Source organism: Erinaceus europaeus, chromosome 4, assembly GCF_950295315.1.
Source record: "Erinaceus europaeus chromosome 4, mEriEur2.1, whole genome shotgun sequence".
NCBI lineage: Eukaryota > Metazoa > Chordata > Mammalia > Eulipotyphla > Erinaceidae > Erinaceus > Erinaceus europaeus.
The window spans coordinates 74,186,110-74,258,198 of NC_080165.1; the positions used below are offsets into that span (position 1 = coordinate 74,186,110).

Sequence of the window (72,089 nt, forward strand, 5' to 3'; positions counted from 1 at the left end):
CATGGTATGAGAACCTGCCAACTAGTGTTTTATTCAAATACCCCAGGTGAAACAAAACATCATTGACTTGAGCCTGTAAGCCTCCAATTTTCAAAAGCTTTCAATGTCAATTACCTCCCACAATAAAGCCATCCACAAACCTCTTGATAATACTCAGAGTGTCATATCATCAATCTCAGGCCTGCTTATACTTCACCATAAAATCCAGTCTCTTGTAGTTATGCTGAGAGTGAGGCTGCTTCAATCAATCGAATTCCTAAAGAAAATGAAGATCTCAGAAGTAAATCTGAACTTATTAAAGCAAACTCCAATCAAAAGTTCCAGCCGCAACGGGGCTTCCTAATTCAGTTCATTCAGTGCGTGCTACTCAGCAGTTTTAAGGATATATTTTCTAGAATATAGTGAGATCTCTCCCCATTAACGGAAAAAATGAGTAGAGTGCAATTCATACAATATTAATAACGTGTTCTACTTTATGGCTTAGCAATAAAGTTATTTATGCTGCCACTGGCAATTCATGACATTAGCAGTAGACAGGCAAGGTAGGCCTGAGCCATTTACAAATGGCAGCACGGCAGCACCCACTGTATGGCCAAGAGGAATAACCCAGGTGTGAGATCTTTATATAATCCACAGAAGACTTGATAGAGATTCTAAATAAACCTATATCCTTTTGAAACAAATGAATAATAAGAATTGCAAGTGATGTTATCATAATTTAGACATAGATCAACTAGCTGTCACAACACAAACTTATGTCTTCCCCAAATAAAATATATTAAGCTTTTAGTTATAGAAGCTGCACAGTGGTGCACCTGGTTGAGCACATACATCACAGTGTACAAGGACCTGGGTTCAAGCTCCTGATCCCCACCTGCAAGGGGGAAGCTTCATGAGTGGTAAAGCAGTGCTATAGATGTGTATATCCTCCTCCCCCATCTGCCCCTTCCTTCTCAACCTCTCTCTTTTTTATATACAAAGAATAAGAAAACACATGAAAGAGAGGACTATGACCCAGTTGTTAAAAAAAAAAGATTTAAACTACCTACATCATATACATAGATTTATTTTCCATGCTAAGTAATTTTATATTATTCACTTTATATTGTTTCCTATAGTTCATTCTAAGCATCTAGAAAAGTAATAGTTACATTTTATCACTACCCTCTGACTCCCATAGCTGTGTCAGTAGCAAACAGAAGACATGCTGAAGAAGTATTTGTAAATACAAACACAGTGTCGAGATTTTGTCTAGTAAATGACTATAATATAGTGGTTTTCTTTTTCAAAAAATAGCATAAATAATTCAAAATATTTTAATTGTAATGCCATTCATATTTTACTCTGAAGTGCATTAAGACTAGCCACAACTTACCAAAAATAATAGCTCACTTATAGACTATTCAACAAATGACATATGATGGATTATGATAAAAGAAAAAAAAGAGAATTGGGCCCAGAATTTTTTTTTCATATTTTGTCCACCCAAAATTAATCCCCATTTCCTTCTAGCATCCTAATATCCTCCCTGGTCATTATCTCTTCCGTTATATACAACCCTGTTGGGAAAGTGAGTCTAAGTATCACTGGAAGCATCTTTGATTAATTTTCCTGTTATTGCCTGGAATATATATATATATATATATATATATATATATATATATATATATATATTCCTTCAGAGCCTGCTTCTATGATTTTTTTCAGCAGTGCCTAGATCCTATAAACTCCAAACAGGGTTGTTAATGATCTACCCAGAGTTTCCAGAGAATTTTCCTTTAATAGCACTGTGCACACTATTTTCTGTTGCTGGCATTCAAAACATAGTTGTGAGAGTTCACAACTATGTTAGGTCAGTGTTACTCTGAGAAATCTGATAGTGGTAAACCAGACACAGACATGTGTTAGTTTTCTGGGAAGCTATAAATCAAAAGAAACCTGGCTTATGAACAAATGATGCACTTGTCTGGAGGAAAATTAATCAGCCTCATACCAGGGCACAAAGCCTGATAAGAGGTTGTAAGTTGATTGTAAATCTGCTTACTTAGCCTTTATTTATTAATTAATTTGTATTTATTTATAAAAAAAGGAAACACTGAAAAAACCATAGGATAAGAGGGGTACAACTCCACACAATTCCCACCACCAGAACTCCATATCCTATCTCCTCCCTTAATAGCTTTCCTATTCTTTTTTTTTTTTACTTTTTTTGTATTTATTACCCCCCCTTTTTTGCCTTTGTTTTCTTTTTGTTGTTGTTGTAGTTATTATTGTTGTTATTGATGTCTTCATTGTTGGATAGGAAAGAGAGAAATGGAAAGAGGAGTGGAAGACAGAGAGGGAGAAAGAGACACCTGTAGACCTGCTTCACAGCTTGTGAAGTGACCCCCCCCCCTGCAGGTGGGGAGCCAGGGGCTAGAACCCTGATCCTTATGCTGGTCCTTGCGCTTTGCACCATGTACGCTTAACCCGTTGAGCTACTGCCCAACTCCCTGGCTTTTCTATTCTTAAACCCTCTAGGAGTATGGACCCAAGGTCACTGTGGACCCTAACCCTAGCCCTCCTTTCCCACCTTCTTCCCCCCTCTTCATTGTGGGATGCAGAATGTGGAAGGTCTGGCTTCTGTAATTGCTTCCCCGCTGAACATGGGCATTGACTGGTCAATCCATACTCCCAGCCTGCCTCTCTCTTTCCCTAGTAGGGTGGGGCTCTGGGGAAACTGAGCTCCAGGACACACTGGGTGGGGTTGTCTGTCCAGGGAAGCCTGGACATCATGAACCTGAAACCTGGTGGCTGAAAAGAGAGTTAATATATAAAGCCAAATATTCAAAAATACAGTAAAACTCTAGAAAGATGACTTGATGGTGTGAACCAGCAAAATAGAAATCCTCAATATTGGCAGCCCTAGTTGTAGCAAAAGCCCTGCTCTTAGAAAAGAGGAAATATTAAGGAAGCCTAGCAACAAGAAACTAATTTTTTTATTCCATACTATATGAGCACAAATGTTTATATGATTCAGACATAGTAAAGAAGGTAGTAATGACTGAGGTTGAGTTTCTTTCAGTCTGATAAATTGATGTCAGATTCTATTTATTTTGATTTAGAAACACTAAAAACTGGGCACTTGCATTGTTGAGCTTGTTTTCTACATCTGTCACAACTGAATGTCAGTTCCTTATAAAAAGTAATCATTGGGGAGTCTGGCGGTAGCAGCAGATTTAGCACACGTGGTGCAAAGCACAGAGACTGGCGTAAGGATCCCGGTTCCAGTCCCGACTCCCCTGCGGAGTCGCTTCACAGGCGGTGAAGCAGGTCTGCAGGTGGATATCTTTTTCTCCACCTCTCTGTCTTCCTCTCCTCTCTCCATTTCTCTGTCCCATCCAACAACAATGACATCAGTAATAACTACAACAATAAAAAACAACAAGGGCAACAAAAGGAAATAAATAAATAAATAAATAATCCTTGTGGTCTGGGAGGTGGCACAGTGGATAAAGTATTGGACTCTCATGCATGAGGTCCAGAGTTTGATCCCGGCAGCACATGTACCAGAGTAATATCTGGTTCTTTCTCTCTTCTCCTATCTTTCTCATTAATAAATAAATAAAATCTTTTTTAAAAAAGTAATCCTCTTTTAATTAATGATTACAAAATGAGAATGAAATTATTTCCATATAGGTCTAAGTAAATTAATTTTATTTAATCTATGTGAAAATTAATTAGTATATAATCTTAGCACTGAGTATGATCCAGTATAATTATAGATGACATAGTACCTAATAAGAAGCAATAAATCCAAGATTTTAATTAGTAAATAACTGACATTTCCAAATATTTGTCAACTTGATTATCCACATTACTTTTGTTCTATTGCTTTTTTTTTGCTTTTTAAGTTTGCCTTATTCTTACCTGAAAATCAGAATATCTAAAATGTGACTGCTGTCATATTAACTTATATTCTAAAATATTTATGTCTGTAGTTGAAATGTTTATATATTTGAGCATGCAGCAGAAATTACATTTTTATGGCACTTACGTGTGGTACTTCAATAATGTGTGGCACAATTTTGAAACAAAATAATAATTGAAATGGAGATTTCACTTTAAAGTTGTCAGGCATAATATCACAGTCAGAAACATACAAAAATATGAAAATATTTAGTTAATATAGTCTCTTTTTTTCCTCGTTTTAAAATAATTTTATTTGTTTTAATAGAGAAAAACAGACACAAAGAGACACCAGGGCACTGCAAATCCCTGGCTTTTGGTGGTGCAGAGCACTGAACCTGGGACTTAAGAGCTTCAGAGGGCATGAAAGTCTATTTGTATAACCATTATGCTATCTTCCCTAGCCTCTAACTAATTTTATTTATTTACTTATTTATTTAATTTTCTAGTAGTGATTTCATAATGATTAATAAGATTTTAGGGTGTCAGGGGTACAATTGCATACAATTCCCACCACTTGAGTTCCCTTTTCCTCCATTGGAAGCTTCCCTATTCTTTATTCCTCTGAGAGTATGAACCAAAATTCTTTGTGGGGTACAGAAGATGGAAGGTCTGGCTTCTGTAATTGCTTCTCCACTGAACATGAATGTTGGCAGGTCAATCCATACTACCAGGCTGTTTCTATCTTTCTCTAGTGGGGTAGGGCTCTGGAGAGGTGAGGTTCTAGGATGGGTTGGTGAGGTCCTCTGCCCAAGGAAGTCTGAATAGTGTCATGGTAGCATCTGCAACTGGGTGGCTGAAAGGTGGTAAGATATATAGCAAGAAAAATAGTTTAATAAACAGAAACCCAAAGGTAGGCATAGAGCAGATGAAACTAAGGGTATTCATATGGGAAGAAGCTATGACGTTTATTTTAGGTATGTTCCAAGGGGTCCATGACTTTAATAATTTTTGCCTGAGCCTGACAGGTTGACATGCAGGTTGACAAAAAAAAATATATTGTCTGAGAAGATGGTGTCAAAGTTGAGAATAGGACTAGAAATCTGGATTAGAGCAGAGAGTAATTCTAAATAGGAGGAAGGTATATAAATACCATTAACTGGAAACCCTATTGATCTGACCTAGGTTCCATAAATATTCATACTTAGCACAGGAGCCTGTGTATCCTCTGAGTTCCTGTCAGTCTGAGCTCACAGTCCATGGAAAGAGGTAGGAACATTCTAGGCTGCACTCATTTTCAGGACCAGTCTTCCTCGAGTGGTATAGTAGGGTGACCAGTTAATATCTTCTTATTTAACCTATGACTAGTGTGATTTCCTAATATATTTTCCTTTTGGATAGTCTATGGAATTAAGTAAATATTTATCAAAAGTCTATAATACATTTTTCTTATAATTTTTTCATTAAATCGCTGGGGGAAATTTATTTTATCTTATGTAGTGAATAAAATCATAATAGAGTGATAAGAATGTTACATCACAATTATACTGTATAATTTTAAGTGTGTGTCCTTTGAAGAGTTTGAAATACATCAAAATGGGCTATATTGTTATCATATTATTTTTTAGAATGATTAAAAGTTAAATCTGACAATTCACAATATATAACCAAAGAAACCTAAGCACAGAAATTTAATAGATTCCTCAAAACTATGGTCAAGCATTAAGTTATTCATATACATATATGCTTTTATGCCTCCATATTTTCCTTTTATTTTAGATCTTTGCTATATTCTCCAAAAGGCTATTTATTGAGGGGAGGAGAGCGGAGGGAAGAGGAATGGAGGGGAGAGGAGAGGAGAGGAGAGGAGAGGAGAGGAGAGGAGAGGAGAGGAGAGGAGAGGAGAGGAGAGGAGAGGAGAAGAGAGGAGAGGAGAGGAGAGGAGAGGAGAGGAGAAGAGAGAGGAGGCAGCTTAATGTTCATGCAAAAACTCAAGCCTGAGGCTCCAAATCCCATCACCATAAACTAGAGCTGAATAGTGCTTTGCTTTCTCTTTCTCTCTGTATCTTTCCCTTGTATTTATGTCATAAAAATAAAACAAATAAAATATATTGTATAATAGCATAAGAGATGCTCAGCAAACTTAGCACCAAAAAAGCAAAAATGGGCAGAGGATGTGAACAGAACATTCACTCCAGAGGAGATCCAAAAGGCTAACAAACATATGAAATGCTGCTCTAGGTTGCTGATTGTCAGAGAAATGCAAATAAAGACAACACTGAGATACCACCTCACTCCTGTGAGAATGGCATACATCAAAAAGGACAGCAGCAACAAACGCTGGAGAGGCTGTGGGGACAGAGGAACCCTTCTGAACTGCTAGTGGGAATGTAAGTTGGTCCAGCCTCTGTGGAGAGCAGTCTGGAGAACTCTCAGAAGGCTAGACATGGACCTTCCATATGACCCAGTAATTCCTCTCCTGGGGATATACCCCAAGGACTCCATAACACCCAACCAAAAAGATGTGTGTACTATGTTCATAGCAACACAATTCATAATAGCTAAAACCTGGAAGCAACCCAGGTGTCCAACAACAGATGAGTGGCTGAGAAAGCTGTGGTATATATACACAATGGAATACTCTGCAGCTACTAAGAACAATGAACTCAACTTCTCTGACCCATCTTGGTCAGAGCTAGAAGGAATTATGTTAAGTGAGCTAAGTCAGAAAGATAAAGATGAGTATGGGATGATCCCACTCATCAACAGAAGTTGAGAAAGAAGATCTGAAAGGGAAACTAAAAGCAGGATCTGACTAAATTGAAAGTAGGGCACCAAAGTAAAAACCCTGTCGTGAGGGGGAGGGTGGACAATGTGGCTTCCTGGGCCAGCGGGGGTGGGGGGGTGGAGGTGGGGGTGGGGGGATGGGACAACACCATCATATTTAAGGTTCATTACTCACCAAAATGAAATGTCCTATGCATGCAGCACGTAACTGTATTTAGTAAGCAAAGTAACTGAAAGGTTCTGAAAAAAAGGCTGGTAAATTGATCAAGGATATCCACTACAAAAATTTATTCACATGATGATTTGGGTTGAATATAAGGAAACTACTTAGAACATAGTTAGAAAACTAGGGAAACAAGAGAGATGTGGAAGAGATTACAAGTAAGAAATTCAAGGAATTATTTTCTCTGTGTTAGGCATGTTCCACTTGCTTATCTTAAAGATGTCACCATCAAGACAAAACAATAAGAAAGAAATATAAAATGACAGATGGAAAAAAGAACACTTGAAGTTGATATAACAAAAACTATTGAGAAGTGAATTTCAATTTTAAATGCTTAACTGAATGTTTATGAGGATTTTAAATAATTTTGTAAGCTCAGAGAGCAATACAACTCAAACTTTGTGAAAGGTAAAGGAGCTGGTTCTTTTTATGAAGAGGACAGAGTCCTAGAGAAGGAATTGCTATTCTAGTTTATTCATACTTATTCCAAATTAGATAGATCTACACTACTTACTTTTCTGATTTTGACCAGAGAATCTGTTTTACTTCTTTCATTTAATTTATTCTTATTAAACTAACTTTGGTAGTGGAAATTGTACCCCAGTTATCCTACACTCTTGTTAATCATTATTAAAGCACTAATATAAAATTATATTCATTTTAAGTGTGCCTATTGGTGATTTTTGACAAAGTCTATATCTATTTAATCTTCCTCATACTTAGGTTGTTGAATACTTTGTCAAGCCACTTTTGGACAAATCCCCTTAAAACCCTGCTATAGTTTCTCAATCTTTTCCCTTGTAACTATCAACTCTGACTTCTGTCACTGTGGATTTGTTCTGCCTACTCAGAGAATTCTTTGCATTATTTAAATATTATATATATATATATATATATATATATATATATATGTGTGTGTGTGTGTGTGTTTTTCATATAGTTTTTTATTTTAGCCAAGTCAAAATTATCAGTTTGTTACCAAGACATTTATGCTCTGCCTAATTTTTTTTTTTTTTGCTTATCCTCAAATCTTGAAAATCTGTTTGTTTTCTTCTAGAAATATTATGTTTAGATTTTATTGTACGCCTTTGATGTCCTTTGATGTCCTTATGCTATACTGTGTGTATAGCATAAGAAAGTATCAAGGTTGGAGGCTGGGCAGTAGCATACCAGGTTAAGTGCACATAGTGCTAAGCACAAGGACCCACCTAAGGATCCCGGTTTGAGTCCCCAACTCCCTACCTGCAGGGGGTCACCTCACAAGCAGTGAAGTAGATCTGTAGGTGTCTTGTAGTGCAGGCACTGAACTTCAATGATAACCTTAGAGGAAAAAAAAAGTATAAAGGTTCATGTGCTTATTCATTTGTTCAATTTATTTTTTATTAACTTATTTTGACACAAGGGTTGTCACTGGGGATTGGTGCTGCCATGATTCCAACTGCTCTTGGTAGTCTTTTTTTTTTTTTTTTCATTTTTCTTTCTTCTAGAGACAGAGAGAATGGGGGACGGGGAGAGAGAACGGGAGACACTTGTAACAATGCTCCACTTCTTATGAAGCTCCCCACCGAAGGTGGGACTGGAGGCTTGAACATGAGTTCTTGAGCATGGTAAGGTGTGTGCTCAGTTTACCACTGCTTGGTCCCTAGTTTTATTTATTAATTTCTTTAACATTAGATCATCCAAGTGTCTCATCAATGTTTATAATAATACTAACCTCTTATCAAATGATCTTGCCACTTTTATCAAAAATCAGTTAACTCTAATAGTGTTAGCTAATTTTTGAATTTTTCATTTAGTGGACAATGGGGAGAAAGAGGAATTATTTTCATATCAACCCTCCTCCCAAAAGATGGAAGCTAACAGAGTTTATTCAAATTATTTCTAAAATCAATCATTTTTTCTTGTTCTCCCCAACTATGCAGTTTTTGTTTTTCCTGTGTCCAGGTTCTCAGCAGTTATATATAAAAAGTGAAGCCAAGTGTTTTGATGATTAACTATTTTTGCCTTCTGGGTGTCAACAGATACTTAAACTAGATTTCTTTTCTCTACATTAAGCAAGAATTCCTTTGTCTTCTCAGCTCTAAAAAATATTCAAACTATAATTCCATTCTTACCAGTAATACTATTGAAACTAGAGTTTATCCCTCTCCTCAGCTAGTAGGTCTAAATTGAAATCTCTTTTTTTAAGACCGGAGTTTCCTTCTTAGAAATATGGATGTTAATTACGATTTTCAACAATAATTTTCCATCCCTCTGTTCTAATCTTAGCAATGAGTTTTTTGAGTCCAAGAAAATTATAACTTTTCCTCTTATCAAATTATTAATTTCTTTTTAAAATCTCTGAGCTTACCAAGTACATACTTTGCACATATATTATTAAATCTATCCTTATGTATTTCAGGCAAGCTTTTTTAGAAATTGTCACAAAAATCAATTACACCCCTTAATTGTTTTATTAATTTAATTCCAAAAATGATTTTTTTACAAACTGGTGGTAGTGTAGAAAGGGTAGTAATAAAAGTCATGATTCTCAATGCAATGATTTTCTGTAATAAGAAAATCCTAGCCATATTAGACAAAAAAATAAATAAAATAAATAAATCCCCCAATGAAAGCTCACTTAACTTTAAAGAATATATATATATGCTAAGGATTCTACAGATGTAGACAGGTCTCTCTGATATCGATAATGGAGCTACCTACATACAAAAAAAACATGGTCTTTAAGTTGAACACAACTCTTTTTTTTTTTTTTCCTCCAGGGTTATTGCTGGCCTCAGCGCCTGCATCATGAATCCATCGCTCCTGGAGGCCATTTTTCCCCTTTTGTTGCCCTTGTTGTTGTAGCCTCGTTGTGACTATTATTATTGCCATTGTTGATGTTGTTCGTTGTTGGATAGGACAGAGAGAAATGGAGAGAGGAGGGGAAGACAGAGAGGGGGAGAGAAAGATAGACACCTGCAGACCTGCTTCACCGCCTGTGAAGCGACTCCCCTGCAGATGGGGAGCTTGGGGCTCAAACCTGATGCTGGTCCTTGCGCTTTGCACCACATGAGCTTAATCCACTGCGCCACCGCCTGACTCCCCACAACTCTTTATAGATTATGCCATCCAAAGATCTTAATAATTACCAAAAAAATTATCTGAAGAGGGCTGGGTGATGGCAAACCTAGTAGAGTGCACATGTTATGATATGCTAAGATATGATTGCAAGCCCATGGTCCCCACCAGCAGGGAGTGAAGCTTCACAAGCAATGGAGCAGTGTTGCAGATGTCTCTCATCTTTTCTCTCTCTCTCTTTCCTCCAGGGTATCACTGGGGCTCGGTGCCTACACTATAAATTCACTGTTCCTGGTGGCCATTTTTTTCCATCTTTGTTGTTAGATAGGACAGAGAGAAATTGAAAGAGGAGAGGAAGGTAGAGAGGGGGAGAAAAAGACACCTGCAGACCTGCTCCACTACTTGTGAAGTGATCCCCCCTGCAGTGTCAGAGGGGAGCCTGGGGCTTGAACCGGGATCTTTGCTCTGGCCCCTGTGCTTCGTATTATGTGCACTTATCCTGGTGAGATACTGGAAAATAAAAAGATAATAATGGAGATGATAATGGCTGCCTGGAGCAGTGGAGTCTTCAGGTAGGTATTGAGTTCTACCAATAATCCTGGAGGCGAAAAAAAAAGCATCTAGACTATAATACAATAGAAACTTTGATTTTTTTTTTATAGGGTTGGATATTCTTTTAGTAAATTCCCATAGGTCAGCTTGAACCAGATATAGCATTTGTAGAATTGTAAAAGGCCTAGAGATTAACAACAAGGAGAAATGTTTATTAGCAGAGTTTAACCTACATGGACAAGATTCTCTGGAATACACTTTTGAGAGATCTAACTACTATTCAGATATTTTTTGCTTTCCACACAAAAATACTGATAACAAAGAAGCTAGCTTTCTGAATCATTAGTTATTATATTATTTCTCTCACCAAGTTTCCTGATGGGTGTTTTATAGATTTTTCCTTAACTTCAAAATTAGATTTTTCAAGAATCTTGAAATAATTATAAAATAACAACACAGAAGCTTATATTGTGTTTCTTCTATTTGTGATATAATTTTTTTCCATAACCATAGAACCATATAAAGTAGATTCTGTGCTATAGTCTAATCAGTAAACAAAATGTTAGAATAAAATCCTTTCAAAATACTAAACAGATTGGACTTCTATTTCTTTTCTTTCTTCCCTTTCAACTTCTCTCTCTCTTAAATTTTGGGCTTTGGAGTGCTAAACTGATAGATAAAAAGATACCTAAAATGCTTCATTGCTCATGAAGTGTCCTCCCTGAAGGTGGGGACTTAGGCCTTGAACACAGGTCCTTAGGTACTATAATGTGTGTGTCCAACCAACCATGCTATTTCCTGGGACTCACTTCATTTTTCTGTTACAAATTTGAGTTTCGTGTGAGTGACTTTATGTCCTAACTGCACATTTATAATTTAAAGTTAATAGGTGGTAAACAAAATGATAAAAATACCCTTTTCACAAAATCAAGTTTAGTTTGTGTTTCTCTAAGTATGTGAGACACTTGAGCTTTTTCTTGGAAGCTATAATGAGTTTGACAGCATTGGGGTGGCCATTTATTTTCATTCATGAAAACTTTAATAAGGTGTCCATCTCATGAAAGCTCAAGAAAAGTGAGATTACACCAGAGGAAGTCAGGCACTATTTTTATTATTTGAGAGAAGAGGGAAGAAAAAGGAAGGACATTTGGAAGTAGTAATGGGTGTAGGTATGCCTTAGAAAGGATGTAAAGGTAGAAACATAGAAAATGTGGGTGATATATATATATATATATATATATATATATATAGAGAGAGAGAGAGAGAGAGAGAGATGGAGAGAGAGACAGAGAGAGAGAGAGATAGCTATAGATATAAAGTCAACCCATATCTGTGACCATGAGAGAACTACTTCAGTTTCCAATGGAGGACACAGGACTCTGGTGGTGGGAACAATATGGATTTGTGCCCCTACTATCTTATAATTTTGTAAATTAACATTAAATCACTAATAAAAAAAGTGAAAATTTAGTTTCAAAGTTACTTGTTAACATAGAAGCAAAAGGAAGCTCACACCAAAAGAAATAATACAATATTACATTTAAACAGTAAGGGAGAGATTCACTAAAAGATTGTGGTCTTTATTGCCAATCAGAATTTCTACATAAAGTATAAAGCCAGCGGGGGGAAATATATGAACTGCCAAGGAAATTGCCTTTATTCTGCCAAATGTTCCAGATGATCCTCCTTAAAAGATATTTTTGTCTTATGTTCCCATTTCTTTATTTCCATGCCTATAAGCCAGGCACAGAGAAAGTTCTTGATTGGTACACTGAATATGACTTGAAAGTTTTATCATCTTATTTATCATCTCAATTCCAAACCAATCAGGAGAAATAGGATCATATACTTCCCTTCTCTTTTTTTTAAATCTTAGATTTGAAAGTTAAATAAAAAATTTAATTTCTGTTAAATCATTTAAACCCAGTTAGTAACACTATTTACTAGGTGATTAAGAAATCAAGAAGAAATGTGATTTAACTTTGTCAAAGCATTAAATTCTTATGAAATACTTCAACATAAATCTTGGTACTGTCTCATAAATAATTCATTTTGAAGACAATTTGTTTTAAAGAAGACATCTTATTTCAAAAATAAATCAGAAATATTTATATCCTTATATATTTTATTTCAAAATATTGTTGCTAGTGCATACTTGAATTCAGTGAGTGTTTAGTAAATGTTTATTATGTGTCAGACCCTGTTAGGCATCAAGATATACTGTGGCATCTTTGGAAGGATATATTCTCTCTCAGAACAGAGGGATGGATTAGGAGTCTTTTGCAATAGATATATGGGCATGCAAATGTGGAAAAGGGTCAGAGACAACTTTTAGAAGTACAATGAACAGAACATGTTATCAAATTAGATGTGATGATGACTGAAGATTTAGAGATAGCTCCCTAGTTTCTAGTTTGGAGACTAAGTGGTGTTATTCAATGAGATAAACAAATATGCATTAGAGTAGTAACAGGCTCCAGCTTACCTCCAAAAATGAAATCTAAAGGAACTACTATTTAGCAAAATGTCCACAGTTAGAGATGACCTTATTCAACATCAGTAAGTATTTTTCCTGAACAGAAATGTTTCAAAACTTTGTAACATGTTAACCAATAAAGACTGTCCAGTGGAAAGTGCAGTAGGTATTAAGGAAGTCTCTTCCAAAGAGAGAGCTTAATCTTGGAATAATATTGCATCATAGATCAAACCACCTCTCTGAGCTGATGTTTTGAATCTATTCTAAGTATTAAACTGTGCTCACTGACTTGACTTGGGGCCATATATAACAAATACACTGATGGGGGTGTCACTTGATGAGGATTTCATCCCAAGCTTGTGTATCTGCAGCATCTGAGGGAGAAAGTCATATGACTTCCCCATGCCTCATCTTCATTATCTATGAAATGAAGACTCATATTTTCTTTACCAACTGTAAAAATCCACAATTTTTCTGGCCTTTTCTGGATGTTGAAATGAATAAAAGGAAGAGGAAATAGTTGAAATGAATGCTAGAGAAAATAAAAATATGCAGCTTTGGGTTTAAGTTAAAGAGATTTATTCCCTATTATTTATAGAATGTATGTGACATTTTGAAAGGAAAAATGGTTGAATAAGAACATGACTCAGATTTTTGGTGACCCCATTTTAATTTCAGTTTAAGGATTCCTAAAATTTAAAATTTTGGAAGGTGAATATTTATTTAGCACAGCATTATTCACCCTCCTATCCTGGATGTTAACAAATATGGTAACTGACAAGCAGGTTACCATATTCATGGACTTAATTGTATGCACATTTTAAAAACACTATTATCAACTTGGACTGGAGTTGGTGTATTGCACCAAATTAAAAGACTCTGGGATGGGAGGAAGGGTTCACGTCCTGAACATGATGGCAGAGAAGGACCTAGTGGGGGTTGTATTGTTATCTGCAAATGTTATACATATATAAACTATTGTATTTCACTGTCAAATGTAAACCATTAATCGTCCAGTAAAGAATTAAAATATATGTGTAAAATAAAAATTACTATTTTCTATTAAGTAGTTTTCTACTAAGATCAGTAAATTTCATTATGAATTGTTTGAAATGAAAATGCCCACTTTCAGTAAGAATCAAAACTGATAGTACCCAAAGTTAATCTAAGATCGTCTACTGATGCTGATCAAAGAACTTAATTCAACCTCACAGTCCAGTTCTTGCTGGCCAAAAAGAAAAAAAAAATATTAAGGAAGTAATAAAGGGCTATTCTGCATATCTATCATATTTACAGTTAGGGAAATGTTCTGTTTTATAGTATTAGTGTATATGTTATATATAATCAATTTTCCACATCTGGTAGCTTTTTTTTTCTTTTTTAATAAAAAAGGTTCTAAGAGGGTTGGTGGTGGCACCCAGCAGAGCACATACCTGTTCCCCACTTGAGCGGAAGTTTCATGAGTGGTGAAGCAATGCTATAGTTCTTTCTCTCTCTCCCTATTTCCCCCTTCCCTCTCAATTTCTGTCTCTATCAACTAAAGAAAGAAAAAATAAAAGGGAAAAAATGGCCACCAGGAGTGGTAGCTTAGTTTTGCAGGCACCAATCTCTAGCGTTAACTTTCACTGTAATAAATGAAATAAATGGAAGATTTCCAGCCATCCCTGGAACATCATCTGGTCTACCTTACATTCACTTGATTCTAAAACTAATGTCATAAATACTTTCTCCAAATTCTCTCCCCTAGTAAATTTTTGCTGCATTGTGGGACCTCACACATGCACACTTCCATTACTCTTGGGCAGACTTTTTTTGTTGTTTTTAAAACTGATGAGAGGGATAGAGACAGAGAGAGAAAGAGAGAGATTACCACAATAACATATCACCCTCTATGGAGCTTCCCAGAAGTACTTAGTGGTGCTCTTATTTAGTACCAGGTCTTAAACCTAGGGCTTTGTGCAAAATAAAATGTTTGCTCAAATAAGTGAGCTATATCCTAGCTCTAAATTTCATGTTCTTTAAGACATTCATACTCAGTTCTGCGTTTTACAGTGTTTTAAGATTCACCATTTGTTTAAGATTTTACATTGCCTTCCAACATTCAACCTGTGGGAAAAAGAAAAACTCTTTTCTATTACCAGAATATAACCTCTCTTCCCTTGTGCCAGTTATGCCTGTATGCATCCCTCTATCTACTAAACAATTCATCCAAAAAGTTGTAGCTAAAAATCATGATCACAGGGCTGGGTGGTGGTGCTCCTGGTTGAGTGTACATGTGACAATGTGCAAGGACCCAGGTTGGAGTCCCCAGTACCCACCTGTAGGGGGAAAGCTTTGCAAGTGTTGAAACAGGGCTGCAGGTGTCTTTCTCCCTTTCTATCCCCTCTACCTTCATGATTTCTGGCTATCTCTATCCACTAAATAAAGATACAGAAATGAAATACATTTAAATAAAAATGATGCTCACTGGGGGTGGGGAAAAAGAATAAAGACTATGCAAAAGAGTTTCATGTTTGAGGCTCCAAGGTTCCAGGTTCAATCCCGAGTACCACCATAAACCAGAGCTGATCAGTGCTCTGGTTAAAACAAACAAAATCATGTTCATTCACCATTATGACTATGCCCCCCTTCTATGTTAATTTCTCAGTTATGCAGTGTTATTTCATTCTCTTATTGTAATTTATTCTTAGTTCTTTCATCTTTCTTTTGTGTCTATATAAATCAAGACAGTCAAGAGCAAATGTTACATTTTCCTCATCTTTATTTATACAGTCCTATATCTAGAACAACCTGTTCACTTTCACCTCACAACTGCATTTTTTTAGTCCAAAAACTGATTTTTCAAAAGGACTAGCCATATTAAATGAAAACATCTCATCTCCATTAGTTATTTTCATTTATCTGTATTAAATATGCCTTTAAATACCAACAGCAGAGAAAAGGGGAAACAATAAATACCCAAATATTTATGGCTTATTTACATGTCCATCTTCAAAAATCTCTCAACAAAAACAGGTCTATGTGTAAATAAAATGTCATCCTTCAAAATAAAATATTTAGAGGACAAAAACCAAAATAAAACACTGATCTTATTAGATAATCATACAAATATATGTCTGAAAATAGTAAAACAGAAAGTCATTTGTTCCAGCTCTTTAAGAGTATTTTAATCATGCAAAAACAACACAATATACTCTAACACAATGGGGAAATGTTAACTACACTGAAGTGGCTTTTATTCATTGTACAGGATGTATAGTTGGCAATTGTTAATAAAAATATTTACTCTAAAGGAACTCTAAATATATTCATTTAGAAACAATATTTTGAAATACAGCAGTAAGCAACAGAAACTATTGCTCTTTATACATTTTTGGCATAACACTGCCATACAGTTACAGAATTATAAAATATGTGTTTCATAGTACCATACAGATCCAGAAACTGGTTACAACTCCTACCACATACACATGGTATTGGTACTAACAGACATGCACAGCATTCTGTAATTCACACTGCAGTAGAATACAGAGGACAGCAGCTGCTGGAGAATCAGTGCTTAAGTAAGTCATACATTTCCCTCAAATACTTAAAATACAAGGACACAATAGTTTCCAGATTGAATTAATGACTAGATGAAGCTTGCTGCCTAATTTCTTAGATAAGACTAAAGAGCTGATGTTTTACTGATGAGCAAATACAAGCCCCTTTGTATGTGTTTGGTGGGGGAGGGGGATACTTGTCAAAGAATTTAGCACTTTGCTCTTGTTTGTTTCTCTTAATTGTAGTGCCCAACCTCTTGATAGTGTAAGAAACAACTGCTTCTTTTATAAGGGACCTATCTTGAGTTTCACTGTAGCAAGTTCCTCAATTTAACTTGTTAGTTAACGGTTGATACATAGCATAGGAATTAAACTTGGTATCTGACCATTTGACTACTATTGACAGTGTACTGAAAAGTTGCATTGTGGAGTAAGTAGGATCAGTTCAAATGAGAGTTTTAATGAGACTGTCTATACCAATGCAAATTCCTCAGTACAAGTAATAGTGAGCTGATTCTTTTTTTAAGATCTTTTTTTGGGGGGTGGGGGAGAAGTGGTTTACAGTGCAATTGGTTGGAGAGGCCTAAGTATGATTTTTCATCTCTCCATCATAGATATTTGTAAAACACTCTCACCCCCAATTTAAGTCCTTTCCCACCATCACACACTAGGACTCCAAAACTCATGATTCTCAAAACATATCCCTACAAAGAAGTTTTTATAGGTCATTCCTCATCTGCTTCTAATAATTATGGCAGTTGCACCTTTTTATTTCTGTAGTGAATTTGGTACTGTTTCCTCATCTTTTGCTTTATGTTTCCTTCACAAAAATTAAACTCATCAGCACTGGAAAACAATTGTTCTTTGATCAGAGTATAGAATTTAAAACATTAATTTTTTTATATTTATTTATTTATTCCCTTTTGTTGCCCTCGTTTTATTGTTGTAGTTGTTGTCATTGATATCGTCACTATCGGATAGGACATAGAGAAATGGAGAGGAAGGGAAGACAGAGAGGGGGTGAGAAAGACGACACCTGCAGACCTGCTTCACCGCCTGTGAAGTGACTCCCCTGCAGGTGGAGAACCAGGGGCTCAATGGGGATCCTTATGCTGGTCCTTGAGCTTTGCGCCACGTGTGCTTAACCCGCTGTTACTGCCTGACTCCCTAAAACATTTCTTAAAGCCCAAAACTAATTAATGTAAAACTGTTCCACAAACTCGACTACAAAAAAAAAAGTACTGGAGAGAGAGTTTATTGGGTAAGCTGTGTGCCTTGCCATGTTCAGATTTGAATCCCAATGCTTTCAGGGAGATGTCATGGCATTGGGGCTTCCCTGGTGCTGTTTTTTTTCTGCTTCTCTCTCACTATCTTAGTACAAAAGCATCCTAGAAACAGCAATTTACATGCATTTATACATTGCATTGTACATGCATGAGTCACTGTTCACCAACAACTAAATCAAAATGAAAATATGAGAAACATCATTTCTTAAAAACATCTTCATAGGGTTTGGTATTTTAGAAAAGGTCTTTTAGCCTAATAAGCATTGATGCCTTTCCTTTCATGTCATTTAAAAATACACTTTATCATTTTATGACTTTTTAATATAGTTATGAAAGAGCCCAAAGAAATTATTGACTAAAGAACCTGGAACAAACAGAAATGGAACTGGTATTTCCTGAAACGGGTTTAAAGATTCATGCATTTGGAGAAATGAAAGGTTGTGCCTTTGTGTCAACAACTGTTCTGAAAACCATGATTTCCTCCAATAAAATTATATGAAAAATAAATATTCAGTTACAATGTGTATAACAGAGCAGATATCCAATTGCTCAGTTTTCTAAACAACTTCAAAATGATGGAAAGTAAGATGTATAGTTATTTATGAAAATGTACGCTTATTAAAATTGTGTAGAGTACAAGGTGACCCGCTTGCTCTAGAAGTCAGAGTTAATGGACTCCAGCACTCTCATTATTTAAAGGTGTCTCTAAGGAACCAGTGTTGGTACTTCTTTAACAAGATGCCTTCCTGAGTCAGACAATTTCTCTCTCTCTCTCTCTCTACTCCTCCTTCTTTCTTTCTCTTTCTCCCTCCCCTACCCCACTTCTAGACATAAATGAAATTATATAAAAAAGCAACAATTGTATCCCCTACCTGAAAATTTTTATTCAATAAAACAAGCATATTAATTTACAAATCACTAAAACAGTAAGTTCAAAAAAAGACAAGAAACAGTAAGCAATAGGGGAGAGGAACAATGCTTTTTAACTGTTTTTAATAAACTTCTGAAATAAAAGTTTTTCAAGTCAATCTCTTATTTCTCCAACTATATACAATTGAACTTCTGAATAAATTTCCTAATGGAATTTCATTTCTGCGTCCATCTGTATTTAAAAATAAGAAATAAAACACATGTAAAGTTTACTTGCAACTAAAATATTTAAGATGAAAATTATAGCTTGTAGGACTATCAAGAAAGATCATAATTATAACAATAAGCATAGTTAATCCTTTAAATAGTATTTGTCAAATACAGCACATTGCTGAATATGTGGCTAGAACACTTTCTTATGAACTGATGTTACTGACACAAATGGAAATGTCTCCAAAATGAAAAAGCACCAAAGTAAATTTTATTGAAATAACTAATACTCATGGTTTGGAATGCTCATGACAAGATCTTATGAGGGATTCTAAACTTAAAATTAGTAAAATTCTAAACTTCAGAGTGAAAACCATTTACATTAATTAAGGCATATCTGGGTATGTCCAGGCATTCATATTTATATTATTATTAATTTCATTAATAAAGAAATTCTAAAAATACAGTTAGTCCTCAATCACAATCTGCTAGGTGGGCTGGAAAACTAGAACAGGGAAGGAAGAACGACAGAACTCCCTGTCCCCCATGAGAAAACCCACACAAATCTGTTAGTGTAATAAACAGTACAGAATCCAAAGTTGAAACAAGTCAGAATGTGTACACATTCAATTTATCCTACATTCACCCAGGCCATTTTACTCTACAACTGCATCTAGGTATCAAATATTTTGAACTCTAGACAAAATGATATTAACACATATGCCCCAAAAGAAAAAGGAAGAGATTTCCTAAGCAGAAATAAAACAGAAACCTTCAAAATTATTCCCATAAGAAAGGACTGCCATTTATGGCAAATAAAACACAAAAATTCTACAGATGAAACTAAGACCAAGCATCATCATGCATTTCCTGCAACTTTCAAGCTAGAATACAAAGCTTTTAAAAGAGACTCAGTTTTCAGAAGACCTTAACCAAGAAGTTTGATCTAGCTAGCTGACTATCAACTCTCCCAGATCTCTACTATAAACTTGGGAAATTTAACATTAAACAATGAACCAAATGGTCTCTACCCATCAGGTTCAGCCGATTTTGACCACTCAGTGAAATTTACTTACTAAAAATATTTTTTTAAGTAACTCTGATATAATAATATTATTTGTTTTTCCGAACAGGTCATACTTTTGCTCAGATTAATGTGTGGAGAGAAGCAAAGTAGAGAATTTAACATGATTAAATATGAAAATAATAATTATCATTAATTATGGTTATATTAATAATTAGTAATTATCTTAGAATTTCTGTAGTAGTGCCTGAGTTGTGAATTTTATTTTAGCTTTGAAACTGAAAAAAAATTAGTTTCAAAACCTAAATTCAACATGAGATACTACAAAATGACTTCTGAACTGAGAACTAAACCTGATTTAAAGACAGGTATTTTTACTTCTATCAAGATTTGTTTGCATTTCTTATGAGATTGAGCGTGAATATGTATAATGGTGAATATTCTTAATGTTATAAATTTTTCCTCTACTGTACAGAAATATATCTTCTAATTATATATATCACTTTGCAGTATTTCAAAATATTTCATATTATCTCTTCAGAGATATGAAAGCACAAAAATTAGAAATGTACTAGACTAACCAAGCAATATAACATCTATTTTCTGTGAAATACAAGTTAGTGTTTATCAACAGCCAACATTTAGTATACTTGCAGTCTGTTGTACAATAAATACTATACATTTGCAAAGATTCAATACTTTTAGCTATTTAGCCATGCTTCACATTTTTATAAGAGCTTCTCAATAAGTTTCTGCAAGCATATAGTAGTCTTAAAAATACAAAATATCAGAATCAAATCCAGAGGGATATTTCCTATCTTTGACATTTGAAACACCTATCTATAGATCTTATGCTAAAAACAATTAGACATACAAAGTATTTTCTATAGAAAAATTCTAGACACATCTTTAACCTGGAAAGAGAATGACATCCTCTCACTTGTTTTTCACAGAATAATGCTTTCATAAGTTATTTACAGATTAAATGCAGGAAACATATTACATGTGAACATGTATTTTAAAAAACAACAGGGTGGGAAAAGGCCACATTTTTGGTGGGAGTCAAGGAATTTTCCTCTTAATACTAAATATTCTTAAATAAACTGTATCATCAAGTCAAACCCCTAAATCAAAATGATATTCTGCATGTTAGATTAGTTGAATGAACTGCTTTTACTTCTCCTTTAGCCATATTTTTAAAATATTTTATTTATTGGGTAGAGAGAGAAATTTAGATGGAAGGGGGATAGAAAGAAACAGAGACACTTGTTGCACAGCTCTACTGCTCCCAAAGCTTCTCCCCTGTGAATAGGGGACAGGGCTTGGACCATGGTCCTTGAGCATAAGACTGTGTAAGCTCTACCAGGTGTGCCACCACTCAGTACCTCAGTTTTTACTTTTAAGGTCCTTAATGCAATTTCGAACTAATTCAGGTTATATTCATTTATTATCTGATCACTTCATTAATATTTTAATGACTGTTCACATTTTAATATGCAATTTAAAGCAGTCTGAAATTACCATATCTGCAAAAATGTAAAAAATTTTGAAATTAATCATGTTCCTAAAATTTAACCTTATGCAAAATCCTACTCACATCTCCTAACTCTAGAGCAAATGAGTTCAATGGGAACATTGCTACCATAAGCACCACATTAAAGGGTGCATGTATTTCTTGCATGTGAAAAATTAAAAGTGAAACATGAACAAAGAATTATTTTTACGCTGGTCCGTGTGCTTTGCACCATGTGCGCTTAACCAACTGTGCTACTGCCTGGCTCCCTCAAGAATTGTTCCTAATGCTTAACTTCACAAAATAGTAGAAAGCAAATAACTGGCATATTACAGGAACTAAAAAATGAGAAAATATTCTAAATCTATTGGAATATGATGTGCAAACATTCCTAGCACTCATATAAATAATTCAGGGTTAAGCAATTGTGATGTTTCATGTGAACTTTAATGCAATAAAATCCTGTTTTCCAAAGACTTACTATCATATTTATATTTTAAAAACTGCTGAAAATGTGACTCAATAGAGCTAACATAAGGGTACTGATATGGTATGATTAAGAATAGGACATAGAAGGGCAACAAAAGGGAATAAATAAATAAATATTTTTAAAAAAAGAATAGGACATAGTAAATTCTTGTGGGTTAAAGTGAGCAGACTTTCCCAAAAGGCTAAGCAAATTCATTTCTAAATGAAATGAACTGAAAAGGATCTATCCATTATTTTAAACTATATTTGTGTGTAGATTTGAACATTTTTACCAGTGTTTCAGATTATTTTCTGGATTGAAATAATCAGTTATTATTATACAAAATAATATTACCTGCTCTCAACCAATATTAACGTATACGGTGATTACTAAAACTACATATATGGAATTTTCCATGTCCTCAATTTCAAGGTCTGACAATTTAGAAACACATGAAATTGCAACTATATTAATTTCATAAAACACAAACATACACATGGTTCTAGGGATCACTGTATTGTCCCTAATACAAGAGGAGTGACTTTTTAAAATAATTTACTCGCTTGCTTTTTAGTTGTACAAGTCATCTTCATTCAGAAAGAAGCACCAAATTTATATGAAACAACCATAAAAAGCAAAATTATTTTCTTGAACTTTTGCATCAAAAATTGGTAAAGCACTGAATTGGAAAAAAAAAAAACATTTTAAACAAAGTAAATTCTTGAAACCAAACCATTGAAAGTTTTCTTCTAGTGAAAAAAAAATCAATATAGGTGCGTATTTGAACGCACACTAGGAAGACAGCATGTTATTTAATAATGACAGCAGCGGACTGAGCGCTGGTGTAGAATGAGGAAAAAAAGTAAAAGACAGCAGTCCCAACAAATTGTATGGGTAGGTCATACATAGCTCATCAAAAATATTCCATTTCATTTGTCAACATTTTTAAAAGTAAACATGCTGAGGTATTGTAATAAAAACATAATCTCAGTTCATTTGAGAATATAAAATTTGTTCTTCCAACCTAAAAAATATCTGATGCATAAATCAGTCAAAAGTGAGGCAATACTGTAAAGTCATCCTCTTGATTTTCTTCATGTAGACTATTCTTTCAAAAGAATTTACTTGATCTATCAAATGTTACATGATTATTTCTAGGCAGATTCAACATAGTGTTGAAGTAATATTGTGGACAGAATTTGAAAACTCACATCCTGAAATTGTTAAAGAATATATTCATTTATTGGGTCTTACCTTAAAATTTCCTAGTAAATTCATTGTAATAAAAAACAAACAAATAGCAAATGCTTACAATGTAAATTGGAAATAGATGACCAAAATTTGAAATGTAACTTAGGATAAATTATACAGTACAAATTTTTCCTCCTTAACCTAAGCTGGTTTGTAGGCTTTCTGATAATTCCCTATAATTTTTATAATCCATCATGGGAACGTGGATTTTCAGGATTTTCATAGTCTTTGTCATGATTTTCACTTTCTTCATCTTTTTCAGAAGGAGATGAACTCTCCTTTTTCTCTATTGGCTTATTCACTGTATTTTCTGGCTGAGAATTTGAATTTTCAACATCACAGTCCTCTGCATTTCTTGGCCTGGCAGCTTCACTGCTGGGCTCTGTGCTGAGCTTGTCTGTTTCTTCTCCAGACTCTTGAGGTGTCACATTCTTCTCTTCAGCTGTTTTGTTATTTACATGAACAGCTGAGGAGGAATTTTTGGAGTCCTTGGATTTTTTGTGCATAGAAGTCTGACTGTGAACAGAGGAGAGAGGGGCAGGCATTTTCTGGGCTTTATTTCCCTCTGACTGTTCTTTCTTTGGCGGTCCCCAGATAAAATTCTCTGAAGGTGTGTAATGTTTCTGGGCAAAACGAAGGAGTTTTCTTCTTTCTCTTCTGTCTCTAATTGTATAAACAAAATACTCCAGGGCGCTCTGTTTAATGTTGGGAATAGTATTTTCCACAAGAGCTTCATGAAGAATGAATTTTACAAGAGGAGACTTAAAACTTTCATATCCAAGCTCACCAAGGCTTTTAAGAATACGAGTGATTCTTAAGTAATTATGCTGAGACCTGGAAAAAAGTGAGTAAAATGAGATGGAAAGATTCAGGTAGAGGAAGCCAGGGAAAACATTTTTATGGGACTGAAAATCATGTAAATGTGCGTTGTAATGACTTTTTAAAAATCATATTAGACATCATTATTAATACAATATAAACCTATATGAAATGCAATGTTTACTATAAATTTTTTTAGTTCTTCAAATTTGAACTAATTTAAGTTTAAAATTCACTGCACTACTACAAAATTGCTGTATATTAGTTAAATACACTGAGAATGAGTGATCTAATAAGTCAGCAACAGCAAAGCACTGTACCCACCACAGACAGCCAATGCAAACCATAAAAAATTACATAAAATCTCAGTTGAAAGACACGATTTGCAATGTGAAAAACAAAAGCCTCCATATAAGCCAATTCATAAGACACAAAAACCATGTTATGTTAAAACAATTCAGACAAGTGATGTAAAATGGACTTATTTAGCAAAGTATAGTCTAAAAGAGCATAACCTTCAATGTTCACAACCCAGTCTTGCTACTTAGAACTGTGGACTTTTTAATGTTTTATTTTAATGAAATGAAAAGAGAGTGAGAGACACTGAACAGAGGACTCTGGCTTATGATGGTACAGGGGATTGAACCTGGGACTTCAGAGACTCAGGCATGAAAAGTCTTTTGTATAACTACTATGGTATCCTCTCCACCCCAAGCTATGTGGAATTATCATGTCTTTCTAAGTCTCAATATTCTCATCTCCACAATGGGAAAAATGACCCATGTCATTCTTAACTGCTGTTAAGAATCAAATAAGCTAATACATGTGCAAGGCAAACAGAACCCAATAAATTATTAGATACTATTTAACACAAACATCACCATTGCCTTTTTTTTGCCTCCAGGGTTATTGCTGGAGCTCAGTGCAAACCATTGCTCCTGGAGGCTATTTTTTTTTTCCTTTTGTTGCTCTTGTTTAAGGTTGTTGTGTTTATTATTATTGTTGTTGTTATTGATGCCTTGTTGTTGTATAGGACAGAAAAATGGAGAAAGGACAGGAAGACATAAAGGAGGAAAGACAGATACCTGCAGACCTGCTTCACTGATTGTGAAGTGACCCCCCCCCCTGCAGGTGGGGAGCCGGGGACTGGAACCAGGATCCTTACACTGGTCCTTGTGCTTCTCGTCAAGTGCACTTAACCTCAACTATTCTTATTATTTAAAAGATTTGGTGTATGCACCATCATGTTTGTATGTATTTCAATATAATTACCTGGATTCTTCTTCTTTTTATTTTTTCACCTCTCCCATTTCTGTTCTCTTTATCACCTATTTCCCTATCAAAGGCTTTCTAAATTTGCTTTTCAAGCAAGCTATTTCTAAGCCTCCTCTTGTAAGGACTATGGTGGTTATCTCTGAGAGGTGAGAAGGCGAGGACACAAAACTTTGGTGATAGGTGTGATGTGGAACTACACATTGTAATCTTAATTCTTGCAATTCACTATTAATTACAAATAAAAATGACTAATGAATAAATTAGTAAAAAAATCTTTTTTTTTTTGGCTTCTAATAGCAACAACTCCAAAGATGATTTTTGCTCACAGATTATACTAGCATTTTTCTTCCCTGACCTAAAACTAAGGTCATCATTAGATAAATGCTTTCCAAAGCTATTACATCACAATTCAAAATCTACCTTCCTTACCTCACTTACTTTAATAAACATGCCTGGTTGCATATTAAAAATTTTTAGGATATATATAGCTATCAATAACCCAGATATCTATTTACCCTGTACTGCTACATTTATTTTTAATTTTCATAACCGTCACTTCATTCTAACATTCTAAAATCTATTTATTACTTTAGTACACTGAGTGTTATACTTGCCTTGAGCCTTACATTGTACCTACCTTCCTTAGTTTCCATAAGTACTTGGAGTATTTTGCTTAGGAAGAACTAGCAAATTATTTGGGAGGAAAGGAGTTATTTGAGGATTGAAATGAGGTGCTTCCATGATCTACTACTGTAATAAGATACTGTTTGATCAAAATATTATTAAAGACAATATGAGAATGTAATGATTGAAGATAATCAGGAAGATTGGCATATGCAATGTCAGAGGCCACATGTATACAAATCCCCTACTCTGGTGGCTGAGCCTCCTTCCTAATTGCTATGTTCTATTTTAATATTAAAATTTTGAAGTTCAAAGGGTAAAACATAGGTTTCAGTTTTATGAATGTGTATGGTGTATTTTCTTTTTCTTCTTTTTTTTCTTCATTAACATTTCTACTCAATGTTCAGCTTTGGTTTATGGTGATACTGGGAGTTAAATCTGGGACTGTGGAGCCTGAGATATGATCATCTTTTTTGCTTATTATGCTGTCTCCCCTGCCCTATGTTCCCTGCTTTTAATTGTTAGGAAGAGTCTTTTGAGATGATACTAATTGGGAAAAGTTAAGAGAGTATGACATAAACTGCTGAATTAACTTAATTCTTAGTATAGAGTTTGCACACTCTAAAATGACAAAAACCGTATGTAATATCTGCTTCACAAGACTATAAGAAAAAGATGTGTAGAAAAGTAAGAGTGTTTTTCTTTCTTTTTTTTTTTCCTAAGTCCAAAGAGGACTTATACAACAAAATAAAATTTACTATATTTGCAACCACTTCAGTTTCACACACATACATAGCAAGATAAATGAGCAGAAACAGAGAAAGGGTTCACTGGTGAAGGAGCATTTCCATAAGTGGCAGCCCAGGTTCAAGCCCAGGTAACACATGAGAGTATCAATGCACCAGGGAAAATTCTAATGTTGTGGTATCTTCCCTTCCCTCTATTTCCTCTCACAACCTAAATGAAAAAGCAGCCTAAGAATAGCGAAACTGAGTTTACACAAGTAGCTGCAAAAAGAAACACACTGATTTTAAATAATGATAAAAATTATTTATAAATTTCTATAATTTAGCCACAAGTCTTCTAACAAAATATTTACAAAACAGTAGAAAAAGATAAAAATTTGAGTTAAAGCAAATGAAGGTGAGTCAGGATTTGAGAACAAAATTAAAGAAAAAGGAATTGGACATTTCAGCACGTTTTGAAGTAAATGTCCCTAGTGAGATATAATGTGACTTAGTCTTTGGGGTTGATCAGTCAATCAAAAAAGAAAAGTTAGACTTCCAGGTAGAGGTAAAGACAATAAACAAGGCTGAAACTGTCAAAGAGTAGGCTCGTTAGAAGGACCAGGAAACAGAAATAAAGTTACAGAGGAAAACCAGGACCTAAAATTTGACTCAGACATTCAAAGTAATTACAAATAAAATTGCATATATCTTCGATACTGGTCTATGTATCTGCATTTTAATATCTAAAAATATTCGATCTCTTTTAATCATAATCATTTATAACTTGTTCCATGCATTTTATCTCATGATTTTTTTTTTGTTGAGTTACTGTAAATTTGTCAAATTCCTTATCTAGTCTAAGAAAAAAAAAAACCTTTGAGGTGTAATACAGATTAAAACACAAATAACGTAAATGTTAAGGCTAAACCATAAAAGCACTCAAGTAAAGAAAGCAAATGAAATATATCTATATATTTTTGGTAGATAAGAGGTGAAAAGCAGAGAGAGAGAGAGAAAGAGAGAAAGAAAGAGATCACAGAATAAAAGCTTCCTTCAATGCAGTAGAGGCCAGGGTCAAACTTGGGTTGAACAACACAGGGTAAAGCAACATACTGTCCAAGTGAGCTATTTTGTCAAATCCAGAACTTTTTATACAACTTTCTATGTATGCTCAAATCAAGTTAACCTGATTTTTGATAAATGAAACCAAAAAAAGGTAATTTTTCTTCTGGAAGATTCTAGTGCAGTTAAATAATACTTAGAAAAGATTTCTGTGGAGCCCTGGGGAAGGAAAATGAGATACTGAGTGGAGGAAAGGAAGGGAATTCAACAGGGCAGACGTGCAAGGAGGACTTAAGCTAATAAACATTTATTCATCAACAAACATTTACTAAACAGAATTATTCTAACCAAGAAAAAGGACAAAGCTTCTCTAATATGATAATAATAATAATAATAAAACAAAAGACTATGGGGAGTCGGGCTGTAGCACAGCGGGTTAAGCGCAGGTGGCGCAAGGCTCAAGGACCGGTGGAAGGATCCCAGTTCGAGCCCCTGGCTCCCCACCTGCAGGGGAATCGCTTCACAGGAGGTGAAGCAAGTCTGCAGGTGTCTATCTTTCTCTCCCCGTCTTCCCCTGCTCTCTCTATTTCTCTCTGTCCTATCCAACAACGACAACAATAATGATAACTACAACAATAAAACAACAAGGGCAACAAAAGGGAATAAATAAATAAAATAAATACATATAAAAAAAGACTGTGGAATATAAAGTATTCCTTGTGAAATATAAGACACTCTCTGAAGATTTAGTTTCATGTTAGTAGGTAACCTGAATATACCTTTTCTTTGACAGTATGACTTAAATGCTTTGAAGCTTTGTTCTGGTAAAGACACTTGCACTGATTGGTCTGAGGTATCTATAGTTCTGCTATAAGCACCCTGTATAAATCAAACTTAACTTGAGTTATGAATTAATGGGTTTTGTAATCAGGATCATAAAGCTTTATGTCTGTGTCTTTAGTGTTTTAGTACAAGCTACCATTTTAATAGTGTTGATCATAGCTTTAGTGAAAGAAAGGTGCTAACATTAAAACTTTCACTTGTTTTACCAAAACAAGATGAAAGACACAAATTAGTTATCTAATGCACAAAGTTCTTAGTTGATTGGGGAAAGGAAAATTCCTGAAGTCGATCTTTTTTTTTTTTTATCCTTTCTCATTGTCCCTTGAGCTAATTATAATGTGCTAAAAATGCTTCAAAGCTCTTGGTTTTTAGAGTCCAGCTTTCATAAAGTTAACCTATAATTTAAAAAAGGACAAAAGAGCCAGTTTTCATGTAAAAGAAATAATAATAAAACTAAACTGTGGTTACAAATATTGATAAAAGTTATAAATATCCCTACAAATGAATACAGAAAATTGATTCCAAATAAACTGTTAAAATCTTTTTCACAGATTTTTGGAAATTAAGAAAAATCAGCCTTTTGTCATTGACCCAAAAAGAAAATATTCTAATTTTTCCTAAAATGTATGGACACATCTCAGTCTTCTAATGGGATTTTTATATGTCAGAGGCTGGATTTATAGATATAATCTAAGGAAGTATCATACTTGAGGAAGTAAGAAACAGACTGAAGCACAAGAAACTTACAACCTAGTAGAAGGAATTTGAAAAACCATATTTAGGTAATGAAAATAAAAGAGAAGAAATATGGCATAAAAATGGAAACAGACTACACTTGGCTGGGATAGAGAGAAGAGGTAGTTCAGGAAGAAACAGTTCTAAAACTGAACAATCATATTTCCACTTGGGAATTTTGATCTTTTTTTGTGGTGACATTCTTCTGTTTTGAATAAAGAAGAAAAGTATTTTAGACTAGTTTTTGAATTTCAATTCCTGAGTCCATCTGCTAGTTGTTTCTATGCCCCATAGACAACTCCAGGCATGGGAAAATAACATGCTGGTCCCTAAAGTAATTTAGAAATTTTGCTTACTCATTCAGATGTTGAAACCTTTCCTGCCAGTTAATAGCTCGAACAACATTTCCAGTTTTATCAATCAGTTTTATTCCAAAAAATTCTAACATCATTTTGTAAGCCAGGAGGAATCTTCTAATTGCTTCCTTTGTTTTCTTGAATTCCTAGGAAAAAAATATTTTTTCAGTCAGATGAAATGATTCAGTTGCTACCAGGACAATAAAACAGCAATATTATTTGACCACCTCATATATAATAGAATAAGCTTTAGCATTACCTCAATCTCATATGTAGTTAACTCTTTAGCATAAAAGTTCAAGCCTTGTTCTCTCAGGGGGAAAAGCCTGTTTTTTAGAAAAAAAATTTTTTTTTTTATTTTAACGCTGCCTGAAAAGCACATGTGGTGAAGCAGGACTTAATGCAAAGTAGATTAATGTTACTAACCACTGAATGTAAGTGTGATTGTGCTCCAGCTTTTCATAATCTCCTTTCCATTTGTTTAAAACTTCTTCAATGTAAACACCTAAAGAATGTTTACAAAATGAAACAGACATTTAAGACATAGTTGAAGGAATTTTACAATTCACTTACTGAGCTTTACGTTAAAACTTTAAAAAAGACTAATAACAGAAAACAAGTATAATGCTATTGTTAATGTAGCATCAGGGCCCTGCACATGCATAAGGGATGTGTGGCCTAACCTGGGTCAGTTTTTTCATTATTTATTTCAGATAGTGAGGAAGAGGAGATAAGAGAAAGGAATAGTTTCTCTCTCTCTCTCTCTCTCTCTCTCTCTCCCCCCCCCCACCTCTATCAACCATGGAGCATCTTTCTCTGTGATATATATATATATATATAGTGCAGGAACTCAACTCCCAGGACTGATGCATAGTAACAGTCATGCTCTTAACAGGTATGTTATCTCCTAGGCACTCATTCTTCTTCTTTTTTTTTATTTACTTAATGTATGTATGAGAGAGATAGACAAACAGGAGAGAAATGCAGGTCACAGTACTGCTCTTGCATATGTGAAGCCAGGATCCTAATGCCTCACACATGCAAACCCTGCATTCCACCTACCAAGCTACTTCCCCAACCACAAAAAATAATACTTTTATAAGATGAATAATCAATAAAATTAAATTAAATGACATATGAATAGCCTATGCCACAGAGTCAGCTACATAATAAACTTAATAAAAAAAATCAATGACACTGGGGGCCAGGCAGTGGGACACCCCCATTAAATGCACACATTACTATGTGCAAGGACCTGGGTTCAAGCTCCTGCTATCTGCTCTCTGCATGCAGTGGGGACACTTGAGAGTGGTAAAGAAGGACTGATGGTATCCATCTTTCTCTCTATCTCTTTACCTCCCCTTCCCTTCTTAATTTCTTTCTGTCCTATCTAATAGAAAGAAAAATGGCCTCTGGGAGTGCTTAACTCATAGTACCAGCACTGTGCCCCAGTGATAAAAAATTAAATAAAAAAATAATAATTAAAGACATCTCAATAAAATAATTAGTGGCATCTCAAGTAAAGGAAAAGTTTGTAGTAGAGGGGTCTAGTAGGTCAGAAGTAAGTAAACTATAGCCTGGCATCTGTTTTATATATAAAGCTATCCTGAAACACACATGCACATTCATTTAATATTTTACATTACAACATCAGAGCTGAGTGGGTCCCAACAAAATATTTACTATTTGGCCACATACCAAGAAAGTTTACCGAACCCTGCCCTATAGGTTCATATAGTCCTTTGAATAGTGGTTGGGTTAAATCACAATAAATCCCAAAGGGAAAAGAAAGGAGGTTAAACGGAAAAAGAAATAGGAAAGGAGCAGGGAAAGGTGGAGAAAATAATGAAAGAAAAATGTTGAGTCTTTAGATTGTATTAAACATAGTGTACATTATGTGGCATAATTACCATACAACTCTCCCAAACCAAAATTAATTGTCCACATTTTACTAGTGATAAGATCATGTGACTTATTTGTAATCACACACTAGTAAAAAAAAAAAAGGAGGAGGAGGAGGAGTAAAGAAAGTATGGTAGTAGAATGCAGTTCTTACTGGTCCAAAGAAGTATATTCTTTTTACCACATCATATTGTCATCGTACCCCCACCCCAATTACTCTTTTATAACAAAACCCTCCATTCTCTAATCTGTATACATCCTCAAAATTAACAACAGTCATTTAGTCAGTTCAACAGAATAAAGCACAACACAGCAATTGTCTAAATATAACTCATTTCATTTTTGTTTCCTGTGATTACCTGTTTGTGGTAGAGGTCCAGTCTTAGAAGATTTGAAAAAAAAAAAAAAACCCTTTTTTTTTAAATCATACTGTTGGCTTTACCAGTAATGTTGAAGGCCTTTGTTTCCACAATTTCCTATTTGTTTTCCCTTCTAACCAGTCCTCCTCCTACTAAATAAATAAAATACAGAAATTGCAGATATGCATACTGTCAAGTGTGGGGTAGAGGTGTGCGTATGCACGCAAACATATTTGGTGAGGCAAATGTGTACATGGACATACTAAGCAAAAACAACATTTTGAGGGCAGGGTTAGACAGCACAATGGTTATGCAAAGAGGCTCTCATGCCTGAGGCTCCAAAGTCCCGGGTTCTATCCTCCGTACCACCATAAACCAGAGCTAAGCAGTGCTCTGGCAAAAACAACAGCAACAACAACAAAAACATTTTGTGACTTAAGCTAAAACTCCTGGCCCTCACCAATCTTAGAAGTCTTCAAAAATAAGTTTCATGATAAAGATTGCCCCATGAATTCATTATTTGAAGCCTCTGCTCTAAATTACTACTTCTAAAATAAACTATTAAGTATATGAAAATATTTTGGTTAAATACATCATATATCTGTGTTCAATGCTTTCAGTATTTGAAGGCATTCTGCTGGGTGAATTTTATTAAATTTAGATTCAAATTAGTAATAAACTGATTACTACATTTCTTCAAAAACTTTTCTTACTCCACACCCTAAAAAAAAAACAAAAAACTGGGGGTTGGGAGGTAGTACAGAGGGTTAAGCTCACATGGCACAAAGCACAAGGACGAGCTCAAAAATCCTGGTTCACCACCTGCAGGAGAGGGTTGCTTCACAAGCGATGAAGCAGGTCTGCAGGTGTGTCTGTCTATCTTTCTCCCCCACTCTCTGTCTTCCCTTCCTCTCTCCATTTCTCTCTGTCCTATCCAACAACAATGACATCAAAACAACATTAATAATAATAACAACAACAATAAAACCACCAGGACAACAAAAGGGAAAAAAAATGGCTGCCAGAAGCAGTGGATTCATAGTGCAGGCACCAAGCCCCAGCAATAACTCCTGAGGCAAAAAAAAAAGAAACCAAAAACAACTAACAATCTAACTTTAAACTAAGTAATAATTTTTTAAAAGAATTTATTTATTTATTTATTCATGAGAAAGATAGGAGAAAAAGAACCAGACATCACTCCGGTACATGTGCTGCCAGGGATCAAACTCAGGACCTCATCGTTGAGAATCCAATGCTTTATCCACTGTGTCACCTCCTGGACCACACTAAATATTTCCATTAATAAACAAATCACCCCAGACAATAACTTGGATCCACCTGCATATCATATTTCAGGCTCAGGGAAAAAAAAAAAACTAGTATAGCCATAGGCCCTTTGGAATATAACTAAAATATGCCTACTAGCTATCTACAAAATGGAGGACCCCCCCAACTCTTCATCTGATCTATTCCAGCCTTTAGGTTTATGATTGTTCAAGAATTTGTTTAGCTTTGTATATTAACTCTCTTTCTAGCCACCAGGCTCCAGATGCATGATGCTGACCAGACTTCCCTGAATAAACAACCCCACTAATGTGTCCTAGAGCACAGCTTCCCCAGAGCCCTTCCCCACTAGGGAAAGAGAGAGACAGGCTGGGAGTAAGGATCGGCCTGTCAACGCCCATGTTCAGTGGGGAAGCAATTACAGAAGCCAGACCTTCAACCTTCTGCATCCCATAATGACCCTGGGTCCATACTCCCAGAGTGATTAAAGACTAGGAAAGCTATCAGGGGAGGGAATGGGATACAGAGATTTGGTGGTGGGAATTGTGTAGAGTTGTACCCCTCTTATCCTATGGTTTTGTCAATGTTTCCTTTTTATAACTAAAAAATAATAAATAAAAAATTTAAAAAAATAAAGCAGCATCTTTCTCCCATTAATAAATACAACAGAGAGTTTTATTCCAGAAAGCTCCTTCTAAATAAGAACAAATTTGGCAGATGTACATCAATTAATTAAACACACGTAGATCTGACCATTTCTGCACTGTTCCCTACTCCCAACTGGTGCATCTTTCAGTGCACAGTATATGTACTCCTCTGCAACATTCCACCTAGGCCTTGGATCTGCTTCCTCCAGCTAGCTGAGCAAAGAGTACTTGATACTTGGAAGGATTTATAACTCCTGGTCATCACTTCCTGACTTACTGCTGTGGATTTGGCTCAATTTCCAGTGTGAGCATAAAACAGGAGCTGGATCCATCTGGTTACCTCACAGCAATAACGACTCTTAAGAATAGAAGCCAGCTTTGATGATATGATCTAGATACAATTACGATGCCCACTACAGTGTGGTGCCTTAATGAAACATACATATTACTATAATGGTGACATTCTCTCACCATGGCTTTAGAAAAGATCTTATGAAGGCAAATGTAAAGTTATAAAAGAGCATCAAAGATTATGTGGCAAAGTTCTAGAAACAGACAGTATCTATAGTAGACTTCCTTCCCTCAATATTAGAACGCTGAATGGTGACTATTTAAGTCCCTGGCCCCTGAATCTGAACATTAACTGAACAGAGAGCTATCATATAAATGTCAGTTTTAGATTATGTTCTAAATAGTTTTCAGATATGGCATGGTGAATGTACACTATGCTTTAAAAGCAAGACCTAACTAAAATCTGTAAACTCATCTTTAAAGTTGAAAAATGAGAATCTAGACTTTTCTCATGTTGCTTAGCATTTTAATATTCTATGTTTCTATCAATCTCTTTTCTGCCGCGCAGTGGGTTAAGCGCATGTGCTGCAAAGTGCAAGGACCGGCTTAAGGATCCTGGTTCCAGCCCCCGCTCCCCACCTGCATGGAAGTCGCTTCACAGGGGGTGAAGTAGGTCTGCAGGTGTCTATCTCTCCCCTTCTCTGTCTTCCCCTCCTCTCTCCATTTCTCTCTGTCCTGTCCAACAATGACGACATAAATAACAACAACAATGAAAAACAACAGACAATGAAAGGGAAAATGAGTAAATAAATATAAAAAAATTACAAAAAAAATGACATAATACCTTTCAAATAGGAATCACATTAAACAGGTGATAGAAAAGCACTGTTAATCCAGTTTTACCACCAGAATTTGCCAAAGTGGATGCTTACAACTATAGAATCTACAACTTTGAGGGTGTGTTAGACTGCTAATCAATAATAAATACATTAGAATGACCTTTCCAAGATAGCAGATTACTCACCATCTGGCTTAAATGGAATTTTATTCTTATAAAAACGAAGATTGCTCAAGTCATTTTGATATCGGATATCTTTGAAGTTCTGCTAAAGGAAAAAATAAATCAATCTCCATCACACGGACAGATAAGAAAAGGCACAAGGACCCTTTTTGCATGTTTGCTCAACAGCATCACACAAAAAGAGAAAAACAAGGAACTTCATATTTTAGGGAAAAAGAAAAAAAAAAGCATTCTATACTCTTACTGGGTACTGGTGTCGATATTTGTACAAATCCCTGGCAGCATAAAAACTTCTCTTTGGTTTAGCAGTTGCTTCAGTGGAATCACCACCCTAAAATACAGAGTGAAAGTCCATTTATATATTGGAAGATGATAATTTCACTCAGAAATTTCCAAAGCTTAAAGTAATGCTCATCCTGTTATACTAAGGCCAAGAACATGGAGGAAATGATGGGGAGGAGAGAGGAAGGTGTACAGAGGGAAGGGACTAAAAGGTATTGGGGACCATATGCACAAAGCAGAAGAGGACTTAAATTGAAAGCATGAGAAATTGTACCCATGTGGCAACTATCTTGTAAGCCATTATTTCCCTAATAAATAAACTTAAAAATAATGACCATCCATAGAGACTAAAATGTGTCAAGCTGTTCAGATTAATAATACATTGTAAAGATTCTCTTAATATTGCTTTCTGTCAACATTTTCCTGATTTAAAGTGAATTTAATATTTGTCCTAAGGTATTTTACTAAATAAGAGCTTACTTACCAAAAATCTAGAGAAGCGAAATATTATAGATGCATAGTATCATAAACACAATACAAGATTTATTTTAGACATATGCTTTACAAAAACATGGTACCAGTGATTCTACTATACATTTCTTAGGAAACTTCACATTTACATAATGCTGAAATAGTGTTGAGTTAATAGATTAATCCTACAAAGTAAAATGTTACTAATTTTGCATTCTTAGCTATACTTGAAAGTCAAGTAATATCTACAAATGGAAAAAGAGTTGTCAAAACAAACTAATTCACTTTTTAAACTATCCTATGTAGTACTCAAAATCAGAAATAACCTTTTGCTAAGTCAGTATTACAGAAAGATAAATTCAAAATAATACACATAAAAAAGCAATACAAGCACTCAGATTTTAGTAGCAGATGTGTAGTAATTTACTCATGCTATTTATATTTTATGTAAAATTTCACCACCAAGAAGTAATTTAAAGTGTAAGATGCAGGCCAATTTACTTACATCCTGCACATGAACTATGGTGTTATAATTTTTAAGAAAGTAATTTGAAACCATGCAGAAAGTCAATGATGTTGATGATGAAGAAGCAAAAATGACAAAATGTAAAGCTGAATACTCACTAGGAATTTCACCCCCAATCTGTTTATCATTCCCCATACCCATCTATGATGACAGGCTGGCATCCTGTAAGTAATTTTCGCACATTTTTGAAGTGGTGTGATTCTCACTATTACTACAAGTACAGAGATACATAGTTTAACACCAAATTCTCTGATGTTTAACATTAGCTACTCTGTCATGTTACATAAGCAAGGAAAAGCTTAAATTCTGCTCCTTGCCAAACATTTCAAAATAGCTCTGCCTAGCAAGAATCTATTTAGCTGGAGCTACAACCACATGAATCATCATCCTACATTTGTATAGAAAGCACTTTTCCATTTACAAAGCACTTACTTGGAAATTCTTTGATTTTTATAACACACCTGCTAATAGTTATTAACATTTCCACTTTAAAAACAAAGTAACCCAGACTTAAGAGAAATTGAGTAAGACTCAGGTCTCAGTGATGGTGCAGAAACTATAACCCCAGGTCTTATGCTCCAAGTTCATCAGATATGAATCAATTCTAGATCCACCAAAAGTGAAGCTTCATTGCAGACACCTCAGTACAATGTCAACAGTTCAAGATCTGGAGTCAGGTGACTTGGATAGTCTCAACTTTTCTACTTATCTGTGAAGTCCTGAGCAAACTCACTTAAGTGAATGTTAGTTTTATCATCTGTAAAATTAAAATAATGACTCATGGCCTACCTATTTCCCAGGATTATCATGACTGCATTCTTCAACTTCCAAATGTACCACTCTTTGAGCATCCATTCCTGCTTCCCAACTTTTTCTTTGAACCCTAATTCCCAATGCCTTTCACCTGCTCAAGCAAGGAATTTCCCTTCCTTCTCCCCTTCATTTTTCTTCCTTCTTCCTTTTTGCCACCAGGGTTACGGCTGGGGCTTAGTGCCTGCACAATTAATCCACCACTGCTGGAAGGTTTTTTTTTTTATTATTTTAATTAGAAACAGAAATTGAGAGGAAAGGGGGAATAGAGAGGAAGATAAAAGACACCTGCAGAACTGCTTGTCATTTATAAAGCTCCCCGCCCCATAGGTGGATACCAGGGCCTTAAACCCAAGGCCTTGCACAGAGTAGTTTGTGTGCCTTGTCACAAGTGTGCCTTGTCCCAAATAACTGTCTCTTAACATCTTGTCCCTACTTCCTGCATTATCAAAATTCTGTCTCTTCTAGACCATTCTTGTCAGCAAACAAACACGCCACATTTCTAACCCCAAACAAGCACACAACTTTCCTCAACCTAAACTCCCATTACCAGCAGATTCATAGTTTTGTTCCTTATAATAAAGTGTCTCTCCAAAAGTTGCTCAAACCTGGTCTTCTCTCATTTTCCCTCAATCAGAATCTGCAGCAGTCCATCAAAAGGGCTTTTTTTTTTGACACCTGCAGACCTGCTTCACCACCTGTGAAGTGACTCCCCTGAAGGTGGGAGCCATCTGGGTGCGCTAACCAGCATCCTAACTCAGGTCCTGTGCTTTGTGCCAAGTGCTACCGCCCAACTCCCTCAAAAGGGCTTTTGTGAATGTCACTGATCTCCATCTGGCCAAATCATTCCTCAGTGATCAACTCAAGTAACCTCCCAGCACCACTAGGCCAGAGTTGTTTCTTTACTTCCTGAAATGCTCAGATAATGAGAATATTCTTTATCAATGGAATCTGAGAATATACCTGGTATTCATCTTATCTCAGTCCCTGATCAGCAAGCCACCTTTCTGTCTCCTTTGCCTCTTCAGGCACACACTAAGTGAGGGTAGAAACAGAGGCTTAGTCCTTAGCTCACATTCACTCCTGATAACCAACAGTTTTTCCCCTAATGTCATATACTACCAATCTTATATGCTGCCTCCAGTCTTCGACTAAGCCTTCATTCATAGATACTGTAACATACCTGACAACTGAACTTGATATCTACTAGGGTATCAAGTTCAAAGGAATTCTTGACTTAACCCCTTAAACTTTCCGATTTTACTGACACCATTATTTGGCAAATATTCAGGTGGACTAGTATGAAGTAGAAGTGGCAAGAAGTAATTAGTCTGAGATATATTTTACAGGTAGTTCCAATAGTGTGTGCAAGTAAACTGACTGTGGGGTACAGGAGCAAATGGGGTTGATAATCAAAATTAAAAGGCAGACACTTTTTTAGAAGTTGTATGGTAACATGAAAAATCAAGGAAAAGGAGGAGGGAAGGTTGGTATGGACTACCATTTACTGGGACTGCAATTCACTGACTGAAACGTTAATTATCAAATTATTTTTATATACAATTGAATGTCAGCTGGTCCTTCCTTCTCTCTTTCATATCACAAACGTCCTTACATTACTTAACTAGGAGAGAGTGGAACGGGAAAATGCTGGAATATTGTATCTAATATTTTTCTATGGTTAAATTAGCAACTCAAAGTGGATAATTACAGCAAACTAGTAAATAAGAAGTATATTCACATCCAACAGGTTAAAGGCTCTGACATTATTGGCATAATTTTTACATTTTCATTTTTCTCTGCGTGGCTGATCTTGAGCAAACTTTCTTTCTATACCTCAGTTTTCTCTAAAATGGGGATTAAAAGCAGCAAGTCCCAACCAGCCCCCAAAATTGCAGTTGATTTAAATACCATGTTTGGCATAGAATATGTACTCAGACTTGATGTTTTCCCCGAACTAAACAGGGATGTCTATTATATCAAGGTGTAAGAGGTGGCTTAACTAATATTTGGGTGGCGACTCCTCTACAGTAGCAAAGAACCCTAAGGTCACAATTCGCTTTGAGATCCATCGTTTTCATTTTCATAGTTATTTCTCCAGAGCTGATAAAGAGGGCCTAACGCAGAATCACAAACCTTAAAGACCTCCATGATGCACACTTCTTTAGAGGGTTGCCTTCTTTTTAAAGTTTTCTGAATTATTTGCACTCCACCAATGGCTACAAATCCTCTTTATCCCTTTACTAACCTCTCCAAATTGCAACGATAAATTATCTAAGCAACTGGATCAACAAGTCTTCTGGATGAAATCTGATTTTTGAAGAGTGGCCTGAACTCAGGTTGAAAGGGAAAGGCCTTACTCAAGAGGTAAGAACTGTAGCGTTTTAACTTCCGATGCAGACCTTCTATTATACAATACTTTGAACGGCTGTAGACCCCAGAGGGGGCTAAGAGAGCTCCCTGATCTTCCATTGTAGTCTCACCTCATTCTAGATCATCCTTACTAACCACATGCAGTAGAACCCGTCCAGTTCGCTCAAGCCTCTATTTTTAGACAGGTTCCTCCCAGCCCACCTTCACATCACCCCAGCTGCGCTGCAGAGAAACAAAAACACACATTCAAGTTGGGTTCTGCCTTAAGGGACTTCCTTTTTGCGCCCAGGGTCAGGCCCCAGGCGGTCAGAGGCGGGTCCTGGCCACCCGGGGAGTCACCGCAGTCCCCCCAGTCGGCTGGGCGCGGAAGGCTCTGGCCTCAGAGGGTGGGCAATCGCTCTGCCCCCCTCTGCGCGCCCCTTCCCTCAGCGCCGTGGGGAGCCGCTCGGCTACGCCGACTCCTCTCCGAGGCGGCATCCTTCCTCCCCGCGGCCGGCCCGAGGCTACAGCAGGGCCGCGTACCTGCTCGGCGCCCGCCGCCTCGGCGTCCTCGTCCGGCGCGGGGCAGGCGCGGGGCCGCCCGCAGGCGCGTTCCGGGGACCGCACGGGTTGCTCGGGCTGCTGCTCCGGGCCCTCGCCGCTGCTGCCCGGCCGCGGCTCCTCGGGCTCGGGCTCCGAGTCCGTCTGCCAGGTGGAGTCGCAGTCCTCCACCGTGGCGGGCTCCCGGAAACTGACGCCGCCGAGCAGGTTGCCCATTGAAGTGGCAGCGACTGGCGCGGGGCTGCGGGGCTGCGGGGCTGCGGGGCTGCGGGGCTGCGGGGCTGCGGCAGGAGCACTAGGACCCGGGCATGGCCGCAGCCGGAGCGCTGGGCGGCAGCCTCGGCGCGCCCGCCGCCGCACTGCCTCAGCGCGGGGAGCGGCAGCCCGGCTCACTCGCGGGGAGGAGCCGGCGGCCCGGGGACCGCCGCCGCCGCCGCTTGAACCCGCCCATCTGGATCGATCGAATCGACTGCTGGATCGCCTTAGTCCAGACCTGGGACTTGTTTGGGGCTCCTCCCAGCTGAGCGGGAAAAGTGATCCCGCCCTGCTCTGAGAAAGGCGGGTTGGGGGTAGTAGACAGGAGGTCATAGGAGCTATCACTGTCTGCTGGAGAGACTGCACTCATCATGCCTTCCCTCTCACCAGGCTGGTCCAGAAAGATTAAACAGACAAAAGTTAATGATGATCAACCACCATATAAACAGAAAAACCAAGCTATCATGACTGTATTTACAGTGACAACTGGAGTCTCCCCGCTGTCTAGATGAAGTCAAAGCAATCTATTACCTCATCTAATGAGCAAATGTCTCTTGAAACAAAAGGAGAAATAACTAGATTTTCACATTGATCTGTGGATAGTATTACCAACACCCAGTCTATCTGGAGATCTGAGTAGAATAAAAGCCCCTTGGCTCCTTAGCCTGTTTAAAGGAGGAAAGGGAAAGCGTGTTACAGAAGTGCTTAGACATTAAGCACTGCAATGTAATATGACCCAGAGAAAAGCGACTATTGTAAAGCTTGTATATATTATAACCTAACTAGAAAGGAAGGCTCTTGAAAGCAATCATGTCTGTGCTGAAACTTGTAGTTATTTCGTAAGCATTCATTGAATACGGATCGAGAAAATAGCCTACATATAAAAGATAAAAACTACTCTTTGGAAATAAAGTTTTACACAAACATATTTTATATCCTGATGAAATAAGGGATTGTATCAAGCCCATGGGCTATTTCTAAGGGAAGAATCAAGTGAACAAGGTATTTCCTCTTTTTCAAACAATGCAACAGAACATTGCCTAATTAGTTTCTGACCTTAGACGTCACATAGCTACTTGAGGCCTAAATTTTTTTCATCTATAAAATGGGATTGGATTTCATTTTTGCAATCCCTGGCAGTTATGACCTTCTATTGCCCATGACTGAGGAAAACTCTAAAACTAGTAAGTACTAGGCACAAGAAGTCTTTTTTTATTTTGTTCATAATGGCTTAGTGAAGAAATAGGGAAAGTAGGGCAGCAACAGTAGAATATATGAATATATGCATCCAAATGCTCACATTTGGATCCATCTTCTATTGACAAGAGGGTAGGAATAGATGCTGTCCATCTCACTATGTATTCTAAACATTAAAAAAAAAAAAACCTAGGGATGGCTGCTGTGCCCAGGTGCTCCATCAGCATGTGGATATTACAGCTGACCTCATATACTTTGCTCTCTTCCCATCAGGACGTCTAATTCCTTAATTCCTTGTCTCTCTCTTTTTTAATATTTTGTTTATTTATTAAGGAGAAAGATGGGAGGAGAGAAAGAACCAGACATCACTCTGGTACATGTGCTGCCAGGGATTGAACTCAGAACCTCTTGCTTTAGAGTCCAATGCTTGATCCACTGCACCACCTGCCGGACCACTAATTCCTCATCTCTTTGAGTCAGGAGGGGCTTTTATGACTTACTATGAAAAACAGGATTGTGGTTGTGGAGCCAAGATGGCGACTAGCAAACAGTGGCTGGGTGAGCTCCAACAAGCAGAAGCTTGTGTCCAGGGATTCTCTGGATAGGGTAGGATACTGGGCCTTAAGCAGGAGGGTGAACAAGGGGTCATAAGGGTGAGACCACTCTTGGGTTAGAAAAAGGAGGTCAGGGGAGTAAAAGAAAGGAAATCTTTTGATTATTTCTGAAGCTCCCCACTCTCCCCACCCCAGAACCAGCCCCCAGGGGCTAGAGAGCCTCTCCTAGCAGGCTCCCAGCTGAGCTATTTTCTTTACCAGGATTCCTGGCTCACCAGGGTTGTAATTCCAAACATTTTCCCTTTTTGTTTTCCTTCCTTTTTTAAGTGGCTGGAGATCTATTTGAGTGACAAAATACCAATAAGAGCCTCACCCCTGCCTGGGAAAGACTCCTTGGAGTTTTTTGTTTTTGTTTTTGTTTTTTTTTCATGGACACTTCTTACAACTGGCTGAGTTTGCTCAGGCTGCCTGATCCAGAGCAATGCAAGCTGCAGATTGACTGTTAGGGTTTTTTACTCTATTTTATTTTATTAGTACTATTATTATATATGTGTGTCCCTTTTGTCCCTTCCTTCTTTAGGTTGACCAAAATTAACTGTTGTTGTTTTCTCCATTGCTAGGTGACTGGGTGTCCTATCCAGTATGAGAGGAACTTGTTTCTCTCTACCTCTTCCCTCCACTCTCCTCTCTCCCTATTTTTAGCTAATTCAAAAAACCTCTTTCCTTTCACTACTTTTTTTTTCTTTTTTCTTGTTCTCGTCTTATTTTCTTACTTCCTCCTTCTTTTGATTTCTGAATTCACTGATACTCATTTATGAATTATTTTAGGAGAGAAATCTGACTCAGAGTGGACTCTGTGTGTGTGTCTCTCTCTTCTCTACTTCCCTTTCTCCTCTTGCTATCCCTAGAATTTACACTGGACAGTAGATTTGCATAATCGTCTATTCTTGCTTTCCTTCAGGGTTATTGCTGGGCTCAGTGCCTGGACCATGAATCCACTGCTCTTGGAGGCCATTTTTTCCCCTTTTTTGTTGCCCTTGTTGTTGTAGCCCCGTGGTTATTATTATTGCCATTGTTGATGCTGTTCATTGTTGGGTAGGACAGAGAGAAATAGAGAGAGGAGGAGAAGACAGAGAGGGGGAGAGAAAGATAGACACCTGCTGACCTGCTTCACTGCCTGTGAAGCAACTCCCCTGCAGGTGGGGATCCGGGGGCTCGAACCGGGATCCTTTGGCCGGTCCCTGCACTTTGTGCCATATGTGCTTAACCCACTGCGCCACCGCCCGACCCCCAATAGTGGGAGATTTTAACACCCCACTCTCACACTTAGACAAATCAATGAAGCAGAAAATCAACAAGGAAACAAGAAAATTAAATGAAGAGTTGGAAAAACTAGACCTCCTGGACATTTTCAGAGTTCTTCACCTCAAAAAACTGGAATACACATTCTTTTCAAATCCATACAGCACATACTCAAGGATAGACTACATGTTAGGCCAGAAAGACAGTATCAACAAATTCAAGAGCATTGAAATCATCCCAGGTATCTTCTCAGACTGCAGTGGAGTAAAGTTAACATTTAACAACAAACAGAAAATTACTTAAAGACACAGAATTTGGAAACTCAACAACATGCTGCTTAAGAACCCCTGGATCAGAGAGACACTCAAGCAAGATATTCAAATGTTCCTGGAAACAAATGAAAATGAACCCAAAATCTTTCAAAATATCTGGGACACAGCTAAAGCTATACTGAGAGGGAAACTCATAGCCATACAATCACATATTAGAGAACAAGAAAAAGCTCAAATAAACAACCTTACTGCACACCTTAAGGACTTAGAGGGTGAGGAACAAAGGAACCCTAAAGCAACCAGGAGGACAGAAATCACTAAAATTAGAGCAGAAATAAACAACATCGAAAATAAGAAAACATCCAAAAATCACTCCCATTCACTGTTGTAGCAAAATTAATAAAATACCTAAGAATAAAGCTGACCAAAGAAATGAAAGACCTGTATACTGAAAACTATGAGTCACTATTCAAGGAAATAGAAAATAATACCTAGAAATGGAAAGACATCCCATGCTCATAGGTTGGAAGAATATCATCAAAATGAATATTCTCCCCAGAACCATATACAAATTTAACACAATACCCACCAAAGTTCCACCAACCTTCTTTAAGATAATAGAACAAAAACTACAATCATTTATCTGCAACCAGAAAACACCTAGAATTGCCAAAACCATCTTGAGGAAAAGAAACAGAAATGGAGGCATCACACTCCAGATCTCAAACTATATTATAAGGGCATCATCATCAAAACAGCCTGGTACTGGAACAAAAATGGGCACACAGACCAGTGGAACAGAACTGAAATCCCAGAACTAAACCTCCCCACCTATGGACATCTAATCTCTGATAAGGGAGCCCAAAGTATTAAATGGAGGAAAGAGGCTCTCTTCAACAAATGGTGCTGGGAAAATGGGGTTGAAACATGCAGAATAATGAAACTGAACCACCTTATCTCACCAGAAACAAAAATCAAGTCCAAATGGATCAAGGACATGGATGTTAGACCAGAAACTATCAAATATTTAGAAGAAAGCATTGGTGCAACACTTTCCCCCCTAAGCCTCAAGGACATCTTTCATGAAACAAACCCAACTGCAAGGAAGACTAAAGCAGAAAGAAACCAATGTGACTACATCAAATTGAAAAGCTTCTGCACAGCCAAAGAAACTATTACACAAACAAAGAGCCCCCTCACAGAATGGGAGATGTTCATATGCCATACATCAGACAAGAGGCTAATAACCAAAATATACAAAGAGCTCAGCAAACAGCAACAAAAAAAGCAAATGACCCCATCCAAAAATGGCAGAGGTTATGAATAGAACATTCACTAAGAAGAGATCCAAAAGGCTAACAAACACATGAAAAATTGCTCCAGGTCGCTGATTGTCAGAGAAATGCAGATAAAGACAACATTGAGATACCACCTCACCTCTGTGAGAATGGTATATATCAAAAAGGATAGCAGCAACAAATGATGGAGAGGCTGTGGGGACAGAGGAACCCTTCTGCATTGCTGGTGGGAAACTGGTCCAGCCTCTGTGGAGAGCAGTCTGGAGGACTCTCACAAGGCTAGACATGGATACATTCCATATGACCCAGTAATCCCTCTCCTAGGTACCCCAAGGACTCCATAATACCCAACCAAAGAGAAATGTATACATCTATGTTCATAGAAGCACAATATGTAATCACGGAAACCTGGAAGCAATCCAAGTGCCCAGCAACAGATGAGTGGCTGAGAAAGTTGTGGTATATATACACAATAGAATACTATGCAGCTAATAAAAACAATTAAACCAACTTCTCTGACCCGTCTTGGATGGAACTAGAAGGAATTATGTTAAGTGAGCTACATCAGAAAGATAAAGAGAAGTATGGGATGATTGCAATCATCAACAGAAGTTGAGAAAGAATAACAGCAAGAGAAACTCAAAGCAGATTTGACTGAATTTGGAGTAGGGCACCAGAGTAAAAACCCTGGGTTGAGGGTGACTGTGGATGTTTGGCTTGGAGGGGTGGGGTGGGATTACTGGGTCATATGGAAGGTCCATGTCTAGCCTTGTGAGAGTCCTCCAGAATGCTCTCCACAGAGGCTGGACCAGTTTACATTCCCACCAGCAGTGCAGAAGGGTTCCTCTGTCCCCACAGCCTCTCCATCATTTGTTGCTTCTATCTTTTTTGATATATACCATTCTCACAGGGGTGAGGGGAGGGAGGAAGAAGGGGTGATGGGACACAGTCGTTTAGTGGTGGAAATAGTGTTTATGTACACTCCAATCAATTTGTAGTCATATAAATCACTCTTTAATTAATAGGAGAGGGGAAAAATTGATAGTCTCAAACCTTTAATATCACAGACTGAGTCTTTTTAATACATAGGCTGAGTCTTTGATATGTTGACTCTCTAAAGAGCTTAGACCAGGCAGAACAGAAACAACTGGTGGCACAGCTATATGGAAATAATGTCAAAGGACATAAATTATGATGATGTTGTGTTTGATACAGCAAATCCTAACAAAGGGATATTTCAAAGTTAACCCAACTGACAAATAATATGATTATATCAATAACTATTCATTGTCTTCTTAAACAACAGGAGCCTCCCGCTTCCTCTTTAGAGCCTATATATGTCCCTGTCCTGGAACTTCTAGGATGGGGCTCACTTTCCTCCATGCTTCTCTCAATTCATACCAAATGATATTGTATCCTTCAACCCTAACCTAATCAATGCAAGGAGTACCACCTCAGCAGACTTCACTTTAGACTGTGTCCAGAGATGTCAAGCATGGAATGCTAGCCTTTCACCCTCATTACTAAGGTGAGACATTTCCTTTTGTAGGATTCTCAAATTCAATTGCAGGAGGTTCACTTCCTAACAAAATCCCAAAACATAGATATATTCCATGTCCCGAAAGATAGAGTATATGTTCACATGTATCCATAAATTAGGGCAAAATGTATACCTGAAAGCAAAAATACACAACAGTCTGTAGTGAGTCAGTATAAAGTTCATAATGAAATAGTGTCTACTTAGACTTAGATACCCTCCTCACCTACTTAATATTACAGTTCTCTCACTCACTCCAAAGCTAACCTCATCAAAGCAAGGACTTCAAAAGCAGAAGGGCAAGAGACTGGCATCCTTTAATAATGACTCTTTAGTCACTAAAAGGCCACCCCATCAGCTGGGACCCTAATAGGGGAGTCCTGAGATTCCCAAACAGACATGATGGGCCTAGACCTCGAATAAATCCCTCTTTCCATTGTTACCAGCCATTCTTAGCAGGAACAACACAATAGACCCCTTTGTGGGCCCCCATATGATCTTGCCCTCAACTTGGATCAATAATGGTAGAGAATGTTCCATCCTCCAAAGGGAGGCTGAACAACATGCTCTATGCTATACCTGAGGAAGATGGGTCCTGATATTGTGGTAGCTTGGAACATGCTACTTATGACCACAGAATGTGAGCTCAGATCTATAGGGATGCAGAGGTCACATAGGCTCCCAAGGTGAATATGGGCCACAGATCACATCAAATCAATGGGTTTTACAGTCAACAATATTTATACACCTTTCCCATATTTGGGAACTATTCTCTTCCCTGATCCAGCTTTCTGGACCTTCTGCCAGCCATGACACCACCTCTCCCGACAACAATTAGGATCCACCTGCATAACAGATTTCAAGCTCAGGCAAAAATAAATAAATAAATAAATAACCACAGGCCCTTTGGAATATAACTAAAATAGGCCTACTAACTATCTACAAAATGGAGGGCCCCCCATCTCTTCATCTGCACTATTCCAGTCTTTAGGTCCATGATTGGTCAACAATTTGTTTGGCTTTGTATGTTAACTCTCTTGTCAACCATCAGGTTCCAGATACTAGCATGATGCCAACCAGACTTCTCTGGAGAGACAACCCCACCAATGTGTCCTGGTGCACAGCTTCCTTAGAGCCCTTTCCCACTAGGGAAAGAGAGAGACAGGCTGGGAGTATGGATCAACCAGTCAACACCCATGTTCAATGGGGAAGCAATTACAGAAGCCAGTCCTTCAACCTTCTGCATCCCACAGTGGCTTTGGGTCCATACTCTCAGAGGGTTAAAGAATAGGAACACTATCAGGGAGGGGATGGGATACAGAGTTCTGGTGGTGTGAATTGTGTGAAGCGGTTCCCCTTATCCTATGGTTTATTCAATGTTTCCTTTTTATAAATAAAGAAAAAAAAAAGGCATAATGTAAGGCAAAAAAAAAAAAAAAAAAAAAAAAAACAAGCAAAGAAAAAACCCAGAACTGAATAGTGCTCTGGTAAAAATAAATAAATAAATAAATATAAAAACTAAAATAAAATAAAATAAAAAACGGGATTGCAGTTTTCGAAAAAATCAATTATCAGAGATGTTCAAGTTTAGACCATAAGAAAGCTTACATCTTCCACTAAAGTGTCTTGGAATAAAATCTTTCTTAGCCATGAGTTCTTCTGTTATTTCAGCTAATTTGAGACTGCTGTGGCACAAAGGTGTTTAATTTCTCTGTACCAACTCTAAGTGAGCACTGCCTTCCAACTTCTCCTGCTAGATGTAGTTGGTTTTTATTCACTCCTCTAGACCAGCCTATCCATCAGCCGATTACCTCACTGAAGCTGTTTAGTCCATGTTAAACAAAGGAATGAATCAACAGAACTCTGCTCAAATACTTTCCCTCAAAATAGTAAATTATCACTGTTTAAAAAGCTGGAGTGTTGTTATTGCGGGGGGCTTCACTGTTCTGAAGCCTAGTTTTTTTTTTTTTTTTATTGTTGCCCTTGTTTTATTGTTGTTGTTATTGTTGTTGGATAGGACAGAGAGAAATGGAGAGAGGAGGGGAAGGAAGATTGACACCTGCAAACATGCTTCACTGTCTGTGAAGGGACCCCCCCTCTGCAGGTGGGGGGGGGGGCTCCAACCAGGATCCTTACTCTGGTCCTTGTGCTTTGCGCCATGTGCGCTTAACCTGCTGTGCTACCAACCGACTACATGAAGCCTACTTTTTTTTTTTCTTTTTTCAGATAGAAGAGATGCCATAGCATCAAACTTTTTCCAATGTGGTGAAAACCAGACTTAAATATGAGTGGTACATATGACAAAGTAGGAGTACCAATCAAGTGAATTATCTTGTCAGTCCACTTGCTATTGTTTTAAATAGTTAAATTTGGTGTGATTTCTTAAACAGCATTTAATAATGGAACAGGAAAAGTTCTATTTATAAACTGTATGTGATTGTACATCTAACTGTGCAATTAAATCCTTATCTTTTTCTATCACATTTTACAATGTGTATAAATTTTTATAGGGTTATGGACTTTTTGTCAAGTTGTGCAATGTATTTTCTAAATAACATAATTTTACATGAAAATTTTTGACAATCTTAAGTAATAACTGAAACATATGTGTACATAAATAATGGACTGCAGTGTTTCAGATCACTTGCTAAGAAAGATAATTGTAATTTCCTCATCTCCGGGTTCAGGAATAGAAATTACCCCACTTGAGGGAGTCCAGCGGTAGCACAAAGGGTTAAGCGCATGTGGCGCAAAGCTCAAGTACCAGCTAAAATACCCCCCCCATGCTTCCCACCTGCAGGGGAGTCCCTTCACAGGCAGTGAAGCAGGTCTCCAGGTGTCTATCTTTCTCTCCCCCTCTCTGTCTTCCCCTCCTGTCTCCATTTCTCTCTGTCCTATGCAACGTCAACAACAACAATAATAACCACAACAATGATAAAACAACAAGGGCAGCAAAAGAGGGAAAAATGGTCCCCAGGAGCAGTGGATTCGTGGTGCAGTCACCAAGCCCTGGCAATAACCCTGGAGGTAAAAAAAAAAAAAAAAAAAAAAATTACCCAACTTGAAAATTTAAATTTTCATCATATAACTTTTGGACTATTTGACATTTCTGCGTTGATGCTAAAGAAGTATGTTGTCTTTACATCATAAAAAAAAATCTATACTTAATCACTGCTAGTGCATGTTTATCAAAGTTGTTTTAGCTTTTTTTAAAAAAAAATTATTATATTTATTTATTTTCCCTTTTGTTGCCCTTGTTCTTTTTTTACTGTTGTTGTTATTGATGTTGTCATAATTAGATAAGACAGAGAGAAATGGAGAGAGGAGTGGAAGATAGAGAGGGGGTGAGAAAGATAGACACCTGCAGATCTGCTTTACCTCCTATGAAGTGACTCTCCTGCAGGTGGGGAGCCAGGGACTCAAACTGGGTTCCTTCCGCAGGTCCTTGTGCTTCAAGCCACGTGCGCTTAACCCCTGTGCTACCACCCAACTCCCTGTTTTAGCTTTAATCATTACCCATGTAATATGTCTTCAAAGAATTTGAACTGGAATAGTATTCATAAACACACACACATACACACACACACACACACACACACACACACACACATATATGAACTAGGAGAAACAAGGATCACAACATTATAAAGTATAACATTTAAACATATAACATTATAAAGTATAACATTTAAAGTATAACATTTGACTGCTGTATTTAAAATCTACTCTTCCTAACCCTTCCTGAATTCCTGGTAAAGCTAAACCTTTAGAGTACATAAATGATTAGTATTTTAAGCTGGTATTTCTTGGAGTCATTTACTATAAATCCTTGGAGTGACTGGAATATCATCATGGAGTCAGTACTAATCACCAACTTCATTTATTCTACAAACTTTAACTGAGCAACTATCATATGGAAGTTACTGTCTCTCCTCTCCTGGGTCAACTAGGAATACCAAAGGAGACCACCTGGGACTGCAACAAGACAGGACTAGAACAACTTCAGGAACTCATCAAATCACCAGTGAGTGCAAACACATGTGGCTCATAGACAGGAAGAAGCCTAGGGAGACATTAAGTGGCTGGTAGCAGTCGGGCAGTTTACCAGTTGAGACACCACCTTCAATCTGTTTCACCAATAGAAAGATGGCTGAAAGGAGGAGAGGATGCCCCTAAAACTCACCAATGAAACTGTGAGTCTCCATTGCTACTGCACTCAGAATCTGGAGGGGGGGAGGGGGGTATGCCCTGTGCTGACACCAGGGGACAAAGAACTAATGAGGTAACTCAGGAGAAGATATATTCCTCAGTGGCCTAGCAGTGGGGCTGTGAGAGTTTCTTTGCATAACCACTGGATTATCTCTGCCACACCCTGCTTTATCTCTTGGTCAGGAGTCAGCGATTAAGCTAAGAAGCCTACTTATAGTTTAAAAGCCCTCGGGCTCTCATAGCCTACAGGGAAGAAGAAAAAGAACAAAAGAGCCTTTTAAGCCACTTAAGCCTTTTAAGCTTCAACTCAGGGACTAAAATAATATTGAAACAACTGTTAATTTCCACAACTCTGTACCCTTTAATTACCTTACTTAGACACAAGTCAATCCAAGCAAGAGTGATCAGTAATTTGAAAAGTACTGAGAGACGGACTTCATAACATACTGTATAAAATGGTTAAACCAACAAGAAGAAATACTGGAGAAATGAACCAGGACAAGAGTCCAGCTAAAGCCCCCCCAAAGGTTGAAGCACAAAATAATGAGGTCAACATCCAAACACAAGTAAAGGAAATAATCACAGGAGTGAGTAAAGAGTTTGAAAGAGTTGTCATCAGAAATGCAGAAACAATGAATGAGACTGTGGAAGAAAACACTAATTATCTCAAGGTTATTAGAGAGCTGAAAGCTGATACAGCTAAGCTAAGAACACAACTAGCTGAACAAGCTAAAACAATATCAGAACAGGCTAACAAAATAGATAAACTCTGGAAGTTACTGTATGAGACTATAATAATAACCAGCACAAGATAGTCTCAATTCCTTGGGAATATAATGAGTAAATACAAATGACAATACCAGGTCTTAGATGTGTTTTCCCCCAATTGCAGCAATGGAGTTTCTTTCTTGGTAATAGTGTCTTTCTGCCTCCTCATCACCTGGGTGATGACTTTTTATCCCTTGCTGTGGAAATTTGTTTATCTCAGTTTTAGATCTGCTTCTGTGCTAGTTGATCCATGTTTTGGTGTCAAATACTGTGGTCATGAAAAGAGATAAACACCAATTCTTCCTATTCAGCCACCTTGGTCCCACCCCTTTCCTGTAGTCCTCTCTTTTAAAAGTTATTTTCTTTGTAAATATAGTTGTGTGCTTTTGATATTATAATAAGCAATGTGAAAGGGATATATAATAAACTCTGAGTAGTCACAAAAACACAACAAATTACATTTGTAGCATAAGTAAGTTAAATATGTACATATAGTGATTATGAGATAGAAAGTGTACAGAGTTACTAGATAATAAAACTAATTATGATGTTACTTCAATAGCTATGAATTAATACTAGCAGTATCTATATCTACATATGTAGTTATATATGTTCAACATATTCATTTAAATGCTGTATTAAATGTTTAATGAGGACAGAAATTGTAAAGCTAGCACATTCACAGTTGAGGGTCTGTCACTGTGGAGAAATTCCAGGTAATATGAAGAGTAGGAGATTATCTATGAATCTACTTATTATACACGTCTTCCCACAACACAGAGTTGAAATTTACAAAACACCCACAAGCTATAAAATGATGAGACTTAAGACTTTCCCATGAAAACTCAATATACACTTTATATTTCTACTATGTCTTACTTACTGAAAGACATTTGAGATATATATATATATATATATATATATATATATATATATATAATACATTTGAATTAATACATTGCGGCAAAAGTAAATCTAAGTAAACAATGCAAATTCAATTTGTGAAGAAGAAAGAAGCATCGGTGTGAAGGGAGATAAAATAGCAATTTGATGATTGACAGTCTAGATAGCAAAGAAACTTCCCCAGTATTCTTGCATTGCCTATAAGAAGATTGGAAAATGACACATTTTCAGGATAGTTCATTGAAACTACAAGCAAATCTGCTTGTTCTGAGATGGATATACGAATAATAGAGACCAATTATGAGCATATTCACCAACCTACAGCGTCTATGAGCCAAATGTATAAAATATGTGTGTGTGTGTGCAGTTGAATATTTTTATTAGAGCAAATCTTACAAGTCAAAGATTTGGCTTAGAGTTGTGGAGAATGTAAAAATTCCTATGTCTCTGTTGCATATGACAAATAGGAAGTGTTTAAATGACTGCAAGTTTACCTTTCTTAAAACTATCAGAGAACTCATGTTCTCTAGTCCAAAAATCTTAGGAGATATAGAATCCCTCAGGAAGAAAGAAAACATGAACTATTTGCTTAACTGAGGCATTTGCAATACACAGATGCAGAACTCAGGATAACAAATTAGTAAAAGTTGAATGGGGGTAGGCAGAACACGTTGTCTCTGGGAGCTACAGGTAAAGGAAATTTTGTACCTTCTTTGAGGTTCCTATCCTTGAACTGCATTTACTGTGCTCAGAAAATATTCCTGGTTGAGGAGGTTTCCAGAACAGAATGGAGCCTCTTTTTTCTTGCCTATGGGACAAACATCTCAAGATATAAGGGATGACTAGCAAATCCTGTCACTTTTAAGACAATGATGAATACACATTGCAGATGAGGGAGGATTATACCCCCTTGTTCCAGTTTGTCTAGGACATGGCAGTTCCATAGATAAAGCCAGGAAAGTCTCTGGCAAAGTGGTGAGTTTGTTACTATGACACTCTCGAATTTGTTCATTACACAGCTATAAAAGAGTGGAAGAGGAGCACAGAGAAAACCAGATATAATGGTTGCCTAAGACTGAGCCTTGGTATGAAGGAACATTTTTCGTATCACCAGGCTCACAAGAAACAAGTTAACAATGAAACTCCTCATTGTCATTTCCTGAAATTCAGCTGTTGGTTTCCTTCCTTAGATGTTTTGCAACTGTGATTCACTTCTGCTAGAACTTCTCCAATTATCTGTGGGAAGGAACCATTTACCTCTTCCCCCGTGTATCAAAGAATTATATTTATAAATATAGTAAAAATCAAGAAACAATTTTGACATTTTGCTTTAAAATATAACAGATGTAAAAATAATCAAGTTACTCGGTAGGTTTCAAATGGATATTCTCTTTCTGTTTAGATTTCACTAGGGTTAGGGACCAGTTTGCTGATGAGGATAAGTTCATGTGTTAGTCTGTGTATGCCTAATTCCATATATTCTTTAAGGCTGAGCTTAAATGTCACCTCTTCAAAGCATCTGCCCTATGTATCTATTCAATAGGTTCACCCCTCCTTAATAATATTATTACCCATATATTTTATTTGTTAACTGAGAAACATACATAGAAGCCAAAGGGATAGCTCATGTGCTCTGCCATGAGTACAGCCCAGATTTGAGCCCTAACAACACATAGGAGGTGACATGACACCAGAGGAAATTCTGGTGCTGTGCTGTCTCTCTCTTTCTTTTAGTCTCTCTAGATGAATGAAAAAGTGGCCCAACTTGAAAAGTCCCCTCCACAAAAATAGAATAGATTCTCTACCCCTGTTCCTCCTCTTCACCCCACATAGTACATTTCTCTGCTAGTTGTATTCCCTACCTCTGCCTCATGAATTTTAGGACACAGGGACTATGGATATTTTTTTCACTAATATATGCCAAATGGTACATTGCATAGTATAATGTTAATCTAAATGAGGCTGTAAATTAGCACTTTGTTCAGATTTTTGCCAATAAAGATAGTCTTCCTCTGAAAGAGGAATTATGAAGATGCTCACAGAAAGATGGCAAAGGGTTATTGAACAAAATGGGCAATATATTACTGATTGATCTCTGTTCTTTATATAAAGAAGTGACCTCTGAAAAGCATGTAAAAATATAACATGGCTTTCCCCATAACCTAATATTACCTTAAAATTCCAGAGTTGCCATCATTCAATAGTTATTTACTTTTGTGAAACAGTGAGCAAAGGAAAAACAAGATCACATAATAATGTGTGGGAATTAACAATGTATATAAATGACAGTGGATGTTTGAGTGAAACAAGTACTATCATAGAGGTACAAATTAGGCAACAAATACTAGGAGCAGGAAGTAATTAATACTATAGGGTTCATTTCCAAATCTCTACAGATAATTCATTTTATGTAGTGGAGTACAGGGCTCATGGACTCAGTGAAAAGAGCTGAGTTTAGAAAAACTGAGTGGAGGCAAATTACATAAGACTTTCAGAGGCTGGATTCATATCATTACCTTATATGACTCTAGGAAGCCATGTGAGGACATTAAGCTAAAATGGGGTATGAAATATTTTAAAACCTGAAATAGATAAATACAGTTTGTGGCTGTTGAGGAATGATATCAAATGAAGAACATTTTGAGCATCTTCTTGCTATTGTAATATACCCATCACACTTAAGTTATATGTATAGTATCCCATTAGTAAGATGCCGAAGAGGTAATAAGCAACAGGAATTGTCTTAATAAATTTTCATAGTAGTGACTTAGCCAGGTCAACTGAAATAGTGGAAAGAATTATGTTAAAAGACTTAAAATGCAGTTGCAAGAAGTAATTTATTATGTTCCTGAATAATCTAGAATGAAAGTAATATTTTTTACATTGCCAGATATTACTAATTTGGAAAAAAACTAAAAAGCTAAAACTAGTTTATGGATATATAGAAGCTGGAAATGTAATTCAATGTTGCATAATAAGAAGAAAGTGACATAAATATAGTCTTAAATCATTTAATTTCTGCATGCTATATCAGTTAAGAAACAGTAATAGAATAAAGCCATTTTTTAATGCCATCACATGGAATATTGTGAATTTTCAAAGTAAAATGGTAAAAACACTGGTAAAGTCAGCACTATTCTGTGGTGTATACACATGAACAAATCTAACCCAGGTGAGGAAATTTTAAAGCCACTCAAACAATCTTAGGATAAATTGCACCCCAAGTATCTCATTTACCTTTAATTAGCACTATATCAAAAAAGATAATGAAAAATTGAAAGGAGAACTAAGAAAAGCAGTTTAGTATTGAGGAAATTGATCAATGGAAAGTATTATGGGAAGAAAATACATGCAACTTTGCAAAGAGATGACTAAGAAATGATGATAGTCTATAAATATTTGAAAGGTACAAACATCAAGTATGGGAGGAATTATTTAACATGTTATAAAGCTCTATAATTACAGTTTATTGGATGAAATTAGGCAACTCAGATTTAAAACATTCACAATCACTTTCTTTGGGGTATTAGAATTTGAAAAGGTGTGAACTTTGGGATATCTGAATCCTTTTTTCTCTTTTTTTTGAATAATGTAATCAATTTAATAAAGAGATAGGCATAAGTCTGTCTTAAGTATAAAAAGCACTTATTATTTTATTTAGTTTTTATATTTTCATGTTCTAAAAGAATTTTCAGGTGACTCGTTCAGTTTTTTGGCAAAAGAATATATTGGGCTATCAGAAAAGTCATGACTTATTTTTTCTACGTTTTTCTATGCAAAAGTGCATCATGACTTTTCTAACAACCAATAAAAGACATAAACGAATCCACATATATACCCCCAACTGAATGTTAATCTTGTCTACAAAACTGACTCACTAATTACGAGAAAAACTCACTAATTGGAATTGTGCCTAAACATTGCTACTAAAGGACAGTTAATAATTGACCTAGACTAATTGGAGCTTGTACCTAATTGAGGTAAAGATAAATGCTGACTGGTTTACATTGAAAGGAATTAAGATTTTATTTGTACTTGACACTAATTACTTCTCCTGTCTTGAAATGTTTCTTTCCTTATAAAAATGCCTAAATACCCAGCCACAATCACTTGAATGTGCACATGTTTCTTCTATATATCATAAGGGTTGTTCTGCTGTTTTCTTAAACTCAATAGACTTCAAATCAAATGCATTTGACAAATTAAATAACATTCGCTGCACACTTTAAGTGAAGGCCCAGAGTGCTTAGCTAGAAATATGACCTTGAAGGAGTCCTTTTTGGGAAAAGTGATTAGATCTTATCTTCCAAATATTAATCATTAAAGTGTTTAAACTATCTAATTCAGTTGTAAGCCCTAAGAGTTCAGGATTTTTCAGACAGTGGTTTCACAACAAAAGAGCTTACTCTTAAATGAATTATATGGGGGAAGGAGCCATATAAGACTGTGGTCCTAATTAAGAGTCCAGTCAGGGTAATTCAGGGGAAGCTCAGACTGCAAACTGGCCTCCTCCAACCCCCTAGATAACTACACCTCTCAGTGTTCTCTTTTCCTTGGATAACAGTTTTTCTGGAGAAAAGGAAAATTGTGAGTAATTGTCAGACGATTCTCAAAGAAACTGTGGTACTTGGTAAGGGACACCAGACTGATTACCGACAATGCATACTCTGAGCATCATCACTGCCCTGGGCAACTTGAAGACACAACACCTATTACTGTCAAGTCACAGCAATTCTTCATGTACATATTTTTTTCTTGTATTCTTCCTTCCTTATTATTTTTTCCCAGTTGTTTTTTTGGAAGAGTCCAAGTTCTAGAATATTCACTCAAACTTGTCTGTGACAGAGCCTAACAGGAGTAGAGCCAAAAAAAAAGGGACAAGCAGAAAATAAAAAAGCAATTTCCAGCAGACATTCACTTAAATAACTTCCTATACACTCACAACACTTTGTGGATTTGCTTATGTCTGTTGTGTTGTATGCTCATTAGGCTTGATGTCAGCCATATGCTAATTACACTCATGTCCCAACACGACCCTTCTTCTTTTCTGTACTTGACACTCAAACTATGGCATTATCTAAATAAGCAACAATTATTCCTTATCTTCCTAGTCAATATTTTCTCTGGGGAGCTGGGCTGTAGAGCAGCAGGTTCAGCACACATGTCACAAAGTGTAAGCACCAGCATAAGGATCCCGGTTCAAGCCCCTGGCTCCCCACCTGCAGGGGAGTCACTTCACAGCAGTGAGGCAGGTCTGCAGGTCTTTCTCTCCCCCTTTTTGCCTTCTCCTCCCCTCTCCATTTCTCTCTGTCCTATCCAACAAAAATGACATCAATAACAACAATAACTATAACGATATAACAACAAGGGCAACAAAAGAAAATAAATAAATGAATATTTTAAAAAATTATTTCCTCTGGCTCAAATCAATCTTCTCAATGTCACCAAATCCAATGGGCATTCATGGTAATTATCTTGCTTTACTTCAGCAGTATTTGAGTTGTACTCATTCACTCTCCTCATAGCTTTCTTATCATAACTTTTTCCATTTATTTTTCAGCTTCCTTTTTTGTGCCATAATTATATCATTACTGTCCTGTCTTCCTACTTACCTGCTTTGGGTTCTGTCCTAGGTGTTCTCCTTCGCTTTTCACTATTCTATTTATTGTTACAAAAGTGAGATATGCAGGGGGGTCATTTCACAAGTGGTAAAGCAGGTCTGTAGGTGTCTTTCTTCACCCTCTCTGTATTCTTCTCTCAATTTCTTTCTGTTCTGTCCAACAACAATGACAACAACAACAATAATAACAATGATAAAACAACAAAAGGGAAAAAATGGCCTCCAAAAGCAGTGGATTCATAGTGCAATTACCGAGTCCTAGTAATAAAGCAAAAAAAAAAAAAAAGTGATACATGCACATGAAATAAAGTAGTGTTCCAAAAGTTTATGAAGACTCTGTGTTCTGTTAAACATCTTTTTGTCATGCAAAACCTCACAGATCAGAAGCATCCTCTTTATCTTATCTCCTTGACTTTCATGAGCATCGCTATGCTTCTTGCCCATAATATAGCACTTTTAGACAATGTTGACTAACTTCCCAATGAGGAAGGTGACACTAGTCTTTCTTAACACTCTTCTTCTCTTTCAATATTTAACATTCTTTTTAAAAAAATATTTGATTTATTATTGATGAGGAAGGTAGTAGGTGAGAGAGAAAGAACCAGACATCCACTTTGGTACATATGCTGCCGGGGATTGAATTCAGGACCTCATGCTTGAGAGTCCAATGCTTTTATCCACTGCACCACCTCCCAGACCACAATATTTGACATTCTTACAATGTTTTTCTCTTGGGTGCCATTGAAATCTTTAGTGAAAAGAACTAAATACATTTTTCCCCCATCTAACCTCACTAGTCTTTCTTTCCTTCCTCTCTCTCTCTCCTTTTTTTTTTCCTAGAGGGCATTTTCCCCACTTTGTTGCTCTTGTTGTTGGATAGGACAGAGAAATTGAGAGAAGTGAGGAAGACATAGAGGAGGAGAGAAAGACAGACACCTGCAGACCTTGTGAAGCGACCCCCTTGCAGGTGGGGAACTATGAACTCGAACCGGGATCCTTAAACCCGTCCTTGCGCTTTGTGTCATGTGTACTTAACCCGCTGCACTATCGCCCAGCCCCCTCTTTTTAAATTTTTTTAAATGTTTCCAGCAATAGAATTAGGGTTTGAAACATATTCTTCACTTCTGAGCTACTTTAATTACCAAATTCTCTCTTTCTGTTTTTAAAATGGGAGAGAGAATAAAACACGACTCTATCATCTGAGGTAAAAAGCTTACTACTGGGGAGAGTAATGCCAGAGAACCAAGAATGAGAGCTGAAAGGTATGAGGTGAGAAGAGTAGAAAGCATTACACTCAAGGCCACAACTTGCTGAAAAGCTGCTTGCCAGACCCTACACAACACCATGAGAAAGAAAGCTTAAAGATGTGTGTTTCCACACAGTTCTGAGGATGAAGGGCGTTCATGCACCCCCACCCCCACCCCAGATGAACTATCTGCTGGCCCTTAAAGGAAAGAGTGTATTTGCATGGTCTTCTCTCCTTTTGGTCAAGGATTCTTCCATGGGGTAACTTCTCCACAATTTCAAGTCACAGATTGATTGGTGCCAGAAATTTCTAGCAATAATAAAGAACCCTAGGGTCAGAGGCAAAAGATGCTGCAGGCATCTAAGACAAGGTAATGACAGGTTGAGTCCTTCCCCACATAGAGGGCCCAAAGAGAACTAACTGTTGCTCCAGGTCTCTTTGAAGCAGTAGCAGCACCAACAATGCTTTGGGAAGACATCTAGGATGGTGAATAAATGAAACACCATTCAACTAGTATTTGGATACTTCTAAACAATTGTTTTCTGGTCCTTCTAGTATTTTGTTTTACCCATTCACATTGCGAGGTTATAAGAGTCTTATCTTGGTCTCTACTTGTTGCTTTGTCAGAGAATACTGCTCTTGTCTAAGGCAGCACCTTTCTTAATGTCCATGAGAACATTCGATTTCTTTGAATTTTTTTTTCTGCTATGGAAGGTACTGTGTACCTAAAATGGACTGCAAAGCCAGATAATGTGGGTTTGATTATCAGCCCTGTTATGGTTTTGTGTCCTTGAATCACTTACCTATATTCTAATTTCCCTTTCATTTTTTTATTATTTAATAATGATCAGTAAGATTGTGGAATAAGAGGGATACAATTCCAACAATTCCGACTACCAGACTTCTGTATCCCATCTCCCCCATTGGAAGTGTTTCTATTCTTTATCCCTCTGGAAGTATGGACTCAGGATCATTATGGGGTACAGAAGGTGAAAGGTCTGGCTTCTGTAATTGCATCTCTGTTGGACCTGGGCATTGGCAGGTCAATCCATACTCCAAGCTTGTTTCTGTCTTTCCCTAGTAGGGTAGGGCTCTGGAGAGGTGGGGTCCCAGGAAATAATTGCGAGGTTGTCTGCCCAGGGATGTTAGGTTGGTGCCTTTTTCTCATTTTTACAGAAACCTTTAGCTTTGATGCATTCCCAGTTTTTGTTTTTCTTTTCTTTGCTTTTGGATTCAGCCCCCAAAGTTATCTATCTCTAAAATTAGTACCAGGAACATATTGTTTGTGTTTTCTTCTATGTATTTTATGGCTTGTGATGTGACATTCACATTTAATGCATTTTGAAATATTTTTTTGCACATGGGGTTAATGGTCTATTTTCATTCTTTTGCATGTGGATGCTTTTACCCAATACTATCTTTCTAAAAAAAAACAAAAACGTTTCTTGCTTTACTGTAGTATTTTAGCTCCTTTGTCAAAATTAGTTTTCCCTATTGTTTATGTGTGTTTATTCCAGGGTTGTCAGTTCTGTTACATTGATTGCTATGTTTTGCTTTTACTCCAACGCCATCTTCTTTCTTATTTATTTATTTGCTATCAAGGTGATTGCTGGGGTTTGTTGTCTGCACAGCAAATCCATGGTGGCCATTTTTCTTTTATTTCTCTCCTCATTGCTCTGTTTCTCTCTCTCTCTCTCTCTCTCATTAGATAGGATGGTTAAATTGAGAGAGGAGGAGTTAGAGAGGAAGAGAAGACACCTGCTATATCACTCATGCTCATGATACTCCTCCCCATAGGTAGGGAAAATGGGGACTTGAACTGGTAACTGTGTGCTTAACCAGGTGCTCCATGATCATACTCCTCTTATACCATCCTATTTCAATTTTTTTATGAGCATTGGGTTTGTTTAGGTATTTTACTTTTTTTTTGTTTCAATCTTGAAATGATACATGATTCTAAAAATTTGTTCATTGCTATAACTAAAAAATAAAGGATTTGTGGTAGTATGGCTGGCTGAGAGAGGGTTTAAACAACCAATGATTTATTATGGCAGCTAGATAAGCAATTATCATCAGGGGTAAGAATAAGGTAGGTCCATTATTCGGTCAGTTAGCTACCAGAACATCATCCCCACAAGTTAAGCAATTATCGGCAGGGGTATAGGTTACTCATTATGCTGTTGAGGAGAGTCTTAAGAGTTTATGGGCTAGCTGAGTTACACATGTTCAGTTCCCAGGAGAGGCAGCCATGATGGGCACCCCAAGCACTCAGGAAAACTGGGAGACTGGAGCAAGCAGTCCAGAACTAAGATCAGGCAGTGTGTAGCAAGAGAGAGAGCCTCTTCGCCTGGCAAGGGCTTAAATTCTGTTCTGTCAGCTTGACGCCATCCCATATGTAAATTATGTCCATTCATTGCTATATGGTAGTTACATCACAACAGTTCATTTTTTTTTGTTCAATTCATTTTCATTTAATTGTTCATAATACTCTTATGATCCTTTGTATTTCTTTTTTAAAAAAATATTCTCTTTTATTGCCCTTGTTGTTTTATTGTTGTAGTTATATTGTTGTCAGACAGGACAGAGAGAAATGGAGAGAGGGGAAGACAAAGATAGACACCTGCAGACCTGCTTCACTGCTTGTGAAGTGACCCCCTGCAGGTGGGGAGCCGGGGGCTTGAACCTGGATCCTTATGTCAGCCTTTGCGGTTTGCGCCTTGTGCGCTTAACCCTCTGCACTACTGCCCGGCTCCCGATCCTTTGTATTTCTATGGTATATGTTGTAACCACTCTTTCTTACCCCCTCTGAATATCCCTTTTTAAAATATTTATTTATTGGGAGATTAATGGTTTACAGTTAACAGTAAAATACAGTAGTCTGTACATGCATAACTTTCCAGTTTTCCACGTAACAGTTCAAGCCCCACTAGGTCCTCCTCTGCCATCATGTTCCAGGACCTGAACCCCCACCCCCATCCCAGAGTCTTTTACTCTGGTGCAATACATTATGTATTTATTATTGGATAGAAACAGAGAGAAATTTAGAGGGGAGAGAAGGGGAGGAGAAGATCAAGAGGGCAAGAGACAGGGAGACACCTGCTGCTTCACAACTTTTATAGCTTTCTTTCTGAAGATGGGAACCTCTTCTGATTTTCTCTGTCTGTATCTGTGCTTTTTTATTTTGTGACTCTTGCTAAAGGGTCGTCATTTTGTTGTAATTCAAAGACCCACCCTTGATTTTGTTGATCTTTTGGATTGTTTCTTTTTTAAAATTTAAATTTAATTTAATTAGTGATTAAATAATGATCGACAAGACTGTGGCATAAGAGGGGTACAGTACAATTCCATACAATTCCTGCCTCCAAAGTCCCATATTCCTTCATTGGAAGGTTCCCTATTCTCTATCCTTCTAGAAGTATGGGCCAAACATCTTTATTGGGGGCAGAAAGTGGGAGGTCTGGTTTCCGTAACTGCTTCACTGCTGCACATGGGCATTGGCAGGTCGATCCATAGTTCCAGACCGTTACTATCTTTTCCTAGTGTCATAGGGCTCTGGGGAGGTGGGGTTCCAGGACACATTGGTGAGGTCTTCTGCCCAGGGAAGTCAGGATGGTGTCATAGTAGCATCTGCACCCTGGTGACTGAAAAACTTTAAAACTTTTAAATACTTTAAAAGCAGAACAAATTGTTTAATAATAAGGAACTTAAAAGATAAGAATACAGCAAATGAGATTTGGGGTCTTGATGCTGGAAAAAAATCTAGGAAGTCTATTTTAGGTGTATTCCAAGGGGCCTAGGACTTTACTAATTTTTGCCTGAGCCTGCCTGCTAGCATGCAGGTGGGCTAAGATGTACCTCACAAATAAAATCATTGCCTATGAGAAAAAAGTGCATTGTTTTCTACATTTTTCTGCAATTCAGGATGTATCTTTGGAGAATTGTACACTTTATATTATTTGTCAAGGACAATTTCAAAATGTGCAACATCATCAATCTCACTGACATCTCTAGTGGCTTCACTCTGTATTCAGAGTTTTGCCAAATGCAAACTAACATTCAGATCATCACACACCTGCTCCCTACCTCTGTTTTTTGAGCATATCATCTGTTTAAAAGACAACCAAGTTTAGGAAAAGAATTCATCCTTGAATATTTTCTCTAAGTCAACAGATGTGATTTGAAATCTATATCTGGAGAATTGTTTTATCTTTTTAAAGTGATAGGAATTCAAATATCTTGTATCTTCCTTATAATATTTTTAATTAGTGTAGCTAGTCTGATTATGACTAATTACAGTTTAGAATTTGTAGAACCTAGTGCACAATGGTAGCACATTAAACTCCAAGAATTTGAGATGGTTGCTTTCTTTCAGCAGTTTGAATTTTTAGAAGTGCTTTCACTTGAATTTTTATCATTGCTTCTCATGTAGGTGTTAGCTCTCTCCTAGTTGTAGGCTAGAGAGAGTTGCCTGGCTTATATAGATATGAGGGACTGAAGCAGATGGCAGGAAGTGGCTCTTGTGGCTTGTATGGAAGCAAAGAGTAAACAATAAAGTCAGAGGACAAAGTCAGAGTTATACCACAAAAAGAGTCAAAAAGATTCTGTGGCAACAGATAGTTAACTGGCATACCCTATAGGACAGGAGCCTGTAGATATGAAAACAAACAACTGCTACTTGAAAGAAACAAACCAGATGGTTCTGGAAATGAACCAAAATATTAGCCCTTGTGGCCTTCTAAGGTATAAACCAGAGCAGAGGGGTGCCCAGGATCCATCAAGGCTACAATTTCTTACCATTTGCGGTCCTTGCTTCATAAGGGTTTATCAAATATCAAGTTCAACATAATAGATGAAACACAGTTACCACTATAATTGTAAAAAAATCATGAAAATATAGATAACCTAAAAATATCCAAAAAATAAAAACAACCGTAGAGGAAGAATATTTTAGAACTAAATAGGACAAACATATGTGTAACTTTCTTTAAATTGAGCCTCCTTTTGTTAGATTCTGACCAATGTATTTAATTAGCATCTGTGATTGCCAACTATTTGTTATAGACATAACTTGAAAGCAAATTGCTTATTGATTATTACTGTTTTAAATTTTGGCAAATTTACAGATAAAAATTTATATATAACAAAAAACCCAAACTTGAAGAATTAGATGTTTTTAAGCAGCTGGCATCAAATTATCTAAACTTTGACAGTCTTAATGTCTTTATTAAATATTTTATTATGATACTACTTAAGATAAAATGTAAAAGCTAATTTATAGTGACATCTCTTTATGTAGAAGGTCTCCCAGCTAATTTACTACTAAGTTCAAATTTCACTGAGTATAATATATCTAACATAAAAGCAATTCACAGTTTTCTTCCATATTCCTACTCAAAAAAAAAATTCTACTAAAAATTTATATGAAAAGCAGATTCTTTAGTTCTATAAGACTCTACTCCATTTTCCACAGATTCCTCTTCAGTTTCATTCTTCATTCAGTTTAGCACCTGCTCTGTCCTGTACTGAGTGATAAATTTAGTACCAGGTGCCCAATTATAATTCACTTTAATACTGGGGCATTTGAGGAAATTTAGTTTTGAAGATTCATATTTAGTTCTTCTAAGACTTAGTTCTTACCATCCTCTACTCAACAGAAAATTAATCAGTTGCCAAATTAATCTCAACATTAAATTACTTTCCTAATTTTCTAATTGTAACTTACCATCCTGATTGTCTTCTGCTAGATATATTATGATACAGTTCCTGTATGAACTTTGAGGAAAATACACATATATAAATTAGACTATTTAATCACATTTTTGATTGGTACAGAGAATGTAAAAAGACTACTAATAATGTTTTAATGCTAGTACCATACAGCTACTCATAAATGCAACTAATAAAATGAAGAGCTACATAATCTAATCTATAAGCTCATAAAATTTAGCTGGTAACAAATGATTATGTATATAAGATTTAAAATTACTTAAGTAAATGGATTTTAAGGATTAGTGAAGAGGAAATAAATGACAGGGTATTATATAGGCAATAATTGGTGTTACAGGAGTGTTAAATGTGTTTGGGTGGCACACTCCCTTCTTCAAGTAAGTTCATCTACGCTGATGACATCTGCTGTGCAACTCAGGCATCAAAGTTCGACATCCTTGAGGAAACACTCACGAAAGACATGTCTCTGATATCTGATTACTGTAAAAAATGGCGACTAATCCCTAGCACTGCAAAAACGGTATCATCTGTTTTCCATCTACACCATTCCTCGGCCTCGCATGAGCTTAATGTGCAGCTTGGCAATACGAGAATCCAGCATGAAGCCCAGCCAGTCTATCTTGGCGTTATTCTCAATCGCACTCTGTTATTTCACACACATCTCATAAAAACTGCAGCAAAGGTGGGCGCGAGGAATAACATCATTGCAAGACTGGCCAGCTCCTCATGGGGCGCGAGCGCTTCCACACTACGATCATCATCTCTGGCATTATGCTATTCCACTGCAGAATACTGTGCCCCAGTATGGTTCCGTAGCCCCCATGTCCACTTGGTCGATTCCAAATTATATTCCTCCATGAGGATCATTTCTGGAACCATCCGTTCCACCCCTGTTCCATGGCTGCCAGTTCTTAGCAACATCACCCCGCCAGATATTCGTCGGGATGTGGCATCATCTAAGTTCATTTCCCACGTCTACGCGCGGACCGGACCTGCCAATATACACGGATATCTTCTCCCACCCTGTCCAACGCTTGACGTCTCGTCACCCAATCTGGTCCCCTACGCCTACACTAAACTTCTCTGTTCCAGTCTCTTGGAAACAGAGTTGGCAGTCAGCTGAGGTAAAGAACAAACACCTCATCACAGACCCCTGCAAGCGTCAACCCGGCTTTGACCTAGCACGTTATGATTGGGCCCTCCTCAATCGCTATCGAACAGGCCATGGCCGGTGCGCTGCTATGTTCCATCGCTGGGGAGCCAGATACGACCCGAACTGCCCCTGCGGCTACAGACAGACTATGACCCACATAGTCAACTACTGCCACCTCTCCAGATTCAAAGGAGGTCTCAAAACTTTACATCAGGCTCAACCTGACGCTGTTGACTGGCTACGGAAGAAGGGCAAACGCTAGAAGAAGAACTCCCTAACAAAGCCACAGAACCTAAATATAGACCAGGGCCCATGAGATAGGGCACATATGCACATGCATCCATAAGTTAGGGGGAAATATACACCTTAAAATAAAAGTGCACAGTAGTTTGCAGTGACTCAGTAAGTACAGCAAGCAAGTTTCTAGACCTAAAAAAGACAACATAAGACACTTAATCAAATAGTTTCTACTTAGACCTACATACCCTCTTCATCTACTTCCTGTTTCACTTCCCTCAATTACTCTAAGACTAATCCTATCAGATAAAATAAGGACTACAAAAGCTGTATAAGGGCAAGAGACAGCATACTTTAATGATGGTTCTATTAATCATTACCAGGCCACCCCATGACCTGGGGCTCTAGTCAGGAAATTCTGGGATTCCCACTTAGATATTATGGGCCTAGACCTCTAAGAGATTTCTCTCTCCACCATCTCTGGTCATTGCCATCAGGAACAGCATTGTGGACCCACCTGTGGGCATCTATAGGACCTTATCCTCAATGGGGGTCAACAATGGTAGGGACTGCTCCACTCTCCAAAAAAAGGCTGGGTCAACATACTCTGTCACTCAAGAAAGACTGATTCTGAAATTAGTGTAGCCTAGAATGTTTCTAGATATAATCACCGAATTTGAGCTCAGACCTACAGGAAAGCAGAGGTTTTATAGGTTGCTGTGCTTCAAATGGGCCCCAGATCAGATCAATAGGGTCTACAGTTAATGGTATTTATATATATTTCCCATATTTGGGAGCTGCTCTCTTCCCTGATTCAGCTCTGGTCCTATTTCCAACTCTGACATTATCTCCCCCGACAATACCTTTTAGCCCACCAGCATGTTAGCTGTAGGGCTAAGGCAAAAATTAGTAAAGTCTTGGGCCCCTGTAATATACCTAAAATAGACTTCCTAGCTTTTTCCAAAATATAGACTGACCAAACCTCACCTGCTATATTCTTACCTTTATGTTCCTGATTATTAAACAATTTGTTCTGCTTTATATCTTAATACTTTTCAGCCACCAAGTTGCAGATGCTACCATGATGTCAACGTGACTTCCCTGGACCCATAACCTCATCCTGTGTCTTGGAACCCCACCTCCCCAGAGCCCTACTCCACTAAAGATAGAAATAAGCTGTGGATATGGATCGACCTGCCAATGCCCATGTTCAGTGGAGAAGCAATTACAGAAGCCAGGCCTCCCACCTTCTGTATACCATAAGAATCTTTGGTCCATACTCCCAGAAGGATAAAGAATAGGAAAGTTTTTGATGGAGTTAATAGGATACAGAACTCCGGTGTGGAAATTGTGTGGAATTATACCCCTCTTATCCTACTGTCTTGTTGATCATTATTAAATGAATAATTAATTAAAATATGTATCTGCTTATATATTATAAATATTGAGAGGATTAAGTGAGATAAAGTGTACTGAAGTCTTAGTATTGAACATGGCACCAGCAGGTGATTCTTAATATTCTGAGTCATCCAAAGAAAACATTTTCATGTTAAGTACAATTTAATGTACTCTTTTTGAATATATTTTTTTAATTTTTTATTTAAGAAAGGATTAATGAACAAAACCATAAGGTAGAAGGGGTACAACTCCACACAATTCCCACCACCCAATCTCCATAACCCACCCCCTCCCATGATAGCTTTCCCATTCTCTAGCCCTCTGGGAGCATGGACCCAGGGTCATTGAGGGTTGCAGAAGGTAGAAGTTGAATATTTTTAATTAAGAATGTATATGTAGTATTATACAAGATAAAATAAGATATTCAAAGTTTGATGTGAGTGATAAACAGAAAAAATAAGAGATTTAGCATGCTTATATCTAATTCACTTTGATATTCATACAGAACTAACTGTAATATTGATATCAGTCACTTTTACAAGAAAGCAGAATTACATTCTTAAGGCTTCTCAAAGGCAAGATTTTGTCCATTTTACTTGTCAAAGTGTACAGATCACCTAGCTCAGTGGTGCTTACCAAGACTTTACAATGGAATGAATAAACAGAAGAAGGAGTAATCATCCTTTGACCTGCATTCAATATGGGACGCAGATCCGATTATGTAGCATCCATTAGCCTCATCTGAAATCCCCGGAGGTCAGGGCTCAGCCACCAAGCTGCAGATGCTAGCATGACACCAACCTGACTTCCCTGGGCAGACACCTCACCAATGTGTCCTGGAGCTCCACTTCCCCAGAGCCCTACCCCACTAGAAAAAGATAGGGATATGGTTAAGAGTATGGATCAGACAGGCTAGGGGTATGAATCAACCTGTCAATGCCCATGTCCAGTGGAGAAGCAGTTACAAAAGCCAGATCTTCCACATTCTACTCCCCATTAAGATCTTTGCTCCATACTTCCAGAAGGATAAAGAATAAAGGAACCTCCAATAGAAGGGATAGAATACAAAACTCTGGTGGTGGGTATTGTATGGGACTGTACCCCTCCTATCCCCACAGTCTTATTGATTTATTAAATCAACTAATAAAAAAAGGATATAAAGAAAAAGAAAAGAAAATGAGAATGTGAAGCCGAGAGCAAGACATAATCTGGACAAAACAAAAAGCACCGTTAGGCACAACTGAAGAAGCAACTTATATGCTACAAGATTTTATGGGACAGTGCATGATATTAGAGATGGACAACAACAGCAATATATTGTGATAGATATTTTTATTAACAACCTTCTAGTGGGATGGAGTAGGAAAAAATGGGGAAATAGTTAAAGAAAGAGACAAACCAGATGGTGATAATATTGAATCCCAAGCCAAAATGTGTCATGAATTCAAAGCTTAGCAGTAACGGCCTGGTTAAATAGAAAGTTAATAACAAAGAGAAAAAAAATAGAATTTACCTTCATCAGTTTAGTATATTGGCATTTTATTTCATCTGGAAGCGGCTGAAATGGATTTTTCAAAAGAAATAGGAGGAAGTATTTAAATAACACTCATAAAACAGTGCAAAAAAGAAAGAGAAAGCATATGCCAGTCATAATGGTAAGCAGTGTGATTATGTCAGCATGAAACTTAGAGCTTCCTCGTAACCATGACAAAGAAGGAAACATAAATTACAAAACACTTGTTAAATATCACTATCTGAAATTACATACAAATATTAGGGTAATAAAATTCTCCTGGGGAAAGATATAGTTCCTGTGTACCAATAGAGATAGTAAGTTAAAATAAAAATCACTCCCATTTCACACTAAATAAATTACATTTGCATGATTAGTTTTGAGAGTGACCTATTAGTAATTCATGACCGACAACTGAGCGACAACTCTACAAAATCAGTGCAAAGATGTCATTGTTCAAATGTGTGGCATTCTTGTGACTCAATCCAAGGAAATTGATTTATATTTGATGAGTTCTTATACTTGATGCTGGGCACATTATTTAACAAATAACCATAGCTCTGGCCTTCCTTCTAATTTGGCAAAGAACAACATTGTCAAAAAGTGAGTTAAAATATATAAATTAATTATAAGTTGTGCTAGGCTCTAAGATTAAAAAAGATCCCTGTCAAAAGGTAAAAGAACAGAGGAATAACCTCATATATTGATTTGTTGATAGGGAAGATTTCTTTTAAGTAAATGGATACATAAGCAATGAAAAGGTAAATAGCCCAAGATAGTCTTTCCTATTTCTGTGACAAACTTTCAATATGCACCATTTAAGTGAGGTGTTTAAACCTATATGCTCTGGGTAAACAACCAGGAGTGTTTCAGTGCCCATTCTATTGTATTTTGTTATGACAGCCTAAGCTAAACACTAATATAAGACTGAAGAAAGATTAAGATTTATAAAGGACCAAGTTTTTTTTTTTTTGACACTTAGTGGGGCCTGGGTCTCAGAACTCACCACAACTTGTTCTGCACACAGTAGTCCAGTTCCCACAAGCCCCCAGACTACTAAAGCTCCTTTCTGCATTGAGGAATTCAGTCCACCTGCATGTAAGTTATTAATGTTTCTCCTTAGTTCAATAATACAATATTATAATAACTTCAATTTTTAGATTTTGAAATATTTTATTAAAAATATATCTATGTACATTGCAAACACATGTTTCTGGCATGAAGACTATAAATCAACATTTGTGTATTCTATATTAAGCTTACCACTGAAAATGCAATTCTATCCTTTACCATACAACTTACCCCTTTGACCAATTTACCCATATCTTTCCACTTTGTTTCTAGTAACATCTAATTTGATCTTGGAGTAAAAGCTTATTTTCTATTAGCACATTAATTAATTACTCTCTGAATACCACATGTACGTGAAATCATAGTATTTTCTTTTCTCCATCTGACTTATTTCACCAACCATATTATCTTATAGATATTTCTTTGTTGTTGTAACTGGCAGAATTTGATATTCTTTTAAAGTTAATAGTATGCCACTGTATAGAAATAGAGAACAATAGATAGATAAATAGATGATAGATAGACAGGTAGGTAGGGTGTCACAACTTAGTATGACATGGGACATTATGTTCACATTAATTTGTTATAAGAGCATTAAATGTGCTACACTTAATGTGTTTATGTGTCACTATGTAGTTTCCTGTTCTTATTTTTTAATTTTTAAATTTTTTAATAAAAAGGAAACATTGACTAAACCATAGGATAAGAGGGATACAACTCCACACAGTTCCCACCACCAGAACTCTGTATCCCCTTCCCTCCCCTGATAGCTTTCCTATTCTTTAACCTTCTGGGAGTATGGACCCAAGGCCATTGTGGGATGCAGAAGGTGGAAGGTCTGACTTCTGTAATTGCTTCCCTGCTGAACATGGGCGTTGTCTGGTCGATCCATACTCCCAGCCTGTCTCTTTCTTTCCCTAGTGGGGAAGGGCTCTAGGAAAGCTGTGCTCCAGGACACATTGGTGGGGTTGTCTGTCCAGAGAAGTCTGGTCGGTATCATGCTGGCATCTGGAACCTGGTGGTTGACAAGAGAGTTAACATACAAAGCCAAACAAATTGTTGACCAATCATGGACCTAAAGGCTGGAAGAGTGCAGATGAAGAGTTAGGGGAGGTCCTCCATTTTGTAGATAGCTAGTAGGCATATTTTAGTTATATTCCAAAGGGCCTGTGGCTATACTAGTTTTTTTTTCCTTTTCTTTTTTTTCCCAAGCCTGAAATCTGATATGCAAGTGGATCCAAGTTATTATCTGGGGAGGTGATGTCATGGTTGGAAAAAGGACCAGAAAGCTGGATCAGGGAAGAGAGTACATCCCTAATATGGGAAAAGTGTATAAATATTGTTGACTGTAAACCCTATCGATTTGATGTGATCTGGGCCCTGTTCTTATTTAGTGATGCAGTGAACATGAAGGTACATATGTCTCTTTGAATTAGTGTTTTTATTTTTTGTAAAAATCTAGATATGGGATAATTTAATCATATTTTTGTTTAAATTTTTTGAGGAATCTTCCCATAATGGTTGCACCAATTTCTTACCAATGGCACAGAAGGGCTCCATTTTCTTCAAATCCTCCACAATGGTTTTTGTTACTTGTCTTTTGGTTAATAACCACTCTCCTAAGTGTAAAATTATATCTCATTGTTGTATTGATTTACATTTTCCTTTTTAAATTTATTTATTCATTTATTTTTATTATAATTTATTTATAAAAAGGAAACATTTGACAA

At 37.0% G+C, this 72,089-nt stretch overlaps 1 protein-coding gene across 2 annotated transcripts; it reads right to left on the reverse strand.

Moving 5' to 3' along the window:
• Positions 1 to 15,725: 15,725 nt before the first annotated feature.
• OGFRL1 (opioid growth factor receptor like 1) lies at positions 15,726 to 40,574 on the reverse strand. Of its 2 annotated transcripts, none has more exons than XM_007529040.3 (7): positions 40,082 to 40,574; positions 35,342 to 35,428; positions 35,101 to 35,179; positions 30,020 to 30,098; positions 29,853 to 29,919; positions 29,594 to 29,739; positions 15,726 to 23,985 (listed from the first exon to the last, which is right to left on the reverse strand). In XM_007529040.3, the coding sequence occupies exons 1-7, from the start codon at positions 40,313 to 40,315 to the stop codon at positions 23,334 to 23,336; spliced, it is 1,344 nt and encodes a 447-aa protein (XP_007529102.2). In that variant the 5' UTR covers positions 40,316 to 40,574; the 3' UTR covers positions 15,726 to 23,333. The 2 variants fall into 2 exon arrangements, with proteins under 2 accessions (XP_007529102.2, XP_060045963.1); XM_060189980.1 differs by having other exon boundaries at positions 35,101 to 35,182.
• Positions 40,575 to 72,089: the final 31,515 nt, after the last annotated feature.

What these genes read in the sequence shown, in the direction of transcription:
- OGFRL1 (XM_060189980.1), bottom strand. Translation starts at nt 40,315, where the DNA reads ATGGGCAACCTGCTCGGCGGCGTCAGTTTCCGGGAGCCCGCCACGGTG. An exon ending in AATATCGACACCAGTACCCA is followed by an intron (nt 35,183 to 35,341) that starts GTAAGAGTATAG and finishes TTTTTCCTTTAG; the next exon opens with CAGAACTTCAAAGATATCCG. An exon ending in AATTCCATTTAAGCCAGATG is followed by an intron (nt 30,099 to 35,100) that starts GTGAGTAATCTG and finishes AACATTCTTTAG; the next exon opens with GTGTTTACATTGAAGAAGTT.